The sequence below is a fragment of the Saccostrea echinata genome, unplaced genomic scaffold (assembly GCF_033153115.1).
Source record: "Saccostrea echinata isolate AGI-Se365-2 ecotype Australia unplaced genomic scaffold, CSIRO_AGI_Sech_v1 ptg000054l, whole genome shotgun sequence".
NCBI classification, from domain to species: Eukaryota; Metazoa; Mollusca; class Bivalvia; order Ostreida; family Ostreidae; genus Saccostrea; species Saccostrea echinata.
This window is the reverse complement of record NW_026889803.1, coordinates 67,052,501-67,113,134: the sequence shown is the minus strand read 5'-3', so window position 1 is coordinate 67,113,134 and position 60,634 is coordinate 67,052,501. Positions and strand designations below refer to the sequence as shown.

The 60,634-nt window shown below is 33.8% G+C and overlaps 5 protein-coding genes across 5 annotated transcripts in view; 3 read left to right on the top strand and 2 right to left on the bottom strand.

Moving 5' to 3' along the window:
- Positions 1 to 211: 211 nt before the first annotated feature.
- On the bottom strand, positions 212 to 5,027 carry LOC133205844 (SPRY domain-containing SOCS box protein 1-like). Its single transcript, XM_061341730.1, has 3 exons — positions 4,867 to 5,027; positions 1,604 to 2,516; positions 212 to 1,396 (listed from the first exon to the last, which is right to left on the bottom strand). The coding sequence occupies exons 2-3, from the start codon at positions 2,304 to 2,306 to the stop codon at positions 1,266 to 1,268; spliced, it is 834 nt and encodes a 277-aa protein (XP_061197714.1). The 5' UTR covers positions 2,307 to 2,516; positions 4,867 to 5,027; the 3' UTR covers positions 212 to 1,265.
- Positions 5,028 to 8,997: 3,970 nt separating this feature from the next.
- Positions 8,998 to 28,114, top strand: LOC133204565 (DNA ligase 3-like). Its single transcript, XM_061340315.1, has 23 exons — positions 8,998 to 9,139; positions 10,284 to 10,555; positions 10,920 to 11,045; positions 17,949 to 18,116; positions 18,404 to 18,510; positions 19,397 to 19,441; positions 19,634 to 19,720; positions 19,890 to 19,969; positions 20,405 to 20,482; positions 20,799 to 20,958; positions 21,090 to 21,245; positions 21,514 to 21,645; positions 21,743 to 21,822; positions 21,955 to 22,042; positions 22,738 to 22,815; positions 23,080 to 23,203; positions 23,869 to 24,023; positions 24,273 to 24,482; positions 25,057 to 25,353; positions 25,457 to 25,537; positions 25,700 to 25,785; positions 26,081 to 26,153; positions 27,304 to 28,114. The coding sequence occupies exons 1-23, from the start codon at positions 9,126 to 9,128 to the stop codon at positions 27,418 to 27,420; spliced, it is 2,814 nt and encodes a 937-aa protein (XP_061196299.1). The 5' UTR covers positions 8,998 to 9,125; the 3' UTR covers positions 27,421 to 28,114.
- A 4,012-nt stretch (positions 28,115 to 32,126) lies between these two features.
- Positions 32,127 to 39,656, top strand: LOC133205598 (alkaline phosphatase-like). The gene is made up of 10 exons (XM_061341434.1): positions 32,127 to 32,181; positions 32,455 to 32,684; positions 34,318 to 34,492; positions 35,766 to 35,935; positions 37,556 to 37,666; positions 37,781 to 37,883; positions 38,088 to 38,228; positions 38,483 to 38,674; positions 38,904 to 39,029; positions 39,296 to 39,656. Exons 1-10 carry the CDS (start codon positions 32,127 to 32,129, stop codon positions 39,571 to 39,573), a joined length of 1,581 nt encoding a protein of 526 aa, XP_061197418.1. The 3' UTR covers positions 39,574 to 39,656.
- A 3,621-nt stretch (positions 39,657 to 43,277) lies between these two features.
- On the bottom strand, positions 43,278 to 46,675 carry LOC133205116 (uncharacterized). The gene is made up of 4 exons (XM_061340860.1): positions 46,290 to 46,675; positions 45,433 to 45,528; positions 44,132 to 44,213; positions 43,278 to 43,942 (listed from the first exon to the last, which is right to left on the bottom strand). Exons 1-4 carry the CDS (start codon positions 46,365 to 46,367, stop codon positions 43,320 to 43,322), a joined length of 879 nt encoding a protein of 292 aa, XP_061196844.1. The 5' UTR covers positions 46,368 to 46,675; the 3' UTR covers positions 43,278 to 43,319.
- Positions 46,676 to 59,770: 13,095 nt separating this feature from the next.
- The window catches only part of LOC133172239 (period circadian protein homolog 1-like), a 49,793-nt gene continuing 48,929 nt past the window's right edge, over positions 59,771 to 60,634 (top strand). Inside the window, exon 1 of the mRNA XM_061307090.1 lies at positions 59,771 to 59,872. The gene's annotated coding sequence lies outside the window, so the exon portion shown is untranslated. The remainder of the gene's footprint in view (positions 59,873 to 60,634) is intronic.

The window sequence follows — 60,634 nt, the reverse complement described above, 5'->3', positions numbered from 1 at the left end:
TTGAAGAAAAAGCACCCCTTATCAATGAAACCTGTTCTGATCCAGGGACCATGATTAGTACTATATATATCTGTAAGGAGACAGTACTTTTATGTTCTCTTATAAGTAATTAATCTCTTGTAATTTGCTTAGCCCTTGTGATTGAAACATTTTATCACCCCCCCCCCCCCCTCCCCCGACTTGTTGCTAATACAGCCACCCCATCCCCCTCCCCTACAAAAAAAGTCCAGTGTTCCTTGGGGAGAACATGTTAAAAAATATGTAACAGACAAACAGATATCTAAATGTGATCAGAAAATCTTACTTGAGACTTTATCTCAATGGAGGTAAAATAATAAAAAGAGAGGACCTTCTTGTACAATTGATTACCAGCTACTACCGATGTGCTTTCTCAGAAAGCTCTCTTAATCACATAAATAATCCTCTCACTCTCAGATTGATACCACATCTATAAATGGAAGTAAGACATCGCTATTGACTAGACTTACAACACAGAGGGCAGGGATAAAAACAGAACTCGCTCACAAACACATACAATCACATGCACACCCTCACAATCACACACACACCCTCTCACACACACTAAAGAGACAAAATTTGCACAATTTTTCATCAGTTCCTGCACTTGCTTGTTGTTATAACACAATATTAACACACATGATAAAATCTTAACACACACACACACACACACAAACCTTCAGTCAGGAGGAGATTACTCTTCTTGTAATGGCCCTTTGAAATTTGAATGATGTGGAATATATTCTTATCTGTCCTATCTCTGACTCAGGTTCACAGAACCCAGTCATTGATGAAATGCAATTTACAAATAGTATAAAGTACTTATATCTCAAGAGACAATTTTAAAAATCTGAATTTACAACATTACAGAATTGTTCGACATTAATTCCATCAACATTAGCCCTTCATTCTTAGAGCCCATATACATCATGAACATACATAATGACTCTATCTTCCAGTTATTCCTACTGCAAAATTATTTGGTTCTAAATATATCTTTGTCAATATTCCTAATGACTTGTGTACTGTTTACAAATATCAGAAGTCCCTATGAGATCAAACAGTAATGACTTAATTAGATATACACCTGTCTTTTGAGGACTGCCTTTTCACAAATATGTCCCCTCCATCTTGAACTTGTTTTCTCTCCTAGAGGACTAACTCTGTTTTTATCACCAAGCACCAGGTCCTCAAGAAATAGAAAGAGCCAGGAGACTGGAGTATGATACAGACTACACAATGATGTACTAAGACTGGTAGAGTAAGTAACTTTTAAGTGGGTTTGGTAACGGTAGTCTAGGAATTTCGTGTAGTCTATTTTTACCCAGTTGATGCCTGATGATTCTCCGACAGATGTCCATCAAGGGCAGGGGCTCCGCTGAAGATAAATAAGACATCATTACCATACAATGTTTATAAGTGAAAAATTATCTTAAAGCTTTAAGAGGCACATTCTAAGATATTAGCATAAATGTGTATCTTTAAATTACATGTATTATTACAATAATGGAAATGTCATTGTATTTCATTAGCTATGTTAATTCATGAAAAAAAAAAATTCACATAAGGGTTGAAGAGTACTTACGATCCAGCCCGCCTATGTATTTCATTGTTATTTCACAATGCCCCCACACCGCACTGACAATTGGATAGAGTTTTCTCCCTTTCAGTCCTCTGAAGGCCACGCCTAGGTACTGTCCGTCCACCACAAAACTGAGTGTGCCCTCATCCATATCCAATACAACCAAGAAACTGTCCGGGACAACAAAGTTCTCGTCCGAATTCAGACTAGGATATGTCACACCAGGATTATTTTTAACGTCATGGTAAAGTTTATTTCTTCCCAGATCCCATCCCCAAGATTCACAATTACTGCCTACAAGAGACTGATAACCCACACAATGTAAGGGGGCGTCACTGGTAGCTACCCCCACCACAGCGTGGGTGCCGCGCTGCCTAGTACTCCATATGATTTCCCACACATGTAGTCCTCGTGTATAACCCACTTTCCCCCGAATGCAGTCTGTACTTTGAGCAACTGGATGACGGTGAAATGTCAACTTATCATCATCTTTCACAAATATATTTAATGATCTATCGTCTGCGTTCCAGGAATGGTTCACTTGTGACTCCTTATTCGGGGACGGCATGTCAAGAAGCATGTCTAGTCGGCTTGGCTTCTGATAGTCCGGATTGTACACCATGTCACCTTTATACAGGGCCTTGTACGACGATTCTCGAGCTGTCACGGTTTTTATGCCACCAGACACTTTCTGCCCCATGCTCATTTCTTGACAATGATATTGGGGCAGGCTCTACCAATGAAAAAATGTGTTGACTAAAATTGAATGTATTTCAATTGGGCTTTTTCTGATTAGATCATTTGCAAATTTAGTCTGTCACAATTTGTAAGCAAGGGTTTATCTTAAAACATAGTCTTAGCGAGAGTTCTGTAAAGCTGTCTTTGTTTAATCTTCCTGCTTTTACTTCTGTTCAACCTGAAATGAAAATCACTTGAAATTTTTAGTAAAGCTTAATCTAATAATTGAAGTTGTATGGAAATTCTCTAAACAAAACAGTGTATGCGTTTATTTTTCACATGTATTTACAAAATAATTTTGTCATTAGCATTAGGAGTAGCAGTCAATATTTATTACATGTGAATGTATGTGTATTTATTACATGTGAATTACACGTGTATGTATTTGTATAAAAATATTTTAAATAGTTACTTTGAAACTAAACAAAACACAAAATAAGGAAAAGTGAGATCAAGGTCACTGGGAAGGTCAAGGTCAGAAAATCATTCCACATTTGAATAGCTTTAACCAATATGTATTAGTGTAGGTACTTTTGTTAACATCTCAATTTCTTTGAAACTGAGCTATATGCAAAGTGTGACAGATGGACAAACTGAAGGATAGATGACAGATTTGTCAACCTGCTGAAACAATTAGCAGTCTTGGATTTGCAAGCCGGATTTCTTCCAATACTGTCTCCCAATACATCTTATGATCTGATCCTTTTCCTTAGTTCTATGTAATAGCATTCCTTGTACAGAGATACATATTTAACAGCGATTCAGATTGGACAAACAACAGAGGGCCTAAATGTAAAAAAAAGTAAAAAGCTAAACACTGACTCTTCATTTCTTATTTTCAACTTAAGAAACTTTCTAGTTGTGTTCTTTTGCTAGACATTTAAACAATGCTGAACTCACATACATTTCCATAAATTCTTAATCTCATGAATATTTCTCAAGTTTCAACATTGTAAATCAGTAATCATGGTAATGTCTATTGTTTTTCTTTAATGCAAACATCTCAAGTCATAATGTTTTTCTCTTTGTAATAGTGCTAAATCTAGGCTACTCCATATTTTTCCCTGTCATGAATTTGATTTCTGTGCATGAAATCACCCTTTAAAGAAGATTTTGCTGTCTCTACTCCATGACATTATTTTTTTCTTGACTATCATGATGCAATGTTATGTATGTTTGATTTTGATCGCTTGAAAGCGTATTGAAAGCTAACAAATTCTTCCTTACGAAACCAATCAAGATCTTGTATTTTGACGAATCAAGAAGAACACAGTTGCAGTAAAACACGCTTATAGCAAACACTCTTATAATGAGTTGATGTTTATAGTGAAGTGAATTCCATTTCCCTTGACTTTAAAATATACTTAAATTTAACAGATCCAACAAATTATACTGAAACAAAATCATCTGTGTCACTTCGTTATAAACATGTTTTACTGTATTTTCTTATGGCTGGTAAACATGAAAAACCATTTGCCACTCTCTCCAACAAATGAAATTCTGATAGGCAATCTTCTGAGTTGACTCTTATTAGGCCATGTTTAAATTTTTATCGGCCATTTGCCAATCTGTATCAATGAATTCACTTCCTCCTGTGCTCAGACACCTCAATTTTGTGTTGAACAAAACTTTGAACAGTTTCATATCATAATCAAACAAATGAAAAGACAGTTGACAAATCTACCACAAATTTCCTTGAAGTTTTAAATGATAAAAAATATTGCTTCACTGAATGATGAGACTATTTAGTATATTAAAAAAGATTTTAAAAAATTGGTAACTGTTTAACATAAATAAATAAATAAACTACAGTAAAATCACTGATTTCTTTAAGAAATAAGGTATCATTTTAAAACATCTATCGGGCTATAAATACGGGTTGGTCACGAGATCAAATTCCATAAAGCCCGAAGGGCTTTATGGTAAATTTGATCTCGTACCAACCCGTATTTATAGCCCGATAGATGTTTTAAAATGATGGTATCATTTTAAAATGAATGTCCCTCCATCGACAAATGATGTCAAAACTAAATGTTTAAACAATCATGTAATATGATAGCACACACACACAAAAAATGATACAACTGATATTTATTGTGTAAAGTTCCCTAACCTGACTGAACTCTTCTTTTTCTTTGTGTTATACAATTCTACAACGAATTGTCAGTGTGTCTATTTTTTTAACTTTGTTATGTGATAATCCCCTGACTCCCTTACAGCATACAGACAAAAGTACCGTTACAAATCTCCCCTTTGTCTGCCACATCTCTTTGTCATCAGCTGTTCAAGCACGAATTTTACCGTCGATCGATTAATAATGTTAGTTACTATATCCATAAAAATTACAAAAATATTCCACTTAATAAGTCAGAAAGTCTAAAACTGGTATCAAGTATTCTTATAAATTGTATTACATTGTTTGTCGATCTTAACTACACAAACGTGCTATTATACATAAACACCCGCACTTTCCGCTATACACGGGTGTCTCAAAATTCACTGCAGTTTTCGGGCGATCGTAAACTTACCGTTAATTTCTTGTGCTGTTTTCTGATAGATGATATATCTAGCATATTACTTATGAATGTGAGATCTTAATTGCCAATTCGGGGGTCCATACATGCTTTATTTTCATTGCCACTTTTGTGAATCACAGCAGGCAATGATCAACATGGCTGCCAAGCTAGTAATGATCACGTGACCTAATTTTTCGTGACATCACAAATGTAGGTTACCTGTGGGAACATCTCATAATAGAAATAAAGGCGAGAAAAGTGAAGGTATTTATGTCACTTTGAATTGATTAAAAAATTGTGAACATTTATTCATAGGTTGATTATTTTTAAACTTCCTAAAAGAATATATTTTTTGTCACTTTTTGTGGAAAATGAAAATACATTTTAAATATAATTACCCCCCCCGCAATAATTTTTGCCAATATACATTTTTATACTATAGAGAATAGAGCTTATTTAACGTCTCGGGATCTTTTCTTTTAGCAACTGTTATCCCCCCTTTTCAAAAAGAAAATTTCTTTCCTGTCAAACGGGCATGTCAAATGCAGGATAACATGAATAAAGAAAACCATTGTGAAGTATATATAACTATATTTTGTAATCTTGTCAAGCCGGATAGTTCATGCCATAACAATAGTATTATTGAATTTTTACACGAAAGTTTTAAATTGTGTCAGTTCAAAAGAAAAAAGAGTAAAGTACACCTATCTACATGAGGCAGAAGTGGATTTCTGTATATCCTTTAGCACCGACTCTTGCTGCCTCTTGTAATGTATCAGACATATTTTATGTGTTCAGATATATATATATATATATATATATATATATATATATATATATATATATATATATATATATATATATATATATATATATATATATATATATATAGCATTAATAATAATAATAATGCACATGTTTGCAAATTAAGTTGTATCAAGTAAAAATGCAGATATACGTATATTTTAAATTAAAACAACCTATGCCTACATATGAAACTTAAAAATATCACCAATATATGGAAGAATTGCTCTTCATTATATGTTGTATTCTATTTGTTACTTTATCTGTAATTAAACCCCTAAATTCCCTTCCCTATCCACAAAATTTCATGACAAGCAAAGGCAAAAACCAAAAAAAAAAAACAAAAACAAAAACAAAACAAAACAAAACAAAAACAAAAAAACAAAAACCAAAAAACTTTAAAATCCGTTTCCCAAACATGAAATCGCCTATTTCGTGGTGGTGATGGTTGGATCAACGTTTTCTGGGGGGAGGGGGGGTCCCAAATTCATTATTTATTTGCTTCAGTATATACACGTACTTTTAATAATTCTGCAAATTCCAGAAGGGGGGGGGGTCCGGACCCCCCCCCCCCTCGACCCCCTCTAGATCCGCGCATGTGTTATATGCTCATTGGGACCTGATTTGGTAATAAATCCTATTCCTATTTTCCATCGCCGGATACCCACGGGAGTTCTCGTGACGAGATCACTCGATCATGGGTATCCTTTGTCAATTCATATGATATTACAATGTTGTATGCCAAACGATTATCTACACCTCTTAAATTATATACATATACTACAAGTAATCAGTTTGATTTCAAATATCTCGATCTACAGCTGATCCTTGCTAGATACGTAAATTGTATATACATGTATACATAGGGGATATTCAATGTTTGTAGCAGGATATGGAATTTATTTCACGAGTGGGACAGAATTTTTTAAATATATTTTTTCACTGACGAATGCGAGACCCCCGGGTTCATTAAACAGACTTTTTACAGTTTTATTTTCTTTTTTTCCCCAAAATTTTAATAATCCATAAAATGTTTATTTTGAACTGAACCTCTTAATTTGTATACAACAGTAGTCTACTGAGGCAAAGTTTTTTTTTTTTTTTTTTTTTTTTTTTTTTTTTAAAGCATTCTAATTTTGGACTTTTGATTTATAAATCCTTTTAGTACAATATACCGGTACATTTCTCGACTTAAAAAAGTTTTAAAGATGTTTCATGATCCTAGGGCTATAGGTTACTTTAAAGGCGGTTCCTATTTTCTCGGGTTTTAAATACACTGTACTTTTATCATATCAGTAACATGCATGTCTATTGAACCAATGAATGGAATGTTGAATTTAATTGAATTTTGTTAATGAAACTTAGAACTTCGCGGAATAAAAGAAGTCTATAGTAAGCTTATCGTTGTAAAATGACCAATGATCACTGAATTTGCACTAATCAATATACAAAAAACAGATATGAAAAGTAACAATTCATTTTTTTAAATAATCAAAGTAAATATAATGGTGGTAGTAGTGGTGGTGTTGGGGGGGGGGGGTTAAACAGGTCGGATTATCATCAATATGAGTTATGATATAAAATCTTTTATTTGAACAAAATTTCAAATTTATTTCAATATTATTATAAATTGGCATTTTTACTCTTTTGAACAAGAGGCATACTACCAGGGACGAATATCTAAACTTAAGTATACCACATAGGCGTCGGAAGCAAATTGAAAGTTTGGGGGGGGGGCTTAACCAACAAAAAAGTAAGCCCTAATTTTCAATGCCTATATTATGTCTATCTTTGCATCTGGAGTATTTTTTTTATATCTCTAGCCCCCCCCCCCCCCCCGGTTCCGACGCCTATATGTACCATGTATACTAAGCGGAGTAAAATTATGCATAATCATGACCTATATTTTCTCTTATAGACCTATTTTTGTATTCATATGAAGCAGAATTTTTTCAAAATCTTTTACGAGAAAAGAAGAAAACACTTGCTGTGGCCTTCAACTCGACATTTAGATATATTGACGACGTATTGTCAATTAACGATGGTTATTTCCATTCTTATGTCGACACGATATATCCCGCTGAGCTTGAGATAAAAGATACCACAGAGTCTGACACATCTGTTTCGTATTTGGATATTTTATAAGAAAAAGACGTTTATGGTAATCTAACAACAAAGCTTTATGATAAACGTGATGACTTTAACTTTTCAATCGTCAACTTCCCTTACCTATGCAGCAATATACCCTCATCACCTGCATACGGAGTTTATATTTCCCAGTTGATTCGATACGCCAAAGCATGCTCTACTTATGAACAATTTCTAAAACGAGGTAAATTATTAACAAACAAGTTGATGAAACAAGAAGATCAGCAGTCTCGTTTAAAGTCATCATTTCGTAAGTTCTATGGTCGATATGGTTCTATGACCTAGTCAGCAAATACAATCTATCATTAAGTCAAATGCTGACTGACTTTTTACATACTAATTGTTAGGCCATTATTTACACACTGAATTGTCGACGGATTTTTCCGTTATTCCCCGATCATGACCAAGGAGCACACGGCGGGTGTTACCGGTCGGCAGGGGATGCTCACTCCTCCATGGTACCTGATCCCACCTCTGATGTCTTAGAGGTCCGTATTTTCTCTGCTCCTATTTTTAATGTTTAATGGACTTTTGAGCTCGAATACTGTTCGTCATCTCCACATATTTCATCTTAATAAATAAACATTGAACATTTTTTGAGAGTATGATTTGATATGGACACATATGTATTTGAAAAAAATCTCTCATCAGCTGATCAATTGTTATCTATTGTTTTACGCCGAATTGGCAGTATTTCAGTCAAATTTTGGCGGAACTCTCATAGAAGCGTTGCAGAGACGCAAGTATAACAGGTTGTGAAATGACCCCTTTGTATAACCGGATGTCCATCTTTTGATTTAGAAGGTAAAAAAACCCATCAATGCTGAAATGGTAAGTTTGTTTTTCACAAAATGATTGTGTACAACAATTTATGCAATTTTTATATGATTTCAATCTGCAATATAATGTATGATCCTAATGATGCAATACAGTTGAAGTCTTTTACACATGCACTAAGTATCTAAACCTGTAGTTAACTGGTTAACTACTGGAATTGTGTACAGAATAGCCATTAGGTCTACTTTTACATTGTAACGTACAATTTAATACCATGCTCATTTTTAAGAAGTCAATGTTGTTAATTGCCAATAAGATAATAAATTTAAACTCATTTGTTTTGCAGACACCTAATGAGACAGAGGGTACTCGGACAAATATGTGTTTTGACATTTAAGCAAATTCTATACATACCACAGAAAAACAGCTGGAAAACTCTTTATTCGACTTCATCAATTCAGACTGTGAAATTTTGGGCCTTAACTTCCCAGTTACCAGTAACTCACAGCATCAATAGTTTTCATTCCTCTGTTTTGAGATCCATGGCAGAAAATAGGTATGGAAATTTAATTGTGGACATTTTCCCTTATCAGTATAGCTGATACGAATGTCAGACATCTTGTCCAACAACATGTCGGCCCATTGACACCGTGTATAAGACACCTCGGCTCAAACAAAATTTCATTTCAAAATATATATTTCCAATTTGCGACTTGAATAAAATATTGTCTGAAAAAAGTTTTTTTCTAAATTATAAAAAGACCTTAATTCCACAAGCAAATTGCAATTGACGACAATTAAGGAATGAAAAGACAATTTAAAGTGCTAACTGGTAAACAAACAAGATGCTGCGGCGCATCTTGTAGAGTCTCCACTGCGTAGTCTGGTGAAAATGAGGGGTTAATTACGAGTAGGCATAATTGTGAGACGGTAATTAAGAATTATACATCATTAATCATTATACAGACATAAGAATATCCAGTACAATGTCCTTCCCTTTTTGTTAATCAGTTGGTTAATGCAAGATTAACAGTCATAACCATATTGCAGATTTTTAAAAAAAAAATTTTTTTAGCATGACCCGTTTACCCGATATGCATTTTTCCTGCGACATAGCTGCAATTGTGAAAATTTTGCATTAATAATAAAAATTAAGTTTTGTTTCAATGTAGTTCCATGTATATACCATTTCATGGATACCATCTCAGATGTTTCAGATCTCCAGAGAAATAATTTAATGCAAAATGTTACCATAAAATTCAATTCTTATAATAGAAATTCAAGATCATAAAAGAATTGATAATATTTTGATATATAGTTTCAATAAGTGTATATTTAGGGCATTTTCCAAAAGAGATAGATGTTAGTTAAAGACTGATCTGATTTATTTAGAGAAATGAACATTTTTAACTGAAAATCGTTTAATCGTCAGAAAGAATAATTACATCAATAATACATTCACTTCAGACACTGGTTTTTTTTTTTCTATCATAAAATTTTGCTTTGGCCAAGGAGTCTTTTATATGGGCCGATGTGTCATTAATTTTGGGCCGACCTGTCAGGGCCGAGGTGTCAGACATGACGGGCCGAGGTGTCATTGGGCCGAGATGTCTATCTACCACTGATACACATAAATCATTAGCATCTTGAATCAGTCAAGGTGTTTTAGAATGCTCTTTCAAAAATTTTTATTTGGGTAGATATATCACTGGATATGCCAAACTTGGAACATCAAGTTGCAAGAAATGTAAGCAGAAGATCGACAAAGGAAGTCTCCGCATTGGAAAGGTGGTATCCAATCCATTCTCTGATGAGGGTGGTGACATGAAGCAGTGGTACCACCCACAATGCATTTTTGAGACCCTAAAGAGAGCTCGGGCTACCACAAAAAAGATAGAAGAACCAGATGATCTGGAAGGGTTCACAGAAATTGAGCAATCTGATAAAGACCTCATCAACAAATTGATTAAAGGTTTGATATAAAAAAATGTAGTAACATTATTAGTAAAAGGCATGCTAAAACTGAATGATAACTTTTATTCATCCTCCCACTGTGTCTGACCTTGACACAAATATCACCCAAAATCATGATGATGTTAGATTTATAGCTACCTCTGAAAACAGAATATGTTTTGCATCCAAATGTAAATGCAAAATTTAATGATATCATACACTAAAACATGTAGATCTAATGTAGTATTCTATGACAGGAAATAGTTTCATAACCTTACAGTCCAAAGGGCAACAGACATTGTGATATACCTGGTGAATGGAATTTAAGTTTCTCTGTTATTTTGTATTCATTTGGTACTTATATATTGGTGTTTATTTTTCAGAATTTGCTGCCAACTCCAACAGCAAGTCTCCAGGGTCAGCAAAGAAAAAACCAGTTGCTACTGTACAATCAACTCTCCCTTTCTCCCCCACAAAAACGAAAGTAAAAGTAGACCCAGATGATGAAGGTAATTGAGTGAAGGATTTGAGTGTATACATTTCATTGAAAATATTAAAATTCCCAGGTTACTGTCATTATGCCCTTAAACCAGAAGTACCCCAAATTCAATTCAGGAATGCTCAAAGTACATTTCACGAACACCCTAAATACACATCTCAGGTGCCCCCCCCCCCCCCAATTAAACTGCCCTATCCTGTATAACATTGGCATTTGTAATACAATAACTTTTTTATGAATCAAACATTGAAAATAAGTTTTATTGTATTTTCTATCAGGTTCTTTTGGATCAGTAATATATGTTTATATAGTTTACGACATATTCTTTCATATAAGAATTGATTATATTGAAATCAATGCAATAAATTTAAAAACTCAAATCCCCCCCCCTTCCCCCAAAACCCCCCTAAATTTTATGTATATTTCCCTATGTTAAAAAGAATTTTTATTTGAAAACAACAAAATACAAGAAGCTTAGATAAAATCACTCTTTCTCTGGATTTTTGGATATTTTAGCTATAACCCAATCACAGGCACTTGTTTCAGTAATATTTTTTTTAACCCATAGTATAATAATAACACGGAAGGTATACAACTCGGAATTACATGGAGTACTCCCCTCCCCAGAATCGCACTCATTTATACTTTCAGAGGAAATGCACTGGTATACTGTTTATTATTTAATTTATTTAATTTTTCTGCACAACTATATATAGCATGCTTTTCTTTATTGTCTTTCTTCTCCATATGGGTGAATTAAAAAAAAATGACCACCAAACTGAATTTTTTTGGCAAAATTCAACTACTTGTAACATATTTAGGGCCCCGCAAGGATTTGCGGGTGCCCTATAGTAATCACTCTGTCTGTCTGTCTGTCCGTCTGTCATTCTTCCGTCCACAAATTTTCTGTTTTTTTCCAATAACTTTTTTTGTAGTTGACCAATTAAATTCAAATTTGGTATGTTGGTTGAATAGGCAGTAAGACATATTTTGATGCTAAGTTTGGTTCTCTATGTCATCCAGTTTGGAGCTGGGGTGGTGGGGTAGATTCCTTAACTTTACATTAGAATGAATGCCAGGGCAAAGAGAGATAACTGCTGAGAATGTTCCTATTGTAAACTATGAAAGCTGCAACTAGTCCCATGGGATTAATTAACTTTCCTCTTGAAGAAAATTCAAAGCATTATCTGTTTCTGTCAAATTGAGATTAATTAACACCTCTGTCTGCAAATGAAGTTTGTTTTGAAGTTAAGGTCAATTCTGAATGATGTTTACATTCTCAGAAATGTGGATTTTAATAATGTTCATACTTTATTTTGGTAAAATACACAATGAGTTATGATTTTATTGAATTCTAAAAACAAGATATACATAAAGATATGTTTTTTTCTTTATTTATTTTTTTTTTTGTTTTTAATTAATTATTTATTTATTTTTACTATTTATTTATTTATTCATTTTTTTTTTTTGCAGCTGTATGTAAATTCAAGAATACTATTAATTTTAACAGGTAGTCCAATAATAAACTCATTCTATCATTACTGAAAAAGTTCTTATTGTAAACTTGGAGGAAAAGGATGAGAGAGCAGTACAATTAATCCCCTGGGATTAATTACATGTATCTTGTCTGGGGCAGAAAATTTTCCAGGCTTATCTGTATTTATTTGTCACTTTAAGATAAATTAACCTTTGTCTGCAACTGATGTTTGTTTTGAAGTTAAGGTCAAGCCTGGGTGATATTTGCATTCACTGAAGGCTGGTATTTTATAAAACACATGCTTTATTCTTGTTTAAATATACATTTAATTGAGTTATTATAGATATGATGTTTTTACTGCCTTATGTAAATACAGGGATACTCTTTACAGGTTGTTGGATATTCATGAATTATCTTGAAATTTTATAAATATAGTTGTTATTGCATATTCTTCTTCATATATTTTTAGCTCACCTGAGCTGAAAGCTCAAGTGAGCTTTTCTGATCACCCGTTGTCCGTCGTCCGTCCGTCTGTCCGTCTGTCCGTCTGTCTGTCCGTCTGTCTGTCCGTCTGTCCGTCCGTCTGTAAACTTTTCACATTTTTGACTTCTTCTCAAGAACCACTGGGCGAATTTTAACCAAACTTGGTACAAAGTATCCCTGGGTGAAAGGAGTTAAAATTGTTAAGATAAAGGGCCAATCCCCTTACAAGGGGAGATAATCAAGAAAAGACAAAAATAGGGTGGGGTCATTAAAAAATCTTCTTCTCAAGAACCACTGGGCCAGAAAAGCTGAAACTTATGTGGAAGCATCCTGGGGTAGTGTAGATTCTAAATTGTTAAAATCATGACCCCCGGGGGTAGGGCGGGGCCACAATAGGGAATCCAAGTTTTACATTGACATATAGAGGAAGAAATCTTGAAAAATCTTCTTCTCAAGAACCACTGGGCCAGAAAAGCTGAAACTTATATGGAAGCATCCTGGGATAGTGTAGATTCTAAATTGTTAAAATCATGACCCCCGGGGGTAGGGCGGGGCCACAATAGGGAATCCAAGTTTTACATTGAAATATATAGGAAAAATCTTGAAAAATCTTCTTCTCAAGAACCACTGGGCCAGAAAAGCTGAAACTTATGTGGAAGCATCCTGGGGTAGTGTAGATTCTAAATTGTTAAAATCATGACCCCCGGGGGTAGGGCGGGGCCACAATAGGGAATCCAAGTTTTACATTGACATATAGAGGAAGAAATCTTGAAAAATCTTCTTCTCAAGAACCACTGGGCCAGAAAAGCTGAAACTTATATGGAAGCATCCTGGGATAGTGTAGATTCTAAATTGTTAAAATCATGACCCCCGGGGGTAGGGCGGGGCCACAATAGGGAATCCAAGTTTTACATTGAAATATATAGGAAAAATCTTGAAAAATCTTCTTCTCAAGAACCACTGGGCCAGAAAAGCTGAAACTTATGTGGAAGCATTCTTGGGTAGTGTAGATTCTAAATTGTTAAAATCATGACCCCCGGGGGTAGGGCGGGGCCACAATAGGGAATCCAAGTTTTACATTGAAATATATAGGAAAAATCTTGAAAAATCTTCTTCTCAAGAACCACTGGGCCAGAAAAGCTGAAACTTATGTGGAAGCATTCTTGGGTAGTGTAGATTGTAAATTGTTAAAATCATGACCCCCGGGGGTAGGGCGGGGCCACAATAGGGAATCCAAGTTTTACATTGAAATATATAGGAAAAATCTTGAAAAATCTTCTTCTCAAGAACCACTGGGCCAGAAAAGCTGAAACTTATGTGGAAGCATCCTTGGGTAGTGTAGATTCTAAATTGTTAAAATCATGACCCCTGGGGGTAGGGCGGGGCCACAATAGGGAATCCAAGTTTTACATTGACATATATAGGAAGAAATCTTTAAAGATCTTCTCAAGAACCACTGGGCCAGAAAAGCTGAAACTTATATGGAAGCATCCTGGGATAGTGTAGATTCTAAATTGTTAAAATCATGACCCCCGGGGTTAGGGCGGGGCCACAATAGGGAATCCAAGTTTTACATTGAAATATATAGGAAAAATCTTGAAAAATCTTCTTCTCAAGAACCACTGGGCCAGAAAAGCTGAAACTTATGTGGAAGCATCCTTGGGTAGTGTAGATTCTAAATTGTTAAAATCATGACCCCCGGGGGTAGGGCGGGGCCACAATAGGGAATCCAAGTTTTACATTGAAATATATAGGAAAAATCTTGAAAAATCTTCTTCTCAAGAACCACTGGGCCAGAAAAGCTGAAACTTATATGGAAGCATCCTGGGATAGTGTAGATTCTAAATTGTTAAAATCATGACCCCCGGGGGTAGGGCGGGGCCACAATAGGGAATCCAAGTTTTACATTGAAATATATAGGAAAAATCTTGAAAAATCTTCTTCTCAAGAACCACTGGGCCAGAAAAGCTGAAACTTATGTGGAAGCATCCTTGGGTAGTGTAGATTCTAAATTGTTCAAACAGGACCCAACGGGGTAGGGCGGGGCCACAATAGGTATTACAAGGGGGGGGGGGAATCTGGTAAAGAACAGCATGGCCAAAGTTACTCAGGTGAGCGATGTGGCCCATGGGCCTCTTGTTTAATTTTTGTAATCAATTAAAATTCTCATTCTGTAAGCTGCAGCCTAATATTTCTACCCCTCGGCGGGGCCCTTGCTGACTGGTCAGATTTCTAGTTTTCACTTATATCATCATATTGCAAATACATTCTAGTTTAAAATCCTGAAGTGGCAATAGAATAGACAATTGGATTAAAAAGTTTCAGAATTTTTATTAGAAAAATTTCTTTTGAAAAAAGAAAATATCATTACACCTTAAAAGACTTTCTAAAATACATAATCACAAGAAATTCTGTTTTTTTATGCTTCAAAATGGTAAAAGGGGTATAAATGATTAAATCTAGACCTTGAATGAGTATCTTCTCTTGTACATGTGACAAAAATTGGCTTTTTGATTGTTGTTTTACATTATTTTTTTAATTCTGGTTTGAAAAGTTTTAATATGAAAAAAATATGAAGCAATAAAATTCCCCAAAATTCACTTTTTTGTCCGTTCAAGTCAATTCTTTAAATAAAAGCCAAAAAAGAATTGTTTTATACGAGTTCTCTTACAAAAATACTAGATTTTGAAGTGACCCTATGTTACATTATTGTGTTGCACTCCTGACATCTGATATGTATTTTATTTAACATTGTTTTAAAAATTATAACACACAATTCTTACTTTGTAAATCAATTTGCCGTGTCGATATTTTTCATCGTTTACAGCAGGTTTTTCATATGTTGAAGACCTTAAAACATGATTATTTGCAAAGTGTAATATATATAAAATGTATTTAAAATATATGTGAAATGATGAAAACTATTCCCTGAATTGACTGTAAAATTTCTGTAATTTGTTGATAGACATAGTGTTTTGAACATCAAATAGTATCAAGCATTTTTTTCAACGTATTTTTTAGTAAAGATAGTTAAAAAGCATCGGTAATTATGAAGCAGTTTTGTTGCACTCCTGACTGCAGTAAAGTTTAAAATTAAAACCATAGAACACAAAAATTCATAAAGTGTTGGCAACATCAAGTGGTAATGAAATTGTGCAATACTTATAGTCCAATACTTCATAATTAAAACAGATGAAAGTATTTAAAATTTGCATTTTATCTGGAATTATACCCTATTTTATGCCCAAAAACTAGCTTAAATGTATATTTAGAAGATAAAATATATTTTAAAGTATATTTTCCTTTAGAAGACAAACACAGTAACCCACCAGAGAAATTCTACTCATCATTTTTTCTTTATTTTTATTCTTAGTGGATGATTTATAATTCTGACCAAAAGCATTAGGGCCTTTAAAGTAGAATTGTGAAGTGAAAATTACATAAGAACTTGTTCTGTTGTTTCAGTGAAGTTGAGGAGGAATTACTTGAATTTTATGACAATGTTTTAGTGTGTTTATTTTTAACGTTCATTAAAAAAATCACATAAAGATAAAAACACATCTGAATTGATAAAATGGAAAAAGGAAGGATTTTAATAATAAAACTGTCAATAATTTAGCATTAAATTATACAAAAAGATCCTTATTAATTAATGAATACTTCTAAGCATGAATAGAAGTCTTTTCGTCACACAACTTGAATCTTTTAAAAAATGTGTTGCACTCCTGACCATAGAAATATGGATCTGAAGCACAGACAGATCCTGTAATTGATAAATCTATTTGGTAAAAATGTTCTTTGTGTCTTTATTTTCCAAAATAAAAATCAGAAAATCATATAATGATAATAGTTTTTTCATGCTTGGGAGCAAAACATCAAATGTTGCACTCCTGACATTTTGGGGTATGCACATATACTTGACTCTCATTAATGCTGCTTGTGATTTATATAACATTTTTAAGTTTTAAAATGTATATCAGTTATTATTTTACACTTCCAAAATTCTTTTTTGTCTTAATTTTCTATCAGAATTTTACAATTGATGTTTTTTTGGCAACACTACATTTTTTCTGTTGCACTCCTGACATGGTATAACATTTTTTTAAACATCAGCCATGACCACAACTTGATTAAACAAAAGTTATGACAGTCCACATTTAAAGCTCAATACTTTGAATATTATCAGGAAAGTCTTTATTTTCAACATGAAGCATTATTTTTTATTTCACAGATCTCCAAAAAATATTGAAATTTCAAAATGTCACAAAAAGGTGTTGCACTCCTGACAATTTTAGCATCATTTTTGGGCATAACTTTTTTGTTAATTGAGATATCAACGAGATATTTGGCAGGTATTTAGACACTATCTAAAGACATATGCTGAGACATAGAAATCTATTTTCATTGCCTGTATTTTTAGTGTGGGTTGATAAATATGCATTTGGTCATTTTTTTCGAATTCACCCATATACAGCATCAAAACTCTGCTCGCCAAATATATGTAACTTTTTTTTTAGCTCATCTGAGCTAAAAGCTCAAGTGAGTTTTTCTGATAACGTCTGTAGTCTGTCTGTTTGTCTGCCCGTTCATCTGTAAACTTTTCACATTTTCGACTTCTTCTCCAGAACCACTTGGCCAATTTCAGTCAAACTTGCCACAAAGTATTCTTGGGTGAAGGGGATTCAAGTTTGTTGTACTGTATCCAGTAATATACTGATTTGTGCTTTTTCCTAGCCAGCGTGACTGGTGCACTCAAGAATTTAATTTATCCATAATATACATAACAAGTCATAAGAAGTTTGGCATTCCAGGAAAGTAAAATGCCTATGGTGTGACAAAATTAACAATATGACAGTATGATTTTGTATGCATACAATGTCAATTTTCAGTTTAGGGTATGTTTGTGTTTTTAGCTGGTCCCTCTACTAGTTTAGGGTATGTTTGTGTTTTTAGCTGGTCCCTCTACTAGTGGTGCACCCTTTAGTGACAGGGATTCACCAGGTCATAGAGATGATTCATTCCGAGAATTCCGACGGCTCTGTGCAGACATTTCCGACGAGAACTCCTACCTCGCCAAAACTAAACTAGTTCAGGATTTTATCAACAAGGGTTCCTCTGGAGGTATTTGTCATTACCTACAACAAAGTACCACTTGAATATTATTTCTTTGTAATTTATCCTAAGTTTGATTTCCCATCAAATAAAGCATTCTGATTACTTACATCCTCTTTTATCATTGGTAGTAAATCTCTTACTATTAATTAGGGATATAGAATATAAACTGTGTTATTAACTGATAATTAACATTTGATTTGAAAAAAAAAACATAAACCGTAATAACCAAATATAATGATGACAGTACTTTCAAAATGTTTTGATCTGATATAAAGACCTTCTTTCTATTGTAGATGGATATAAAGGTGATCTTTACCTGCTGATGAAGTGTCTGTTACCTGGGGTAGTAAAACAGGTGTACAACCTTAATAGTAAACAACTGGTCAAGTTATTTAGTCAGGTAAGAATGTGTACAACCTCAACAGTAAACAACTGGTCAAGTTATTTAGTCAGGTAAAAATCTGTACAACCTCGACAGTAAACAACTGGTCAAGTTATTTAGTCAGGTAAGAATGTGTACAACCTCGACAGTAAACAACTGGTCAAGTTATTTAGTCAGGTAAAAATCTGTACAACCTCAACAGTAAACAACTGGTCAAGTTATTTAGTCAGGTAAGAATGTGTACAACCTCAACAGTAAACAACTGGTCAAGTTATTTAGTCAGGTAAAAATCTGTACAACCTCGACAGTAAACAACTGGTCAAGTTATTTAGTCAGGTAAAAATCTGTACAACCTCGACAGTAAACAACTGGTCAAGTTATTTAGTCAGGTAAAAATCTGTACAACCTCGACAGTAAACAACTGGTCAAGTTATTTAGTCAGGTAAAAATCTGTACAACCTCAACAGTAAACAACTGGTCAAGTTATTTAGTCAGGTAAAAATCTGTACAACCTCGACAGTAAACAACTGGTCAAGTTATTTAGTCAGGTAAGAATCTGTACAACCTCGACAGTAAACAACTGGTCAAGTTATTTAGTCAGGTAAAAATCTGTACAACCTCGACAGTAAACAACTGGTTAAGTTATTTAGTCAGGTAAAAATCTGTACAACCTCAACAGTAAACAACTGGTTAAGTTATTTAGTCAGGTAAGAATCTTATTTATGAATGTCTTATCTCTTTATAGAAGTAGACAGTAATTCTACCTAGATGTTAATTATATTAACATTTTTTTCCTCTATTTATTTTTTTAAATAATATATAATCATCATGTGATGTTAGGGTGGTAAATTCATCTGTCACACATCATTGGTCAGTTTACCATAGTTTTATGATATTTTTGTAGATATTTGGTACAGATCAGGATGATATGATCGCAGATCTGGATCAGGTATATAAATCACACCACTTCTTCAGCTGATAACAGAAATAGCTGGCTCATCTTTTTTATATTGATACTAAAAAAGACAAATTTTCACATGTACATTTACATTGAAGTGTGATAACATTGGGTCTTTTTATGTTGAGATGTATTTCCAAAACAAATTCAACAGATTCAGTTCATATTGTCCTTTTTCCACAGGGTGATGTTGCAGAAACAGTGAGATTGTACTTTGAACAGAGTAAACGATTATCTCCTCAGAAGAAAAGCACTCTAACCCTGCCACAGGTAACTCGGTTGTCTTAGTGGGACTGGTAACACATTGATCTTGGGGCATATTACAGTAATCAGGGGCAGACCTCTAATACATATGATAACAGTATGATGGAAAAACTGAACTGCAGATTTGTAATTAAAGTCTGGATATTATATCATATATTTTTTTTTTTTGGTCTAGGTCGATGACTACCTCACTGAATTAACCAAGGTGACCAAAGAAGAGGACCAGCAAAGGATTCTTACCAAAGTGGCAAAGAGGTAGGACATATGACAGAATTTGTATCTGTCAACTAATTACTCTCAGTGTTTTGTCTTATAAATGATTTAAAGATGGGTGTTATATATCATAACTTCTGACTGTCTTGTGAGACTCAAGAGAGTTTTTTGATCAAACTTTACCTGAAATTTTTGTTTACTATATTCTTCTTTTGACATTTCTTTTGAATTTTGTTCAAAACTAATGACCAAGATTATTAAAACAAGGTCAATCAGAAACCATCATATATATCTACCATGTAACATCAGTTGAATTCAAGCAAGAACATGGCCTTAGTCTTAATTGAGAGGTCACAATGAGTGCACAATTAAAAAAAAAAAAACTTAGAGGAGCATTGTGCTCATGTGCAATTTATCTTTAGTTAGCTTTTGGAAATTTAGAGCTAATAATTGATTATACCAGTGCTTTATTGACAGGTGTACTGGCAATGATTTGAAGATGTTTGTGAGGCTGATTAAACATGATCTTAGGATTAACTCCGGAGCTAAACACATGTGAGTCTGTAGGATCTTAATTATCCCTGGAGCTTTTGTGTTTTAGTATCTCTGAATCCAGTTTTAATTTGACAAACCGTGAGGCAGCCCAGATACTTCATACATTTTAGTGCAATAAAATTCCAAAGCAGCATATAAGTTATTCCTTTTGGTACTGTGAAAGTCTTTACAGATCTGTTTTGCGTTACTTCAATTTTGACAAGATCAGCGTTGATGTCAGTCAGTGTATCTACATCAGTTACTCTGATTCCATTCCATCTCACTTCCCTGTTAAGACTAATCAGATGATAACTTATGTTGTTGTATTTCCCTTCAGGTTGGATGCGTTAGATGACAATGCATACGCTGCGTTCCAGGCATCTCGGGATCTGAGGGACGTGGTAGATAGGGTGATGGAAAATAAGGGAGGGGCCCCAGGATTAAAGAAAACACTCAGTGTCAAAGCCTCCCTTATGACACCTGTCCTTCCTATGCTGGTTAGTCAGTTATAGCTGACTTCATACATCAAAATAAGCCTAAGTCATTAATCACTTCTCCTGTTATATCTGTGTATTATTTTGAATTGTGGAGGAATACAATATAAACAAATTCTGTACACTGATTTCAGGCAGAAGCTTGTCGTTCTGTTGACCAGGCCATGAAGAAGTGCCCTAATGGTTTCTATGCGGAGATAAAGTATGACGGAGAAAGGGTCCAGCTCCATAAGAGAGGGAACCAGTTTCAGTATTTCAGTAGAAGCCTGAAGCCAGTTCTGCCACACAAGGTAGTTACACACCAGATCCTCAAACAGTCAAGTTTTAATATTGAAATAAACAATGGAATAAACTTGATGTAGACCAAATTCCCTCAGAGATTAATAGATTACCTCTCACATTAATTTGGTAAATGGTAGAATGTAAGCACCAAATTTTACTTCTCATTCAGAAATATTTTTTAAGTAACATTATAACTGTTGGGAAATTCATACCTGATATTTTTGCATCATATTTAATAATGGATCATTCACAAAAATGTCTGAATTGTACATGTAGGTCCAACATTTCAAGGAGTACATTCCAAAGGCTTTTCCAACAGGAGATGACCTTATTCTGGATGCTGAAGTTTTATTGGTGGACAATGAAACCAGTAAACCACTCCCATTCGGAACTCTTGGAGTTCACAAGGTTTAGTAATTATCCCTTATAAAAGGTCACAAACTGAAATACATGTATTCAAATGACTACCCCATATTTAACACAGTTTTGATTTTGTTTTCTCCAGAAAGCTGCTTTTAAGGATGCTACGGTGTGTCTGTTTGTTTTTGACTGTCTTCATTTAAATGGGGAGAACATTATGCATAAGTAAGTTATAGAAAGTAGTGTATCGAGAACAAAGGAATCCTAAATTTACATGTGTGTTAAGCTTACAGAATCTACCACAACAAAGTCACTGTAAGAAATTTTGTTTAAATGGATGATTTTTGTGATATTTAGACCAATAAAGGAGAGGAAGAAGATTTTGGAATCAGAGATGAATGAAATCCCGAACAGAATCATGTTTTCTGAGGCAAAACTTATAAATGTAAGTATAGAGTTATCTATCACCAAGTCACATGTGCAGTGCTGCAAAAATGACTAGATAAGAAATGGGTTTAAGCATGAAATAAAGATGTAAATGTACCAGTATAATTTCCTACCTATATATGTTACCAAATTCAAAATGCTGGCACTTGACATTTCTAACATATCTCTTCATGAATGAAGAAATTCTTCATACTAAACTTATTATTGCAATATTGAGAATTTTTAGCTCACCGTCACGAGGTGGAAATATGCTTATTCTATACTGTTAAGCATCAGTATCCCTTTTAAAGTTTTTGAAGCAGGTCTCATTCCCAAGTAACTATAAGCCCTACCTGAACCAAATTTGCATGGACACTACCAGACTTGCTAAGGATGCTGGATCTGACCTTTTCTTTCCAAATGAGTAACAATGATAAAGTTTTTTGAGCAAGTCCATTCCCAAGTAGCCCTTCAGTGACCACCAAATGCATGGATGATGCATCTAGGGATGTACTCTACCAGACATGCTTCAGAAGTTGGATCTGACTTACGTTTTCTGGATGAGTGACCAGGTTAAAGGTTTTGGAGCAAGTTCATTTCTTAGTAACTATAAGTCCTACCCGGACCAAACTTTCATGGAGGATGCATCTAGGGATGGACACTACCAGACTTAGAAATTAGATTTTAACATGGCACCGTTTTCTATTTTGTCAGGACCCTGATGCTCTACAAGAGCTCATGACAAAGGTTTTCAGTGAAGGGTTGGAAGGCCTTGTATTGAAAGATACCAAGGTAAGTGTATTCAAATCTTTATAAGTCATTTGACCGATTACAGTCTACTTTGGAATGAATATCTGAAATAATGTAACATTTTCCTACATCTGTGCATCCTATGCATTGGCTTTTAGAGAAGTCTACCTTTTACTTTGAATAGTTCTTTGCAGTTAGAGGTTTATTGATAACTGTTGCTTTGAGTGCTGTTTGGGCATAATCTACAGAGCCTTTTCTTTGACAAAATTTTTAAGAGAACATGGAAATATTTGAAATCAATTTCAGAGTATTTATAAACCTGGAAAGCGTCACTGGCTGAAGATTAAGAAGGATTATCTGGAGCAGGGGACAATGGCCGACTCTGCTGATCTGCTGGTGTTAGGAGCGTACTATGGCACAGGAAAGAAAGGTAGATGCCACTCATCGCCCAATTTTATGTTTGTTTTTATGCAGACCTTGTTTTTATTTCTTGTTTTTAAAATTGCCTACTCCATTCATGGTCCAAATTTTCCATTGTTTTTGTTCAGAACTTGTTCTTTCTAAATTATTTACTTGTAATTATAACTTTTGATCAAATCCTAATACCTAAAATTTAAAAATTGTCATTACTTGTAAGTTTGTTGAATTAGTCAAATAAACAAATATATGTCAAATGAATTTGAATAGAGGTAAAACCCATTTGTTCTAGAAAAGTTCCAAGGATGTTTAAAAGAATTGTTTTAAACCAAGAGAATCTAACAGAAATATTATCATCGGTAGTCCATAGAATGTTTATGCCATGTAAACCAACTTTTAATCTCCTGAAAGAAATTTCCATGAGTTTCACAATCTCCTTTTGCTCTTGAATATTTCTTGTGGCAAACTTATTTCTTCATGATTTTTATGTAGAATAATACCTCAGTAGCAAAAATAAGTCATTGCAGATATATTTCAATCTGACTAATCGTGATTAAAAATTGTTGCCAAGAATACGTTTAGTTGGTTTACAGCAAATAGCTTCATTTTTCATGTAAATGGCTTTATCTTATATGTAATTGGCTTTATCTTACATGTTACTTATTCTGTACAATTCAGGTGGATTAATGTCCACATTTCTGTTTGGAGTTCATGACCCCAGCAGTGGTAAATGGTGCACCGTAACCAAATGTCACATCGGTCTGGATGACAAAACCTTAGAGGAATTACAGACTTCCCTGGACATGGTGAAAATCAGCAAAAATCCTGACAAAGTAAGGATACCACAAGTAACAGAAAATCAATCTGGTCCATCTTGTTGGTCAAGGATTTAAAGTTCTTCAAACAACTCTAATAATAAATGATTTTTAAACTTTTTCTGAAGATGTAAAAAATGAACTGTGAACTAGTTTCTGGTTGTTTACAGGTTCCAGACTGGTTGAACATTAAGTGAACTGTTTTGTGTGTGTTTACAGGTCCCTGACTGGTTAACATTAAGTGAACTGTTTTCTGGTTGTTTACAGGTCCCAGACTGGTTGAACATTAAGAAGCAGCTGGTACCAGACTTTGTGGCCAGAGACCCCAAGAAGTCACCGGTGTGGGAGATATCTGGGGCTGAGTTCAGTAAGGCTGATATCCATACAGCAGATGGAATCTCCATCAGGTTTCCCAGAATTACCAAGTTCAGGGATGACAAAACGTGGGAGAATGCAACAGATTTACCACGACTTAAAGTATGTCGTGAAGATAAAAAAAATAAATACAGTTGAACTTCAGTATCTCGAACATGGATATCTCGAATACAATGGATGTGTCAAAGTGATTGGAAAGTCCCAAGCCCTTTTTCTTTAAGTATTTTACCCTCAATATCTCGAACCCACATTATATCGAAGTTTTTTCTCGGTCCCATCGAGTTCGAGATAAAGAGGTTTGAGTGTATGTTCAAGTGATATTAATCATAAGGCATTGATGGGAGAAAGGGTACATGGAGAAGAGTCGTACTGAATACTGGATAGACATACATGTACATAAAAGATTATTTTTTATTGCATTGGTCATAACAACAAGGTTTATTTTTATTCAAACATTGTGGAACTCTTTGTATGCTCTTTTGCAAGAAATTTCTGGAATCAAGATTGTTATTTTCAAAATTTATCAAATTTATTACAATTCAAAATGAAATTTGTTAATTTTATTTAATTCCTAAAATGCCTTTCTACATTGTGTCTATTTATTCAAAAAATAACGAGGAGAGTGGAGATATTTTGAGGTAATCATGAACAATTTAATTTTAATTCATATTTACAGAAACTGTACAAAATATCAAAGGAAACAACTGACCTCATTCCCAGTCCCAGTAAAGGTACACCAAAGAAGAAATCATCAAATGAAGACGAGGAAGATGATAATAACAATGAAGGAGATGACAGTGGTACAGATGTTAATAGTGATGATGAAATGGACGTGTCACCTGTCAAAAAGACACCTGTCAAGGGAAACTCCACACCCTCAAAAACCACACCCCTAAAGGTCACTCCCATCAAAAACGGGATCAAGAGATCATACAGTGATAAAGAAGATAGCGAGACTACACCTTCAAAAAAGGTAATTATTGTAAAGTAATTCTATCAGCTCTCAATAACTAAAATGACTGAAGTAAAATTAGAGTCAAGATAACTTTAAGATTGAGCTGTTATTGTATTTACAGTCCAAACCAATGTGTAAATATGGGGCTGAGTGTTACCAAACGAACCCCAAACATCTGGAGCAGTTTTGCCACCCTCCCAAGGTCTGTAATGGCTTTATTTCTGTCAGCAACAGTTTTGGGCTTCGTACTTGTATCTGTGTATTAGTGTCTAGAAAAACCCTGTAATTAAAAATAAGATGACTTCTTTATAAGACTGCCTCTATCGTAGGTGTACAAGCTAAATTAGTCATGTTCTTATATCAGATTCTACCAAATGTGTTCAGAGGGTGCAAGATTTTCCTGCCTAAAGACATAGACCAGTACAAGACTCTACGGAGATATATAATTGGGTAGGTGTCCTGTAAACATCTGCAGGAAAAAGTTGTGACTTAAAAGTGACAACTGTAAAAATAACAGAAAGAGATAAAACACTTGTATATATACTGTTATTCTCTTCCATACAAAATTTACTTGTTCAAAAAAAAAAAAATACTGAAGAGAACTTATAAAAATAAAATCAAGAAGATGTTGAGAAATGAAGACATAATACTTTCTGCACTGAATAGATATATTTTCTAACATTTTTTAAATGTAATCTTGTTTAAATATTTATTGTACTCTGTCAGAAACTAATTCTAATTTCAGCTGGGATGGAGAATTAGTTCAGGAGTATGATAAGGCATCCGCTACTCATGTTGTCATACCAGACAGCCACAAGGTAAAGGGGTATACATCTAAATATAGAAAGGAATACGAGCAAATAGTTATAGGGAAACCCCAGGTACACTTAGAACTGATTGTCTTTGTGATATTTTGCTCTTTCTACATGTACTGTAGATCTAACCATGGAATGTCACCATATTTACGTTAGAGAAATAACGTACAATTCATTTTATGCAAATGAATACTGAATCACGGTGCTCAACACTTTAAAAAAAAACCCATCATTACAGAGCTTGTATTCCAAATATTTATAACCATTATGAATACATGTACTTGTTTACCAGACTCTATAGCTGCAGGTCCATAGTTTGCTGGTCTGAAAAAACTGGGATGGATGACCAGAGAGCTACAGTGCCATCCATTGAAAAAGTGTATATTTATTGTGCACAAAAAAGTGCGCTGTTGCTTAATTTACAGTATTTCTTTGTATAATTAAACTTCCATCTCAAAATATTACAAATCATGTGTTCCTAACTTATTTTTTTTCTACTTCCACAATAAAATGTTTTCCAAAACAGTTGTTAATAGCCCTCCTGGGCTTGAAATTGAGACCATCGAAAATTTCACCTACAGTATTTATAATGCCATTTTGGGTGGCAAGAAAATTCGATCCAACGTGCTTTGTACATGACTTGTTCAAACGGTTTTGTTGTGGAAGTGGTAAAAGAATATGTAAGGAACACACAGTTAGTAATATTTTGATATACATGTACAATAAATATACACTTTTTACAATGGTAGCACTGTAGCTCTCTGGTCGTCCAATCCAATATTTTCAGACCAGCAAGCTACAGACCTGCAGCTACAGACTCTAGGATAAGATTTCTGTTATATGCTTTACCCACAATTCCTAAGTAGTCAAAATTTATAAATGGCACTTTACTATCTGCCTAGCTCTGTAGAATTATTTGATATCAACCTGCCTGCCTGATGTCATCCATGTTTCACTAAGCTGGCTGTCATACTTTTGTTAATTTCCTGAAATATTCTCTGATATAAATTAGTATTACACATGTATTTATCTACAGTTATCATGAGTGACACTTTTCTTAATTTTGCAACATTATTTTGGAACAAAAAGGAGGATGTATGTAGGTATATCTAAGAATAATAGTGCTTAATTTAGTTTGATAATTTCTTTTCAGGGAGAAGTCATTAAGTGTGCTGGTGTGTGTGTGACCTTGAATTGGCTCAAGATGTGTATAAAGAAGAACATGTTAGTGAGGACTGATCCCTATATTGTGGGTGATGATGATGAATAATAAGGACTGCTCCCTATATTGTGAGTGATGATGAACAAGGAGGACTGATCCCTCAGTGATGAGTAATAATAACTGATCCCTCTTGGTGAGAAAATAGGATTAGAACAGATCCTTGTTTGTGAATAAAGGGACAGAAATCTGTATTGTAGTGAATGACAATGATAGCAGTATTAAAAGTAGTGTTACTGTAATAGATAACTTTAAAGTATAATAATTAAATTTTGTAGCTACTCAAGTTGTACAAATAAACTGTTCCAACTCAGGTTATACAAGTTTAACTTAAGCAAATACTGTATCAAATTTATTCCTCATAATTTCTGCAATTAATTGATTAAAAAAAAAGACATTTATCCTAAACAAATGGCATTGAAATTTAAAACAAACTTTAAATATAATGATGCTTATTGATACTTTTTGTTCAAGTCATATACAACAAAGGTATAAACTATTTTCACATCCATTGAAATAGTGCGATGCAACCAGAATTTAATTATTCATAATTGAAAATGAATTAATTTTACATGTATTTGGAACACATAGTATTTATATAAGTAATTTTTTAGAATTTAGTTTCATTGTTGTACATTATATTAGTGTGTTTGTATTTTTAATGACAGGCAGCTATTTGTGCGTGTTGTGTAGCTGTATGATGTTTTGTTCTTTACTGTAAGTAAATCGTTGTTTCTATGAACAACTGGCACAGTCTTTGCTTATTTTCTGTTCATCAGTCATAGGTTTATACTAGTAAACTTTAAGCTAATGGGCAGAGACTAGGAGAGCTCATACTCGTACATTAAAATGGTGCCCTTATCCATCTATCTGTCCATCTGTCAAAAATGCTACTTGTACAGTTTTGGTGTTGCCATGGTTACTAAAATTAGAAATTTCTGTGAAAATATTTCAAAATACTACTCCTCCAAGAGTTTTAGTCTGATTTAAACAAGACCTGGTACACAAGTAGACTATATACTAATAACATAATTCCATTTATTTTTTTTATTTTTATTTTTTATGAATGATCATGCCATGGTGACTATTTTTTTGCAAAATTCTATCAAAATGCTACTCATCCTACAGTTCTGGTTTGATTTCAGTAAAAGTTCAAGTTTGAAAGAATGATTTTTGTCATTATTACTAAGAAATTTCTGTAAAATTCTTTCAATATGGACTTTGTACATAAGACTAAGATACATAATTCCATTTATTGCTTTTGACAAATGGTATTGCCTTAGTTAGTTGAGGTGACCTATAGAAATTAAACACATAGGCAGAGAGACCATGTTTATTACCTTTGAAAAAAATGTAATAAGGCTAGAAATTATCTTCTGTTGGACCAGTAAGAAGGAAGAATAAGAAAAGTCCATAAAAATAGATTGCCCTTCATTTTTATACTGAAACACAGGCCTATAGATCACTTTTAATTCGATGGACTTAACCGGGGGCATTTTATTGTCAGACGAATTAAAGCAATCTAAAGGCCTGAAATGAAAAAGAAATGCATACTTGAAATTAAAAGGTTAGCATTTATTACTATATGACACAATGCTAGCCAAATATATACAATTTTACGTTATATTTCATTAATAATTGTCATTAATTTAGACAAAACATCGAATCAAACGCACCACAAGTATTGACTACTCAGTATATAGGGAGTCAAAGTTTCAAAAGCCGCGTATGTCCTCATCCCGCATTAACAGCAGCTGGTATTATTTTGAGCATAATCTTCAAATAGGAATGAAATTTCACTTCTCCATAAATTGTTTGCCTCAGTTCATGGGTGGCGTTTGAAAGAACTACGCACGCTAACTTTCGATTCCCGCCTACATTTTACACCCTTTTAATTCAATACTTATGACAATTTGACCGTAAAATCTTTGTTGAATGCTAAGAACAGTTCAATGGTAATTGACTGATAATTTTAATGCCAGTGTTAAATAGTTAATTATTCCTAATTCCAGCTCTTAAAATAAGGGGGGTAGACGATATTTTCCATTGAAATCGGGCTATAAAGCATCAACACATTTTAAAATATTCTTGGATATGAATAAATGTTCCTAAAATCTTTTCTTATGTTTTACGCATATAAAATTAAACATATATTATTTAAAAAATACAATATTTCAGTTGCAAAACCCTTTGAAATTGGTGAAAAAATAAGCATTTTTGTAGTTTTTTGTCTGTAAACATACGTTCCCCCCGTGAAACACAAAAAGCTTTGGTATGAATTTGTAAAATGACAGTCCATATTACGTGTAAAAAGGAATTTTTGTTTCACGGGGGGGGATGTTTTAAAAATATTTTCCGTTTTCCGTTGATTTCTATTGTGAAAAGCACAAGTTTTACCCAAATTATAGAGTTACCTCTCTTTGTTTTCCAAACGAAGTAATGTTTTATGAAAATTCATATAAATATGAAAAATCATCAAAATATGTTAACTTTTGAAAATCGACTTGAAGGTAGGCGGGAGAACAATGCTATCGTTCGCAGTGCTTGGATATATAATGGAAGTCAAATTCGTCGATCCATTTCATCCAATAATTACCCAATTCGAGAAAATTAGGGCTTAAGATTTTTTTTATTTGATCCTTGCTATCCAAGAAACTTCAATAATATGCAACCTTTCTGTATATTTCATTTTTCATGTGTAGGCAGAGAATTGCTTGGTAAAATACTTTTAGAGTTTAGGAGTACTGGGTCGAAGTTAATATTGTTTAAATGACTGTTTTGATGCAATGACTTGTATATTTTTAAACGTAAAATATGATTTACATGTATTCATTAACAAAAAAGATTGATCTCTTGAATAAAAGTCAAGTTCAAAAGGTCAAGATCATTGATATCATAATTTCTACATAAATCTTCTTATCTCCCTGTGTGGGCCCATCCCCGTCCCACGGGCCTGCAGATTCACCGTGAGACAACCTTAAAGTTTCAAAAGTGAGGGAGGTTGCTTATTAGTTTTAGAATCTGACGTTTTAGGAATATCTTCAAATATATTTTGTTACTTCAATTTATTTCTATATAATTTAACTTCAAATTTTTAGATCGATTCCATCTCTATACCTCGATCAGGGGACACGATTATAATAAACCGGAGTGAAAATATTAGCCTCATTATTCTAGAGAAGATTTCTAATGAGTTTCCCCTTAAATATTTCTGCGTAAAAATTTGAGGCCCTACTTAGACCTCGTTCTTTCCAATGAATCTAAACAACGGATAAATTCAATTAAGCATTTTAATGTGGAAAGTTTTTAATTGAAGAAGAAATTAAATCCTAAGATATTTTCCATACATAATTCCTTCTTTCTAGAAAATACATGTAGTGATTAGTAGATCATTTCACGCCAAAGAAAGTCGGAGAGATCTATTGTTATTGTTCCAACTATTGTAAATTAATTGCGATCTCGAATAAACTTGACCTTCAATGACCAAAAGCTTATGATATTTTGCCGATTTTTTCCCCACTAAAACCAAGGAAAACAGCCCAAATATATTTCGAATACTTCCATAGTATTTCACATGTTTATCCCCGTCCGAGAATTTTTTAAGAACCATTTATAAAGTAATGTCAAAAATCCTCAATATCCCCTGTCTCTTCTTGATTCAACTCAACAGAGCTACAGCATCTTTAAAATCCTCTAGTTTAGTTAATAAATTTCTCTGCAGAAGAGGGCGTGGTCCTTCCTTTGAATGCTCTCAGTCTGAATCTTTCGTATCGGATATCCTTTGTAAAAAGTTCTGAATCTTTCGAATCAGGGATCCCTTGTACCAAGTTCTAAATCCTTCGTACCTGGGATCCTTTGTTCCAAATTTGGCCAAGGGAGGCCGTATCTTCCGGTAAAATCAAAAATGTGAAAAGTTTAAACGTTTATAAGATAACTTGAGGTGTCTGTGTTTATGTAGCTGTTTGTGTCTTCATGTTTGTCGCGGTTTGACATGACTTTATACTAAGCTTGTGTTTTATTTAGCTCACCTTAACAAAGTTCTAGATAGTAGTATTGTTATTGTATATTAATTTTGTAAAAAATTTAATTTGTGACAATCGAGATTGTTATAAATTGCAAAACTTTAATGCAACAATATTGTTTAACTCCAGTGCCAAATTTAGTTAAACTTATCAAAACAAAAAAAAAGTGAAAGGGATTCAGATTTGTTAACACTAGGAATTAAATTCCCTTCTATTGGGAAATATTTTGGGTGGGACAACTAAATGATATTTTTTAAGAGGCATTAGACCAGAATGGAAGTTTATATGAATTCTCCTTACGTCATTGATTTCGAGGCTGGGATCATAAATTTAGACTTAAAATTTTAATAGAAACTTATAGAAAAGAAAAGTTATGAATCTTCTTTTGAAAACAAACCATCAATTACTTCAAATTAATATGGTCATAGTGGAGATAGGGAGGGGGTCAAACATTTAAATGCCAATATACGAGAATGGATAATTTATGAATCTTCTTTTTCTAGGTTCAGCAAGATATCAGTAAGTCAAACTAAGATAATGTTAAAACTTGACATCAAACACCGATATACAGTTGATTAAAAATGTCTTTAGAAACTACTTGCAGAGTAAAGTGACTCTAGATCTGGTGAGCTTTATGCCCCATGGGCCTTATCTCTTTAAATTCATGTGATTGAATCAAATAACATTTTAATACAGAGCCTACGGCTATTTTGTAACATTCAACAACAGGAAAACATGGCTCTCTTCTCCTATCCAATGCTTGTTTTATGTTTGGTTTATCATGCCCATTGTAAGTATACCTGTATTGATATTTAAAGAGCATCACAAAATAATTTTTGAAACAGTATAATTTAAAAGTTTTCTTCGAATTCCTGCGTACGTTTTATTTTTATTTTGCAAATCGAGTACGTACAGCTAAATAAACGTACATGATGTAAATTACTCATTTCAAATGCATGATCCATCAGTTTTAAATGTGGTAAATATGCACATTTATACCAACAATGTAGAAACGTGCATTTCGTTTCTGGGTCAACATTCATAATTTTTATGTCACATAAAGGTGTCAAACGAGATACAACATGGGACGACATGGCCCAAACGGAACTTAACGAAGCACTCCGGAACATCCCGAACACTAACGTCGCCAGGAATATCATCCTGTTCCTAGGAGACGGTATGAGTATCTCCACGGTAACGGCCTCCAGAATTCTTCAAGGTCGTCAAAAAGGGACTCTAGGGGAGGGAAATTATCTGGCCTTTGAAAAATTCCCTAACACAGCCCTTATAAAGGTTTGTTATACCTTAAATATACACTCACTTTAGAAAATCAAATAAGCAACTAAAACGTATGTCCCTTAGAGTTTGACGCCGAGTGAGAATTTTTACTGTGTAATTTCAATGGCGGGTAAGTAATTTTTTACGTAACAGTCTCAAAGCCACAATTTATGTTTGCCAGGAGAAAGGGGGGTGGGGTTGGGGTGATGCACTATGCCTTATGTTATGCAACCGTGGTTTTGGCATTGCGCACGATGTTGGTACATATTGACGTAACGTAACGGACCATCAAATTAACGTTTACTTAATTATAACTGTTAGGTTATAACATTCGAAGCAACTATGGACAAGTCCCACATGACATTTTTTCTTAGCGTTAAATACAAGCAAAAAGACAAATTTTACTTATCAGGAATTGACCGAGTATGTATAGCCGACAAGGAATCTTAGGTTCATCGAAAGTACATGGTTTTGTATAAATTTCGCACTAGCTGATCACAAGTGACCGTTCTTCTTGATCACGCTGAAGCTGTACTGTGGAAGGTTACGATTTTTGGTCAGGTAGAGACTGAGAGGTGCGGTGTTTCAGGTACAAAACAAACGTAGTCAACACACGCATAAAGATCTGAATAGGACCGTGATTAGATAGAGCGTTTAAAAAATAGAAAAATAGTCATATTTTCAACTACTGTACAAGTGTCATATATATCATATACACATGTATTGACTTACCTTACTGGTATCTTTTCTGTACTTAGTTTTACCTTTTATTATTGGTAATTAGTGTAAATTGGGGAGAGGCTGGAATTTTTTATAAATGGGGTGGGAATATTCACTCAAAAAATTGTTTTAAAAACAGCAATTTAAGGGGGACCTAAATTTATTGGGAGGTGTCCAGAGTAATTCTTAGTATCTTGTGTTACTTTGCTAAATAGATTTTATAAAACAAAAAATCTTAGGGATGTTACGGAGTCCCTGAACCTTTCCCCCGGTCACTCAAACGTAGACAATGCGAATTTTTATTTTGCAATTATAACAAAGCATAAGCCATCAGAGGATCCAGCAAGGGAGGAGGGGGGATTTGGTAGTTTGGACCCCTAGGATTTTCAGAGTTATTTTATTTAGATAGAAAAGTAACCTAAATGATATTGTTCACCCCAATCACGTCAGACCATTGACCGGTGCTTGCTGACCTAATGCACTTTCTCACATAATCCAAAAGAGGAGTATGCGGATATCCAAAAAAAAAAACAATCAAAAACAAAACAAAACCTTTATACTCGGCATAACAGCGATACTCTGTGGTCCAATTTGTGCTCGGCATATCGGCGTTTCTCCCGGTGGTCCAATGTTTATATGTATATATATATGAAACTGTACATTTTTACAGTTTTATAGCATTTGATACCGTATGTAGATATTTCTCTCATGGCATGCCCCTTTCTAGCGGTTTATCTGTCATACACATGACTTTCATCTGCATCACTTCAGGCAATGCTGGACTTTATTTCATAACAATATTTCAGACTGCACAGAAATCCTGCGTTCTAAGAGTGACACCAGAGTGTGGGCATTGTTGAAGTAAATACTCCAAGCATATGAAAGGAAGCAAATAAATTTTATTTTGTTTATCTATTTCTTTATTCAGATTTACTGTAGCGACCGGACAACACCTGACTCAGCCTCAACTGCCACTGCTTTTCTGTGTGGCACAAAGACAAACTACCACACTCTGGGGGTCAAGGACACTACTACCCTGGGGGACTGTTCCTCTCAGTTCGGAAACGAAGTAGACAGTATACTGGACTGGTTTAATACTGACGGTAAGAAGGAAGTAGACAGTATACTTGACTGGTTTAATAAGGAAGTAGACAGTATACTGGACTGGTTTAATAAGGAAGTAGACAGTATACTGGACTGGTTTCATACAGACAGAAAGAAGGAAGTAGACAGTATACTAGACTGGTTTCATACAGACAGTAAGAAGGAAGTAGACAGTATACTGGACTGGTTTAATACCGACGGTAAGAGGGAAGGAGACAGTATACTGGACTGGTTTAATACAGATGGTAAGAAGGAAGTAGACAGTATACTGGACTGGTTTCATACAGACGGTAAGAAGGAAGTAGACAGTATACTGGACTGGTTTCATGCAGAAGGTAAGAAAGAAGTAGATGGTATATTGGACTGGTTTCCTACAGATGGTAAGAAGGAAGTAGACAGTATACTGGACTGGTTTAATACAGATGGTAAAAAAGAAGAAGACAGTGTACTGGACTGGTTTAATACCGACGGTAAGAAAGAAGTAGACAGTATACTGGACTGGTTTAATAAGGAAGTAGACAGTATACTGGACTGGTTTAATAAGGAAGTAGACAGTATACTGGACTGGTTTCATACAGACAGTAAGAAGGAAGTAGACAGTATACTGGACTGGTTTCCTACAGATGGTAGGAAGGAAGTAGACAGTATACTGGACTGGTTTAATACAGACGTTAAGAAAGAAGTAGACGGTATACTGAACTGGTTTAATAAAGAAGTAGACAGTATACTGGACTGGTTTAAGAAGGAAGTAGACCATATACTGGACTGGTTTCATACAGACGGTAAGGGTAATAATTACCCGGTACTCAATATCATACAGAAACCTCACAATAAATTGTGCCTTGTCACTCGCTTATCTGAGGCCTGAGGTCTATCTGTTGCAAAGTGGGAGACTTTTTATTATTTTGTTATACAAACTCTTTAGTGATTGACTATACTCACCTGATTGTTTAACTTCAGAGGTGAAAAAAATTACAATTCAATTATTTTATTATAGAATCTTTACTGATTTTTTGCTATAAAGTATGTATAATCACACTTCATGATATTTTGATTAATACCATTAGCATAGAACATTTCCTTGGAAATAAACATTTGCTGTAGGTTTTATTTGCATATTGCTTTCGTTTCCTTAAAAGCTACTAATAAAGGTTTTTTTTTTTACTAAAATATATATCTCTTGTATTTCGCTGTATTTTTTTTTTTAAATTAAAGGCACTATTAAAAAGCCTATCTTATTTTATATGTTTTCCATTGATTTCTTACTAACAGGAAGATCTACTGGAATTGTGACAACATCTCGTATCACACATGCGACCCCCGGCGCTGGATACGCCCACTCCGCCGATAGAGACTGGGAGGGGGACTCCGAGATGGAGGGAGTGACTGGTGGCTGTAAGGATATAGCCTACCAACTGGTCAAAGAAAACCAGCACATTAAGGTAATTACTACCCAGTCAAAGAAAACACATTAAGGTAACTACCACCCAGTCAAAGAAAACCAGCACATTGAGGTAACTACCAAATGGTCAAAAACGGCACGTTAAGCATGTGTTAAGGAGGTTGGATCCTGGCATCAAAAGTAAAGAGAATTTTTTTTATCAAGTATATTTTTAGAATCTACACACATAGCTTAATTAAAATCAAAGCAAAAAATGGGGATTTATGCGCTCCTTTTGGCGCAACAGAGCATTTAGTTTGACCTTTTTGCACTGTAAATACGTCTTACACATAAATCAATTTTTAAAGTTTTTCCTCCAATATTTTTTTTATTCAAATGAATTATGGGAACAAACACAGTCTTATTTCATCTTGAATAGACACATTAAAATTTGTGACAACAAAAATTTTCAGATTACTTCGCATGTTCAATTATTTGACCTTTTTGCACTCAAAAAATGTTATTTTTCTGGCATTAAAAGTTTAACAAGCAATAAAATCATTTGAAACTTTCAAATGATTTTATTGCTTGTTAAACTTTTAATGCCAGAAATTGAAAGTAATGACATTTTACTGAATTTTAGAAGAATGGTTAAAAGTATCTTATATATTCAGAAAAGAAAATTAAAAGTGGGGGTCTGTGATGTTAATTTTTAGATATTACTAAAATGGTGCTAACTTTAAGCTTAAATTGGGCTATTTTTTCTGGATTTTCACAATATAATTGCTACATTTATCAAATATGATGATAGAATTCATGATAGTTTATTTGGTATATAATTAGGACCAGCATAAAACAATTCACAGCATGGAATACTTCTTTGGGCAGGCTGCATGGAAAAATAGGAATCCAAACTTAACATATTTTAAATACTTCGAAAGAGAAAAAAAATGATCATTTTCTTCTTAAAAAAACCTTCCGCCACAAAATAAAGTTCCTCACTTAATGCTTTTGGTATGGAATTTAATAATGAAGTTTTAACTGAATATTTTTTAATTGGTATTGTAGAATCCAAATTTATGGTAAGAACTAAAATATTATGCAGAATTTTTGAAATATAGGTTAAGACAAAAATCTGCTCAAAAGCTCAGGAGCGAACCTCATTTAGGTAGCTACCACATGGTAAAAGACAACCAGCACATTAAGGTAAAAACCTTTTTTTTACAGGTCAAAGAAAAACTGGCACATAAGGGTAAATCCATGTACATGTAAATAAATAGCCTACCAACTGAATAAAACATTCATTTTAGTATACAACGCTTACAAACCAGCAAATTAGAGTTAAAACAACTGATTTAAAAAAAGCACATAAGGGTAAAACGACCTTCCAGCTGGTCAAAGAAAACCAGCGCATTAGGGTTTATTCATGTGATGATAGCACCTTACGTATATCATATAATAATTATTTGGCACATGTTCAACATACTAATCAAAAATATGACAAACACGTTTTTAACATACTGCTAATTTTTTTTTTATATGTTTAACATGGATATTCAATATACTTTCTTTACATGTATATGGTAAACATATATGTTGCAATTTTTGAAAATGCTCATGCTGTTAACCTCTTTTTTGTTCCAAAGCTAAAAGTGTCCTCTTTCATTTTTTGGGGGTACAGGTCTTGTTTGGTGGGGGTCGGTACTATTTTCTTCCAAATACAACATCTGATCCTAAATATGGCGCCAAAAACGCCGTTAAGCAGCGGAGAGATAGGCGGGACCTAATCAAGGTTTGTAATGATTTGGTTGGGCAGATATGTTAATTATCTTTATCAAAAAAGTATAATATCGTCCTACTTTTGGGCTCTAGCAGACAGAAAGAATTTGTTTGGTACGTTTCGTAGGAATGGCAAACGGACAAAAGAGACCGCGGACTGAGAGCCAGATATGCCTGGAACAGACAACAGCTTCTGGAGATCAATCCAGACAGCACAGACGTGGCTCTTGGTATGGATGTCGACTCATTCAAACTATTAATCATACCTGAACTCACAAAAACAGTGACGTTCAACATGACTGTGTTACACTTTATAATTTAAGTCTTTTTCATGACGGTCATACGAGTTTAATATGACTGTGTTACACTTTATAAAAAGTTCTTTTCATGACGGTCATATGAGTTTAATATGACTGTATTACACTTTATTATAGGTCTATTTAATGACGGTCATATGAGTTTTGAGTTGGACCGAGACAACAGCACCACGGGAGAACCCAGTATATCTGAAATGACACAGAAGGCGATTAAGATTCTCAGGAGAAATTCTAAAGGATTCTTCCTGTTAGTGGAAGGTATAAATATTCGTTAGTCTGAAAATATTAGTAAATGCAGGTTCACAAGTGTATTCCATAATAAAGTAATAATAATTCAACAATATAATGTAACCGCTTAATTATCAAAAAGAAAATATTGTGCTCACATTAATGAATATTTCACACAATCACGACAAGATAAGGAATCTGCGGGTGATTTTTTCTCGAAAAGTCAGTGACCCCCCCCCCCTTTCATGTCACCAACTCTCTGTTGTATAACCTTGTTTCTGCAGGAGGACGTATAGATTCCGCTCACCATGACAACAACGCTAAGCGGGCGCTGTATGACACTCTGGCGTTTGAGAAGGCTATAAAGGAGGCGTTAGAACTAGTGGACAGCTCAGATACCCTGGTGTTAGTGACCGCTGACCACTCACAACCCCTAATTATAGCAGGCTACGCCACTCGACAGAACAGCTTGTTTGGTAATCGTCTAGTAATCAAAATTTAACACAATCAGTACAATTATGACAGTTACTTTACGATTCTATATTGGTCAAACTCATTTTGTGCACGTCATATTTCACCACTTACAACACCTGACCAGTTGATGTAACATTGGACTACTCTGACTGGAGTATTGTGATGTAATATTGGACTACTTTGACTGGAATATTGTGTACTTTTACGCTATTGAATTCTGATGTTTTTCAGGTTATGTTGACAAGGTGAAGGCAAAACATATTCCTAGAGACGGAGTTTTATGGACGACTTTGTTGTACGGGATCGGGCCGGGGTATGACTGGGGAAAGCGAACTAACAAAACCACACAGGAACTGGGTACATAGCTTACTTTTAAAAATAATTTATAAATGCCCGATTAATTGTCAGCCTTTACTTAAATTTTAGAACTAATTTGAACAAAATATGGTGAAGATAAATGTATATTCATGTATATTTGATGTGAAAGTCGATTGTCCAGAAACTGGAAGTAAAGTCGGCTTTTTGGGAACATCACTGCAGTGAATAAGTTACATCAACATTATAACTGGTGTATGGTTCATACTATATTGGTTTCTTTCACCAGACCTTTATTTTACTTTTAGAGAGCAAAGACTACGTCCAAGGGTCTGCTTTCCCCAGAGACTCCAGCACTCACGATGGTCAGGATGTGGCGGTGTACGCACGTGGTCCAATGTCCCATTTATTTAACGGTGTGCACGAGCAACATTACATTAATTACGTCATGACGTACGCAGCATGTGTCGGACGACACAAAAATAACTGTGGGTCCAAATCACGAATAACCAACACTGGATCATTCCCCGGAAGTTACGCAGTGCTGGTGTATAGTATGGCAGTTTTGTTGATGTATTGCACATAATGCGTCTGTCTCCCTTGCAGAGTCTCTGCAATGGGCTCGAGTCAAGATTTTTGACATAAAGTAAAAAGAATATGACATTCCAAGGATTATTATGTCATCTGCTTGAAAAGGGGGTATTTAGTGATGAGGCGTCTGTCCTTCCGTCCATACCAATCTCATATCCGCAACTCATCCTATACCACTGAATAAAATTTCATGAGACTTTCACAGTCTTTATTGCATAGTGCCATTGTGCACCTCCTATTTTACAATTAGATCAGACAGCTATTTGGGGGTCCCCATAGCAAAACATTAACTTTGCCATTCTTTCCAAGATATTGGGGTAACCCAACTCCTATCCACAGTTCCTGCTTTACCACTGAATAAAGTTTAATTAGACGATCATTGAATCTTCATTACATAGTGCCATGGTGTACTTCCTATTTTACAATTTGGTCAGACATGTATTTGGGGTTTCCAGTTACAAAACATAGACTTTGCTATTCTTTATTTAACATTTGGGGTACAGGGTGTTGCAGAAAACATGCAACCATTTACTTTCCTCACTCTATTGATATGCAAACAGAAATGTATATAGAGGATATTCAATGTTTTGTAGATGAATATGGAATTTATTTCACGAGTGGAACAGGATTTTTTGATATTTTCACGAGTGCGAAGCACGAGTGAAAATATAAAAAAATTCTGTCTCACGAGTTATTTTACGTTTTTACTAAAATAGGACAGTTATTGGGGGACTCCTATTTCAAAGCATGTAAGTGATTGATAATTTGTAATCGATGGTTCATAATACACATGTCACAGTTATGAATCAATACTTAGTGCAGGAAAATGGATTAGCAAGAACAATCAACCTGACCAAATCCGATAGATCTGTTGTTTTTAACCAGTAGATCTGTTGTTTTTATCCAGTAGATCTGTTGTTTTTATCCAGTAGATCTGTTGTTTTTATCCAGCAGATCTGTTGTTTTTAACCAGTAGATCTGTTGTTTTTATCCAGTAGATTTGTTGTTTTTATCCAGCAGATCTGTTGTTTTTATCCAGTAGATCTGTTGTTTTTAGCCAGTAGATCTGTTGTTTTTAGCCAGTAGATTTGTTGTTTTTATCCAGTAGATCTGTTGTTTTTATCCAGTAGATTTGTTGTTTTTATCCAGTAGATCTGTTGTTTTTATCCAGTAGATTTGTTGTTTTTATCCCGTAGATCTGTTGTTTTTATCCAGTAGATCTGTTGTTTTTAACCAGTAGATTTGTTGTTTTTATCCAGTAGATTTTTTGTTTTTATACATACACTATAGATAGAATGATTTATTCCCCGAACGTCTACTCACTAAAACAACTATTTAATTATCACACTCAATTAAGAGGCCCTCTAAGGGGTCAAGGTAGAGTTTACCTGCGTTACCTTGATTTAACAAAGTAGTCTTAATAAATTAATAATAATATTTACTGATAAAATTATGCACTAAAGCACAGATTTATTTAATAAATACTTGCTATAATTGAAGAACAATGAACAAATATTTTGTCATGTAATTATGATAAATATTTTTATTTAAAATACATTTAAAATTCGTAAAAGAAACATTACATGTGACATGTGAATTATTAGATAGCATGAATTATTTTGAAATATTACTTTTTGACCTAACATTTGGCACTTGACGCATTACTTACCACATTTAAAGCTTTGTTTAATCTATATTTAACAAGGAGAAAAATTTTCTCATCACATTTGCATTTTTCTGAGTATAGACTTTTCCTGAAGATTTGATATGTAAATTTTCATTTACATGCTGCCCCCACTACTTTTTGTTGCTGTAAGGTCGAGCGCTGGAGAATTCCAGCACTTGAAAAAAAAATCTAAAACAGTTGGAAGTCCATACCTCCCCACAAACAAACCCACAAAATAGGATTTTCATGTTGTTTTTTTTATTCTTTTAATTTTACTTGTCAGATTTCTTTGGAAGGTTGTCCCTTCCCCCACTGTTTAAACCATAGCGACCTGTTTGTTTGAAAGCAATATCTACATGTATATGTTAGCAAAGTTTTATTTACATCAAAGTTCAGACACGTAACTTATCGTTTTTGTAAAAGGGGAATGGACAGAAAAAATTTTGACAATTTAATTTTAAAAATATTGCTTAAAATCCAATTTCAAGGGGGGGGGGGGTAAAATTAAAAATAAAGGCTTTTTTTCAAACAATCGTATTCACGCTTTTTGATAATTTTTTTACCTAAATAAATTATTTTAAGATTTGAGTTCCATGATGCAAACTAACGAAGATTTTGAAATCATTTATTGTTATAAAATATTTACATGTAATATTAATGCTTTAAACCCATGATTAAAACTAAATTAAATTAAAAAGTATCTGAAGCAAAATTTATTTAACTCATTTCATAAGATATATTGAAAAGAAAAATGACATATGATCGATAGATTTTTCCTGGATAAGAAAGAATGCTACCTACATGTTCACCGAAATTTTATAAACATCTTTAAGACATCTCTTCTGAAAAGATTGTTTTAATTGCAAATAAGATCCTTCAGTGTTCAAAGTTTGCCGTAAATAAATGCACAATATAAATATCTTATAAAATATGTGAAGAAAAGTCAGATAATCTTTTTTTTATTTTTGATAAAAAAAATTATTTATGAAAATAAAACACATTATTTTTAGTTTTTTTAACCAAATGGATAAAATCTTCAAGATTTTTACATTTCTTCTGAAAAAAAAAAGTAAAATAATAAAGATCTTTTATCAATCTTTGCATGTTGAAACCATGTTTCAAAAGAGATACCTTTAAAAAATAAAATGTTGTTGTTGAATTCCTCCTCCAATAGATACATAGCATACAGTATTTTCAGATGTAAAAGCAATTATTTTTGTCGATATTTGAAATTTCATTCCATTTAAACTCATGTTTCTTAATTTTAAACAAATAATATAAATTAAAAAGATATGACAAAAATATACGCATCTTTTTTTTAATAAACCTCGTAGATAACTACATAGGCGTCGGAACCGGGGGGGGGGGGGCTTAGCCCCCCATTTTTTTTCAAAGATAGACATAATATAGGCATTGAAACTTGGGGCTTGCCTTTTTCCTTTGGTTTAGCCCCTCCCTTTTCAATTAGCCACCCCACTTTCAATTTGCTTCCGACGCCTATGTACTAAACTAAGATACATCATTCTATTCATCTTTTTTTTTCGATAAACGGTGTTGCCGTGGTTCCAAAAATATAAGTTAATTTTAAATTCCTTTGAGAAAAGGTTATTCCTCGTAAAGTTTTGGTCCTGGTTATTTAAAACTGATTCTGTATATTTTTTTCTTTAAATTTTGACAAATGGTGCTATCATAATTTAAAAAAATAATTTGAAATTCTTTGAATAACTTCCCCCAGTTCAATACAGAAAGTCAAAACTACCCATAGATTTATAAAACAAATTATTTGACAAATTATATTTGAAACACAAAATAAAATTATACTTTCTGTGCCAAGTTTCGACAACAAGATACAGTTTTTGGCTTGATCATTCCTGATATATAAGCCTAAATGTAATGGGGTTTATCTTAACTTTCTCATTTCGTTTGCTGAAAATTAAGCATAAAACGTTCCGTTTGCTTTTTTTTTATTCTGCGGAAGAGGTGTCAAATGGTGTATGCACATAATACATATACATAATAATTAAATAGATACAGTAGGTTTACGTTAGCACTAATCAAGCAGAAATTCAACGTCATCATAACCAAGGACGCCACATGTTAGCCACCGCCTCGTAACTTTCGACAAATAAGGGTTCTAGATTCATTTTCAGATTAACACTGTGGCCAGTTTCAAATATCTTGGAGCACTGATTGGCTGAACTGTCCATCACGTGATCGATCCTGGAGATGATGCTGGCGTGTTTGTCGGACGTGGGCGTCGATGCAAAGCGAGGACTACCGATCCTTGCGGTTAGAGGCGTTGACGATAATCGGGGAAGCGATATATCGGCATCAGACTCGATAAAAACCGGCTGAGGGTGGCTGTAGATGGTAGTGTCCGGGCACATCATTGTTGACATTGTGTATTGCTGAGCACTGAGTATCGAGTTGTCCAAATTTGAAATGGCTCGACTAAACAACCGTCTCTGTGGCATCCGTCGGATTTGTTCGGTGTTTATGTTATCTGCAGGCGTGGTGTACGGCGCAGCCAGCTCCAGGCCTTGTTGTTCTTGCGGCATTCTGGGTAGCCGCCGGTATGAACAACCTTTAATGTTAGACCTACTTCTCAGATTTTTTAGACTTTTGAAGATGTCCTTCATTCCCCGGGACTGGGGCTTTGCTTCAACGTTGTTTGGTTTCATCTCAGTCTGGGTGGTCTCTAAAAGGACATAAAGTTTGATATTTTGACATTTTTGCTAAATCTTAAGGTTGACGTCCATTAGCTATGGTCGACCTTACATAATCTTCATTTAAATTCTTTGTAAAAATGAACGTAGGGACAATATCTGTAAGATGTCGTTTATTTATAAATCGACCGCGGCTATAATACGGTATAACGTTTCCCTACCTTTCGTCTTGGATTTTCGTTGTTGATACAAATGTCCTGTGTCGTGTTCTAGTGCAGCTGGTGTGTTGTTAACTGTAGACGCCTAAATATGAAAAGGAAACAAATAAGCCTAAAGACAGTCTAATTTTTAATAAACGCCTGTAACGAACTTTTTTTTATAAACACTGTTCACATAATTTTTTATGCTTTGATGTTCTATGTTGTCGTCAAACTCGGTTAAGAAATCTAACTCTGCAGTTTTATGCAGCCAAGGTGAACGCACACGTTCAGGATTTCTTAAATTTATGGGCAGATTCTCGCCATCCCTGTGTTATTTGCAATCAATTTCAAGACATTACTTAATTGTCTTTATGTAAGTCTCAAGTAAACAGGTAAATACTTATGTTTTGTGATCAAATACTCGAGTGCTCGAATAAAAAAAACGTAGATCGAAAAATGTCGTAAAATATACCTATAATTTCATACGGGATTATTATATTTTAGTTAATTATATATATCCAAGGCAATTATATGTTATAAATATTTTACTATTAAGGATATTAACATACTGCAGCTGAGTTAGTCCGAAATATCTGACGTTTTCCAGGCTTTTTTCACGATTTTGATATTTTATGTGCCAGGAAAACGTCAGAACCGGCGCCATTACGAAGACTGGAAATTCGCCGCCTCCAACTGGAGGCGGCATTCTCGGGTTGATATTCGATACTTGCGAACCGAATTAAATGCTGTATTCACAACTTATTAATAGTACAATGCCTTTAGTGCTCACCACCATCGTTTTATGGGTTTGTTTACGAAATATACAGTCTAGTGAAAACATTTTATCAGACGGTCGAGTTTTCTTTTCATTTCGTGCATTTTAAAATCTTGCAAAACCTGTATCGAAATGTGGAGTGATATTTTCTTTTCATCGATATTGGTGAGTACTAGAAGCATTGTGCTACTAATAAATTGTAAGTTTGACATTTAATTCAATTCGCAAGTATCGAAAATCAGCTCCGGTTGGAGACGGTGACATTTCCAGTTTTCGTAATGGCGCCGGTTCTGACGTTTTCCTGGCACGTAAAATACCAAAATCGTGAAAAATGCCTGGAAAACGTCAGATACTTCGGACTACAGCTGAGTATGATGAAATCGCCAACCACTATGGGGGAACAATATCAAATTTTGAAACTCCAATTAACGAAATCTAACCATTATAATCGTTCCCTAAAAGTACTTGCAAGTTATGATATTAAAAAATATAAGATAATATACTGATATTTTTATTGGCTTTTGTAGTTCTTGCAATGCAAACTGACCTGTTTTATGGTTGACCCCGTCACAGCTGACCTGATCTGCGACAAGCACCTGATAAGACGGTCACGGTTTTTCTCATCATTCACATGCTTAGTGGTCTGTAAATAATAAAAAAAAATATCTGTTAAGGTTAGGGTTACTGCAGAAATAAGAGATGGACTGGCGTTGTTATATTACTAACAAATGTTACAGTATATAAATGTATACATTTTCATAAGTATTTCATCATTTAAAAAATAAAACATAATTAACAAAGTATACCAACATGGGATTTAGGACACAGATGGAGGGTATGTGCTCTGGTATATCCCCTTTTTAATCAAGGAAAAGTCTTGTTCGTTTTAAAAATAAAGGATACTTTAACACTTTAGTGAATAATGTATAGATAATAACCAACAGAACATTGATCACTAGATTGATCGGCCCCCCCCCCCCCTCCTCCCCAAATCATTTTCCGTGCTAATAAAGTTACATACATACAAATATATGAAAACTGAGAATGACTTTTGTTCTCCTCCTAAGACTTTATGCCACAGTTTTTGACCCCTACTTCCGAAATCAGATTGTTGCCTTTGCCCCCCCCCCCCCCCTTCCAATTTGTCGGAAATTTATGATGTCGGAATTTCTTTAAAATATACATTGTATATTATACTGCTAGGTTTACAGGGGCGTAAGGGTCCTCCTTATTCGCTGCTGGGTATTGGATACGATGATCAGCCCCAATCCACCTCCTTTTTTTCTTTTTTAGTTTTCTTAAATGTTTTAATAATTTCAATTTTAACATCCTCTAGAAAAGGACATAATTTGAGAGAAAACGAACACATACACTTTATAAAAGATTTAACAGTATTGTACTTACCCCTTTGCTAACGCCGCCATTCCTCGTAGGTTTTGTTACTTTCCGAAGTTTCTCTCCGATGGACCTTTTAATTTTCATGGTGAATACTGTCTATATTCTTGATAGGTGTTGTTTAAACTAACTAAATTTTGCGTTGATTGCAGATTTACCTATGTGTATACTTGAAATGATTTTACGAGAGTGAAATTGACATGTGCCAGGTGTGACAATCAGGTGTGAATTATTGATCTATCAGTGATCAAGGTCAATATATTGAGAGGTGTCAATGGAGTACTCTTCCACGCGAGTAGGGGGTTCTGTTTGGGATCGCTGATAGCTTACATATTACCCCTAATTACTAGTTGTTGTCGTCAAATTATAATTTAATAGGACAATGTTGTTTGGTGACCCCCTGCTTCTTCTCGGGCTAGTTATGAGTGCTCAGTATGGTGCAGCGGGGAAGAGTAGTGTTCCAGTGTGTGGGAAAATTCTATGTTTATTTCTCATTCACGTTTTCAGAGCTGACAAGCATGGGAAATACTTGTAAAATATCGTAATTATTTTGACTCAAAATAAACTAAAATAAAATAATAAAGCATCCTGTAGCTTTCATTATACAAAAGGATGGAAAGTTCCTTCCCCTTTTAAAAAATTCATGAACCTCAGAATGGTCGTAAAAATAACACAATTATGTACAAAATGAGATGGATACAATAAAAAGTCTGTATTAGTATTGTATAATCCGATCAAAAACTTCAATAAAGTCATCCTGATTCATGTTAAAAAAAATGTCATAAGATGTTAAGATTGATTTTAGTAGTATATCCAGGGAAATCAAAGGCCTTAATAATTGTACACATATGCGTGGTCTTCCACTATAGCAGTGATATAAAACAAATTTGTTTCAGTTAGTCTGTTCTTAGATTAATTTGGTATGAATGATATAAAAAAAAAATTAAGACAGAAAAATTTTCACATTTTAATTAACAGTACTAATGACAGAGAATTCTTTTGAAAGAATAAAAAAGTACAGTCAGCAATTTTTCAATTTATAATCATTATCTACAGACACTTCGGATTAATATCTTCTAAATATTCTGTTAAATCATATTGTGTAAAAAAAATTCACACACATCATCTTTTTGTCAAGGTATTACGTCTACAAGATAAAGAGCTTCACTTTCAGATAAATCAACCCATACAATAAAATGATAAAAGAAAAAAAAAGGAAATTTCTGATGTTTTTGATGAACATTTCTTTACTAATATTTCTCTTAACTAACTTATATAACATTTTACTAATTTAAGAACAAAATACCCCCCCTTTTCTCTCTTTCTCTCATTTTCCCTTTGGATATATATTCTTTCTTTATTATTATTATTATTAGGGTCTTCCGTCTTCAGCGGAAGACCCTTCTATTATTCTATTAAATTGTTTCTTTTTCACTTTTATTATTCTTTTTTTTTTCTTTACAAATTTTGTGCAGAAGATTTCTCGGAGATGGCACGTTCAATTTGTTTCAAATTTTCAGGGTTGATGGGTCCTTATCTGAAGTTAATTCCGGCATTTCCGTTTTTGATAAATCACTTCCGGTCGGAAGTTATCGCCCTTTAATTGAAATTTTAGTGACCATTTTGTCTACACAAAAACTCAAAAACGACAAAAGCTAGAGTGCTGAAATTTTCAGTGATAATAGAGGACATGTTCTAGTTGTGCACCTCAGTTTTCAAATTTTCTGGAAGTGCCTAGTATGGAAGCTCGGTAGGGGTCGAAATTTAGGACATGAATCAGAAGTGAATTTTTGAGACATTTTTTATCATATCTTCAAAATATGAATATTTTCTTAAAACATGTTGAACAGAAAATGTGTAAAATTACTGGATCTTTTATATGACATCAAGAAAAAAGGGCTGACTCATCACATTAGGGGCCAAGAGGGGCCAAAAGTCTTAAAACCATAACTCTTTAACGATCAATATTTTGTTATACATTACTATAGCAAAAATGTTTATCTAAACAAACTACAACTATATATTATGATATTTATCTCATATGTTACATAATTAGGGGCCATAAGGGGCCAAAATGCTAAATATTTGACGCTTTATATCTTGAAAGTGGGAAATATTTTGATAAGCAATATTGAACAAAAGATGTTTAAAATAATGTGCCAAACAATATGCAACCTTTCATTTTTTGCTAAACGTCCCCTTTAAGGAGTTGAAGGGCCGGCCCCTAAATACTTCTTTTGCAAATATCTCAGAAACGAAAAAGAATTTCTGACTAGTTGTTGAACAAAAAGTGTTCAAAATTATGAGAGCTTTAAAGTGATATGAAGAAATAGGGGTTGGCCCCTCAAAATAGGGGCTGAGAGGGGCCAAAAGTCATTGAACAAAAACTCTTTAACGATCAATATTTTGTAATGCATTACTGAAGCAAAAATGTTTATCTCAACAATTTACAACTATATATTATGATATTCACATCATATGTTACATAATGAGGGGCCATAAGGGGCCAGAATGCTAAATCTTTGACGCTTTATATCTCAAAAGTTGGAAATAATTTGATAAGCAATACTGAACAAAAGATGTTCAAAATAATGTTTTAAACAATATGCAACCTTTTGATTTTTGCTAAACGTCCATATTAAGGAGTTGAAGGGCCGGCCCCTAAATATATCCTTCGCATACATCTCAGAAACGAAAAAGAATTTTTGAATAATTGTTGAACAAAAAAAGTTCAAAATCATGAGAGCGTTAAGGTGATATCAAGGAAAGGGTCTGACCCCTTAAATTAGGGGCTGAGTGGGGCCGAAAGTATACAATCAATAACTCTTTAATGATCAATATTTTGTAATATATTACTGAACCGAAATAGTTCATCTTCACACTCTTTGTTTAAATAACATGATGTTGATATCATATGTTACGCAATAAGGGGTCTTTAGGGGCCCGATTGCACAGTCTTTGTATATATCTCGAAAAGGAAGAATATTTTGATAAACAGTATTTAAGAAAAGACGTTCAAAATAATATTCTGAACAATATGCACTCTTTCATTTTTTGCTAGACGTCCCCATTTAGGACTTGAAGGGCCGGCCCTTAATATTTCTTTTGCATATATCCTGAAAACAAAAAAAGTATTTCTGAATAGTTGTTAAACAAAAAGTGTTCAAAATCATGAGAGCTTTAAGATGATATCAAGAAAAAGGGGCTGACCTCTCACATTACGGGCCAAGAAGGGCCGAAAGTCTTTAATCTATAACCCTTTAATAATCAATATTTTGTTAAACATTACTAAAGCAAAATTGTTCGTCTTAACAATTTATTTATATCATTATATTTGAACGAAAATCTCAGTCAAATTCTTATCTCATCTTATCAAAAATCGGACGGAAGACCCACTCGTTGCTCGCAACGAGATCGCATCTAGTTATTATTATTTTTTGTACAACTGTTGGACACTCTTGCGGACAGGAGTATATATGATGCTTTGCCATTTAAAATTTTTTCCCAAAAATTCTAAAAATCGCCGTATTTATATCTAAAACGTCAGATCTCATTGGGAAAGAAAACAGGTAAATTCATCAATTTTATTTTGTTTTTGGATGAATTATTTACTGCAAAATGCTACAAAATTACGGTAAAGAGAAGAATCTTGTGTACTGCTATAGGAGTAGGGGATCTGGAGTAGTGATTCCCTACTTCCGGAACGGGAAATACCGGTATTTACCACTGTAATTATCATCTCTCCCCCAAAATCTGACAAACAAATTAAAAACCTACACTCACCAAAAGGGCGAGGGGGGGGGGGACTTCCCAAATTATCTGACAAGCAATAAAAGAAGAAAAAAGCTAATTTACTGTCCAAATCCTGGAATTTGCCTGTGCTTGACCTTACAACATGCTGGTGGGGGAATCAGCATCTAAAGAAAAATTTACTATAGCAAAAACTATACCCCCCCCCCCCGCGTTTTACGGACCTGAGAGTACTTGAGTGTACAATCAGATAGAGTTTTTTGATGACCAATCACAAAGTAGAAAATTTTTCTCAGAAAAGTTTTTTTTTATCATAATTTTATGAATTTCAATGAAAACACTATTCTAAAATTGAATATGATTTTTAGCCGGATATGCCGCTTCCTCACTGCCAAATCAAATAAAAAATTTACGAATAAAAATATACCGGTAGTACATATACTCTCTCTCTCTTTCTCTTTCTCTCTCTCTCTATATATTTGGCTCTAAATTCGCTCTTGAGTACATCTGGGAGGACAAATAAATAATTCTGTAGACACGTTTTTTTTTTCTTAGATTTCTTTATGTGTATTTGAAGTTTTGACTCTAAATAGGACAAAAAAATGTTTGAATAGATAATCAAGTCAAAAATAAATATTTTATTAATGTTTGAAATATGTGTCACGTAACACATGACAGACATATAACGTAACATGACAGACGTATGATAAAACGTGACATGATTAAATTACATTTCTGATGCTTAGCAATACAAATAATCTGTAAAAAATAAAATTAAACAATTCCTTAAACAATGCAAAAAAAAATTTCACTCTTACGTAGAAGAAAAAAGATTATTAAGCTACTTTTGATGCACAAACTGATGATCGTAACAGTGACAGACTCCTTTACTTAGCCAGCCAAATAAACCATAAACTTTCATTATTTTATCAAAAAGATAATGTTGCCGTAAGAAATGGACATTATTCAAATTTTGATTCCTTATAGATTTTAAATTTGAATTTTTAAAAAATAAATCTCTGCTATACGCTTTAATTGTAACATACAAAATTTCCACCATGTCTGTCATGTTACGATATTTCTTGAGCAATACTTGTTTGAAATCAGCCAATAAAATTTATCATTCAAAGCTTATCTTTTATTCTTGGAAATTATAATACACAAGACATTATTATTTATGAAAATACTAATGAAATTTAAAAAAATAAATTATTTCATATAGATCAAACCTATATCGTAACATGTACGGATGCACGTAACCCTGACAGACTCGTTTTTAAAACTGCAAGAAAACAACTACAAAATTGTATTGTTTAAGTTATAAAGACAAATTTTGCCTTATGATGCACTAATATTCTTAAATAAAAATACTTTTTGGTTTAATTCACTGAACGTGTAAATCTGAATGCACCCGTTTGTTTCACGTAACATGAGCAGACATTCGTTTTGTCCGTCACCGTTACGATAGTATTCAGGCAATGTCTGTCAATCGGTGCGTTATGTAAGAAATGTCAAATTTTAAGTGTTTATGTAGTGATGAAGAGCGTGAAAGTGCATATTTTAAAAAAAAAAATCCAAAATACACCTACCAGCAGACAATATTTGATGATATGTGTTTAAAATCTAGGATAAAGACAACTTATATTTTCATGAACGTAACATACTTTGTGTAACGTAACACTTGACAGACAAACGTTCGTGGCTTCTCGGGCTCTCTCTGTAGCTCTTCTTATCGAAATGTAAACACATTTGCATAGAACACTGGAGAAAATTTAAATATTCATAACCTTTAAGTCAAATGTATAAGAAGAAGCATATCCGAGCTCCATTCTTAAAATAGAACGTAACTCCCACTTGCCATGACAGACACAGGAAGCATCCCACAGATTTGTTAATTTCTAAGCACACGTGCTTTTCTGTTGAATCTGCGATCACTTAATTGATAAACAGGTAAATTTTCTATCAGTAGACAAGAAACATAAAATAGTTTGCATAAACAATGGCCCATTTTATAACAATGTACCCGGTGTATTGAGTCTGACAGACGTTACGTTCAAAATATGAGAAGAAATAAATTCCTATTTTTCTTTTATTTTAGACATAATGTGCATTAAAATACTTTTGTATGTTAATTTTATCCTTCCTAAACGGTAGTGAATGAAGATATTCTGTGTACAAGGTATTATCGCCGTATATTTGACTTTTATTTTGACATGGTTGAAAATGTCCCCCTACACATGCGTAATTCTAGTGGAATTATCAAATTCATTTCAAGAAAAAAAAGTAAGTTGATGAAAAAGTCTGCTTATTTTATCTTTTTTATATACTTGCAATATACTTTTCAATATAAAACACTTCTTATTTCAATTTTTTAAATAATTTATTTTATATTCCTTTTGTTAAAATCATAGGTCAAGATGTACTCAAGAGCGAATTTAGAGCCATTTAAAGTTTAAAATCAATTAATTCAAAATAATTCTGGACCTCTAAGCAACACGTGCGTCCGATCTGTCTGATGTACACTGAGGAGGGGGTGTTCCAAGGTATTTGTTTGTGTTTTTCCCCGGATATTTTACCAGGGGCTCAGGGCCTAGATATTGAACATCTAAAACAAAATCATCTTGAGTGTTTTTGCTCTTCTTTCAACTACAGTCCCGCTGGACATGACATTACTGGTTAATAAAGTTGAAAAGGAAGACCTTAAAGCAATCATTGTAAAAGGTTCTATATATAGGCAGCCCCGATCTTTATTTCCATTATGAATTCTGTCGAAGATTAAGCCAAACGTTGGGCTAAATATGAAAAGGAAGACCTGAACACTTTGTCAGAATGGATTAAGTGTTTTAGAAATATATTAAAGATGCGTATTAAAAAATTAAAAGGCAAAATGCGAGCCATCTACTCTTCCGTTTTTACTAAACCGGAAATGATGAAAGAGACGAAAAATAGGTTCCAGCAGACAAGGCTGGTAATAATATCGTCTTTGTTTCTAAGGCTCATTGTTATAATTGTTTTTGGAAGAACTTGGTTTTAATTTTACATCTGGAAATCCTACATACACTCACAGTTAACTTTCCAAAGAAGAAATTCTTCAAAATCATATTACTTTAAATATTCCAGTCAATCAGGGTGAGTTCGATCTACCCTACTTGTACTGGATTCCTAAGCTAAAAAAAAAATCCTTACAAACAAAGGTACATTTTTTGGGTCCATGAAATGCTCTACCAAGCCATTTTCTTTACAACTTACAAAAATATTAACTGCTGTAAATTTGGACAAAGAGATACTTAAAGAATAGGAAGAAAAATTGTTTTATTTTGCATTTGATATTTTGATTTATTTATATAATTTCATAATAAGAAAAAACCATGTTTTCAAACAGAAAAAATATCATTCTATTATCAAAACTATAATTACATTCATATGGTACTAAGTGGACAAGTAATTCTAGATTGAATTCGTTTAAACTCATTCGTTTGATCTTTATGGAAAAAAAAGGATGAACTGCGATAAGAAAATTTGTCTAAATTATCAACTTCATCTTCAGTTAGTTTGGTTAAATTAAATTTTGAAAAATTATTCTTTTAGATATATATTATAATGCATTGGTAAATTACAGGTAATTCCCAGTAAATCCCAGACGGAGATCAGACTATATTTGCTATCAAAACATACTTCACACCTATTGTTCTATACCTAATTATCAAATGTGTGCTAAACGGGAACATTCATTTCATTTCATTTTATTCACTCACACCAACATCAGTGGTACATGAGGTACAATAAATTAGTCGTCATAATTGTGACAAAAATAATAAATATAATTATGATACAATAGCATAAATGAGGGGCATATACATATGTACATAGTATAGCAATAAACATACAATGAAAGAAGAAAAGAAGAAAAAAAAATGGTATGATAACATTTAAATTATGGAGGACAGACGGTGTCGTTTATTTTAGATATAAATATACAAAGGTTTTTTAAAGTTTTTAAGTTTGTCGTTGACATAATTTCAGAAAACTTAAGTGTATTCGGCGTTTTACAAAATCTGGGATGTAAAAGATTCTTTCTGATGCTGTTCAATGTTTTACATTCTAGGATGAAATGATATTCGTCTGCTATTTGCCCTGTATTACACAATTTACAAACTCTTTCATCCAGTGGAATATTTAACCATCTACCAGTTTCAATTGGGAGGTGGTGGTTTGAAGTTCTAAATTTTATTAGTATTTTTTGGAGTTTACTAGGTAAAATACTTAGATATTTTTCAAATCCAAAATCACTCTTAAAAATTTTGTAAATTTGACCTTTTGATGAATTATTTATATCACTATGCCATTTTTGAATAAATTGGTCGCTTAATCTTTGCTTCACTGCTGCAAGTACCCAATTCCTGTCAATGGGACTTTGTTCATACCAAATGTTGGAGAACCCACAAGAGGTTAAAATTTTATAAATGAAATCTACCCATAGGTTTTTTGGACCTCCTTGAAAATATTGAGAACATAGATATTTATACAAAACACAAACTATTTTGTTTTCTAAAGAATTCGGGGTAAGTAATTTTAACCAGTAGGAGATCATTCTTGTATAAATATTAATATACAATGGGAATCGCCCAGTCTCCCCATACACCATATACGAGGGCGTACTACTCTTTAAATGGAAAATATGTTTTAAAAATTTTAAATGTACACGTTCAATGATGTCGAGATTTTCATAACCCCAAATTTCACAGCCATAAGTCAAAATTGGAACAACAACTTTATCAAAAAGATCTAACTGACATTCAATTGGTAAGTTAAATTGTCTTATCTTCCTTATAACACCATACATTGCTTTCTGTGCTTGTTCACATAAATGTTTTTTGGCCTTACAAAATGAACCTGAGCGTGAATATATTATCCCAAGATACTTGAATTCTTTTACATTTTCAATTGCATTATTATTATAATAAAATACCTTTTTTGACATTGGTCCTTTAGAAAACACTAGAATTTCTGTCTTACTAACATTAACATTAAGTTTCCATTGTGAACAATACAAATAAAAATCATCCAAAGCCTTTTGCAGATCTACGTCTGTTTCAGCCAAGATAACAGTATCGTCTGCATATAACAAAATGAAAAGCTTAAGATACACATATAATTCTTCTTCAATAGCGTCAGTTATGCTTTGTAAACCAATAATATTTCTGTCCGAGAGAAACTCTTCCAGGTCATTAATATATAAGGAAAATAAAAAAGGCGATAGATTTTCACCTTGGCGAACACCAACATTACAGTTAAAATAATCTGTGATTGTGCCATTCAGATTTATCATAGATTTAATTCCTATATACATATTTTTGATGTAGTTAAAACATTTTCCACTAACCCCACTCTTAAATAGCTTATGCCACAATCCAGATCTCCAAACCGTATCAAAGGCTTGTTTAAAGTCAATGAAAGCGCAGAAAAGTTTTTTCTTTCTTTGAAAAAAAATCTGACATAAAAACTGTAAGGTAACTATATGATCTAAAGTTGAGTACCCTTTTCTAAACCCTGTTTGACTCTCATTAATTAAATTTACTTCTTCAGCAAATGTTTCCAAACGTGTGCATAAAATACTTGTAAATAATTTTCCTAAGCAGCTCAATAATGTTATGGGTCGATAATTTTCTGGTTGTGTTGGATCACCTTTATTTTTATAAATAGGTTTAACAATGCCAATTAACCATTCATCCGGGACGGTACCTGAATCAAATATTAAATTGAACAGTTTTCTATATACGGGTAAAAATACAGTAATTGTTGAAGTAATATGTTCATTAAACACTTTGTCAAAACCACATGCTTTGTTATTTTTAAGCTTTTTGACACTGTTCAGTATTTCTTCATCACTGATAGCACAGTTTAGGATATCAACTGAAAAATCATTTGAAAAATTCGCTACATCTTCCTGTTCATCTAAGTTATCAGGAACAACATTACAATTTTTATCTTCATTCATATCTTTCAAAAAATTATACATGTCATTTATATCAACAGCACATTTCTTATTTTTATCGGATGCATTCAAAATTTTCCAATAATCTTTGGGATTTGTAGAATGCAAATCTTTGAGTTTTTTGGCAATATTCTTTCTATTATTTTTTATGCTCTCATCCATTGTTTTCTTATATATTTTACTCATAGCATTCAAATTACGCTTGTTTTCGGTCGATTTATTTCGATTATACATACGTTTAGCGAGATGAAACTTTTTTCTAGCGTTTCTACAGTCCCGATTAAACCATTGCTTATTACAATTATTTTCAACCCCAGCCCTTCTATCTTTATGGTACCCAAATGTTTCTTTTGCTGCACTAAAGAACATGTCACATATATCGCGTGTTACAAGATTGATATTTTCCTTTGTTACATGAGTATTATCACCGCCTAAATCATCAAGTTTACTTTCAATGTTATTTACAGTAAGTGTTTCAATATTACCACAGAACTCCACTGATTTGTTAGGACACCATAATTTTACACCTGAGTGATTTACACCTGTGTCGTTTGAAATAACAGTCTTACAACTAGATAAAGATACTGATAAGGCATTATGTACATCAGAATATAGGTTACAAAATTCGACAACATCAAAATCACTAAACAAATCAAAAATATGCACACTGGCTAAAACATAATCTACAGTGCTGCTATTTTTACAAGTTAAATCTCCCTTAAGTTTGTCGTTGCCTACACGACTATTTACAATATACATTTCATTATTCCTACAAAAATCAATCAATTTATGCCCATAGTTAACTAAGCTCATTCTACGAGTGGGGTAAATTAGATGTGGATCCTCAAAACCCCAAAGAACTTTTAGAAACTTCAAAATCACCAAATTTTTCAAAAGTCTATAAATCAAAACTTACGACTTTTCTTCACCTTGTACAACAATTCCTCACGATAAAGGATGACTGCACTTAAGGACATGCGGAATTTGCGACAAAATAAACTTTCAAAACAAGCATTTTTCTTTTCATTGCAAGAATGGTCAACATCCAATCTACAACTTTATGTAATTACGTTTAATAAAAAAGTGTATTTACGAAGTTCGAATCTGTTTTCAAAGGCAGGGTTCATCACGATTTCTTGAATCTCCGTTCGATAATGAGGACGCCCACTTTTTTGCTGACTTTATACATAGTCAGCGCATGTTTGTCTATTGTTCTACGTTTAACAGTAGTTGTATAATTGCATAAATAATAATGTGTCAAAAGGAGATTAATAGACAAATATGCGCTCATTGTTAAAAAGAGAAAAAAACTGCTTCTTCTTACATTCGCTCTCTGTGTTGTAACCAAGGATTGTGACATGTTGAATATTATAATTCACCACCTGATTTCTTACCTCAGGTAACTTTGTGAATACTAAATTCCGTCACGTGACTTGTAAGGTAGCATGTTTTGTACTAACTAGGACACTGTGTTCGAACACGTTAAGTCATCTGGCATTGATATAAAATCTGCTTTAATTACATTGACGTGCTCATATTGTTGATTTCGTTTTGAAACCTTTCTCAGTAGTGTATTTGTGCCATACAGAATGTAGAGGGAGATTGGAAAGAGTGATCACGTTCGCTTTTCCAAACATGTCATTGTTATTTATCAACTCTAAGTTTAGACCCATTCTTACAGTGTTAGCTCCACCTCTCATACATATGTAATGTTCAATCAAGGGCAGGTAAGTGTAAATTCACTATATTTGGAAAGCAGTAAGGACAAAAAACATTGAATCATTTTATTGTATCACAGTCTAAAATCATTTTAAGATTTAAATGTGGTTCCAAATTGACAGAATTCTTTCATAAACATACAAAAGTGAAATAAGGTTTAGATATAAAAGCAACAGAAGCAACCGAAAAAGACCCAAAAACAGGCGTTAAGTGCAGTCATCCTTTAAATCTAGACTTTTTGATATCATAGACAACTGCTTCTTAAATAAAGACGGAACTAGGAAATTTTCACATTTTGTGATTGGTCATCAGCAAAATTACTTCGTTAAGAACCACTCTGATTGTACACACAAGTACTCCGATGTTGATATTAAAAGGATGCTGGAGTTCCTCATTGACAACATTTATGTAGTCTTCGGAGACCAGGTCTTCCAACAAACTGTTGGAATTTCGATGGGCACTAATTGTGCTCCTTTGTTAGTTGACCTGTTTTTATATTTCTATGAAGCAGAATTTATTCAAAAATCTTCTACACGAGTAGAGTAAAACACTAGCTGTGGCCTTCAATTTGACATTCAGATGTATCGACGATGTTTTATCAATTAACAATAGTTATTTTCATTCGTATTTCGAATAGATATATTTACTAAACTGTGACAAATGAGATGACTTTAGCTTTTCCGGTCTATCGTCAACTTTCCTTATTTATGTAGCAATATTCCACTATCACCTGCATATGGTGTTTATTCGCTACTCAAGACCTTGTCCTGAGTACGATCAATTTTTAAAGCCAGACAGGCTACTTACTGATAAGTTGATGTTACAGGGATTTCAACAGCCTCGTTTAAAGTCAGCATTTCTTAAGTTTTATGGTCTTTATAATGACCTAACCTATCATTGGGTCGTACTTTGGTTGACTTGTTTCATACCAATTGTTAGTCTTTCTTTTTGTACTGAATTGACTACGGATAGTTACGTCTACCTGATCAATACATAGGGCTCACGGCGGGTGTGACCGGTCGACAGGGAATGCTTACTCCTCCTCTTCAGTCTGCTATTTGTTGCCCGCGTGGCGCAGTAATAAGAGCGTTCGCTCTAGAAGTCGCGGAGTAGCGAGTTTATCCTTACGTCGTGGGTTCGAATCCCATTGTGGGACGTGGAGACCGGTCCTTTGGATGAGAACGTATAAACCGAGGTCCCTTGTCGCAGTAGGTGCTGGCACGAAAAAGATCCCTCACTGCTTAATGGCCCCAAGTGCCGAGTAAAGGTCAAAATTTGCTACTCTCCACCGGCAAGTGGTGGCGTCTCTACAGGCCTGTAGGAAGCAATTTCACTTGGGGGGGGGGGGGGGGCACAGCCATAAATTTTCAGTTGAGGGGGCACTATTAACTACCAAAAATTTCTTGACAAGCAAAATTATTTGGGGGGGGGCACGGCCCCCCCGTGCCCCCCCCCCCCGGTTCCTACGGCCTTGCTCTATATGAGTGGGAAATTATCGAGAGGGACGTTAAACAATCAGTCTTGCTATTTTAATTGAAGTCCAGTTCAGATAACTTAATTCAGCTACAATGCTAGCTAGCTCTATTTATCTTTTTTTTCAAAGGATTAATTTATTGATAATATTTTTGCAATGAAGTTCGGGCTGGTAAGTTTTATTAAATACATCGACATTGGCTAGCTAGCGTACGTACATGTTCAACGCCCCTAGGTAATAAAATAAATCAAAAAGGGGAAAATATAGCAGATTAAATAAAAATAGAAGCCAAAGGTTCTATTCATGGTATTACAGATTTATTAGGGGAAGCAGAATTATAAAGAATAGCATTCGTCTTACAATAACTGGTACAAATTGTCCAGGAGCGAGTTTACTTGGACACGATTTCAATAAATAGCACATTTTCACGTGGTAGCACACGTTCCAAAACAAGCATAGTTCAGGAAAGCTGGGATATTTTGTGAAAGCACAAAATTTAGTGATATTTTGTGATCGACAAGCTTACTTTTTTTTCTAGATACCGTAAAATTCACTTTTCGATATACTAAATATTTCAGGATAGGCTTTATCTGTTTATAGTGTTGCTGAGGAAAGGAAGCAACACATCTGTAAATCGATCTCTGCGCTCAAAATGTAAGTTTTCCTCACAATTTCACTTCCTAGATTTCAATGCAATAAATCTAGTCTTTATAAGTGTATAGTAACGACATAATTATGATTTTATTACAAAGTTGGACAGCTCAAAGAAAATGAAACAATGTGAAAGGAACTCTGCACGTTTCTTGACACACGACCACCATGTCCACTGGGCAACCATTTTATTTGCGAAATTTGAATTGCTCCGATACGTTAAAATTTTTTTTGAATGTTTTACTAGGCCTAGCAATAAAAAAATATGAGCGGCAATATTAAAGGTGTAATTTTCTTAAAAATAATATAATTACACGCATTTGTAAATATTTTGGTTTTGCAAGTCACGTGGTCTTTACGTCATTTAAGAGGCCATTTTGTATGTACAATAAACGCAACCTGCCGATCATGAAATGAAGATCTGTATTTTCATTAGTAACGCCCGAAGATTTAAATGCTGTTGAGAAATCCAACTATATTTTTTATGTAATTCTCCATTCCCTTTGAAGCAGGTGGGGAGTCTGTGATGAAACCGTGAGGTACAGTAATAATACAGTATTGCACTTTATTAGAAAACCTACATCTGTACATTTAGGCCTACCGTAGAAGGTTACATGTATCACAAGTTGTCGGTATGCACATAATGCATATAACATGTATAATAAGTGTTAATCGTTTGGTTGGCTTTGTTTTTTTGCAGGTTGCTGTGTTAATCAATTACTTATAAGTTTATGTTTCAATACTAGGCTTTCTGTAAATCTTATC

Excerpts from the sequence above, each read along its gene's own strand:
- LOC133205116 (XM_061340860.1), bottom strand. The coding sequence starts at position 46,367 with ATGAAAATTAAAAGGTCCATCGGAGAGAAACTTCGGAAAGTAACAAAA. Across the intron at positions 45,529-46,289 it reads ATGGCGGCGTTAGCAAAGGG|ACCACTAAGCATGTGAATGA; the intron begins GTAAGTACAATA and ends TATTATTTACAG. Across the intron at positions 43,943-44,131 it reads ACGAAAATCCAAGACGAAAG|AGACCACCCAGACTGAGATG; the intron begins GTAGGGAAACGT and ends ATGTCCTTTTAG.
- LOC133205844 (XM_061341730.1), bottom strand. The coding sequence starts at position 2,306 with ATGAGCATGGGGCAGAAAGTGTCTGGTGGCATAAAAACCGTGACAGCT. Across the intron at positions 1,397-1,603 it reads ATACATAGGCGGGCTGGATC|CGGAGCCCCTGCCCTTGATG; the intron begins GTAAGTACTCTT and ends ATTTATCTTCAG.
- LOC133205598 (XM_061341434.1), top strand. The coding sequence starts at position 32,127 with ATGGCTCTCTTCTCCTATCCAATGCTTGTTTTATGTTTGGTTTATCAT. Across the intron at positions 37,884-38,087 it reads CAGCACAGACGTGGCTCTTG|GTCTATTTAATGACGGTCAT; the intron begins GTATGGATGTCG and ends ACTTTATTATAG. Across the intron at positions 38,229-38,482 it reads ATTCTTCCTGTTAGTGGAAG|GAGGACGTATAGATTCCGCT; the intron begins GTATAAATATTC and ends TTGTTTCTGCAG.
- LOC133204565 (XM_061340315.1), top strand. Across the intron at positions 11,046-17,948 it reads AGTAGACCCAGATGATGAAG|CTGGTCCCTCTACTAGTGGT; the intron begins GTAATTGAGTGA and ends TTGTGTTTTTAG. Across the intron at positions 19,970-20,404 it reads CTTACCAAAGTGGCAAAGAG|GTGTACTGGCAATGATTTGA; the intron begins GTAGGACATATG and ends CTTTATTGACAG.